General features: G+C 44.7%; 2 protein-coding genes across 2 annotated transcripts; both read left to right on the top strand.

Annotated features, from left to right (window-relative positions):
* Positions 1 to 43,744: 43,744 nt before the first annotated feature.
* Positions 43,745 to 47,634, top strand: LOC125525909 (F-box protein At5g49610-like). Its single transcript, XM_048690917.1, has 2 exons — positions 43,745 to 44,737; positions 47,303 to 47,634. The coding sequence occupies exons 1-2, from the start codon at positions 43,828 to 43,830 to the stop codon at positions 47,632 to 47,634; spliced, it is 1,242 nt and encodes a 413-aa protein (XP_048546874.1). The 5' UTR covers positions 43,745 to 43,827.
* A 5,372-nt stretch (positions 47,635 to 53,006) lies between these two features.
* On the top strand, positions 53,007 to 54,895 carry LOC125518098 (haloacid dehalogenase-like hydrolase domain-containing protein Sgpp). Its single transcript, XM_048683036.1, has 3 exons — positions 53,007 to 53,103; positions 54,333 to 54,607; positions 54,701 to 54,895. The coding sequence occupies exons 1-3, from the start codon at positions 53,007 to 53,009 to the stop codon at positions 54,893 to 54,895; spliced, it is 567 nt and encodes a 188-aa protein (XP_048538993.1).
* The last annotated feature ends 17,194 nt before the right edge of the window (positions 54,896 to 72,089 follow it).

Here is a 72,089-nt window from a genome sequence, read left to right as displayed (position 1 = left end):
GGGCTCTGATCCAGCAAAGCTTCGGGGATGAGTTCCGTCAGCACAACGGCGTGGTGACGATGATGATGTACTACCGACACAGAGCTTCGCCTAAGCACTACAACGATATGACCGAGGTGGAATATGGTGGAAGGGGGCACCGCACACGGCTAAGGAACGATCACGTTGATCAATTTTTTGTCTCTGGGGTTCCCCTGCCTCCGTATATAAAGGATATAGGGGGGGTGCAGCCGGCCAAGGGGTGGCACGCCAGGAGGAGTCCTATCCCCTTGGGAGTAGGATTCCCCCCCCCCCAATCCTAGTTGGAATAGGATTCGCGGAGGGGGGAAAAGAGAGAGGGGGGCCGGCCACCTCTCCTTGTCCTAATAGGACTAGGGGAGGGGGGAGGCGCGCGGCCCATCTTGGGCTGCCCCTTCTCTTTTCCACTAAAGCCCACTAAGGCCCATATAGCTCTCGGGGGGTTCCGGTAACCTCCTGGTACTCCGGTAAAATCCCGATTTCACTCGGAACACTTCCGATATCCAAACATAGGCTTCCAATATATCAATCTTTATGTATCGACCATTTCGAGACTCCTCGTCATGTCCATGATCACATCCGGGACTCCGAACTAACTTCGGTACATCAAAATGCATAAACTCATAATAACTGTCATCGTAATGTTAAGCGTGCGGACCCTACGGTTCGAGAACAATGTAGACATGACCGAGACACGTCTCCGGTAAATAACCAATAGCGGGACCTGGATGCCCATATTGGCTCCTATATATTCTACGAAGATCTTTATCGGTCAGACCGCATAACAACATACGTTGTTCCCTTTGTCATCGGTATGTTACTTGCCCGAGATTCGATCGTCGGTATCCAATACCTAGTTCAATCTCGTTACCGGCAAGTCTCTTTACTCGTTCCGTAATACATCATCTCGCAACTAACACATTAGTTGTAATGCTTGCAAGGCTTATGTGATGTGCATTACCGAGAGGGCCCAGAGATACCTCTCCGACAATCGAAGTGACAAATCCTAATCTCGAAATACGCCAACCCAACATCTATCTTTGGAGACACCTATAGAGCACCTTTATAATCACCCAGTTACATTGTGACGTTTGGTAGCACACAAAGTGTTCCTCCGTTAAACGGGAGTTGCATAATCTCATAGTCATAGGAACATGTATAAGTCATGAAGAAAGCAATAGCAACATACTAAACGATCGGGTGCTAAGCTAATGGAATGGGTCATGTCAATCAGATCATTCAACTAATGATGTGACCTCGTTAATCAAATAACAACTCTTTGTTCATGGTTAGGAAACATAACCATCTTTGATTAACGAGCTAGTCAAGTAGAGGCATACTAGTGACACTCTGTTTGTCTATGTATTCACACATGTATTATGTTTCCGGTTAATAAAATTCTAGCATGAATAATAAACATTTATCATGATGTAAGGAAATAAATAATAACTTTATTATTGCCTCTAGGGCATATTTCCTTCAGTCTCCCACTTGCACTAGAGTCAATAATCTAGTTCACATCGTCATGTGATTTAACAGCAATAGTTCACATCACCATGTGATTAACACCCATAGTTCACATCGCCATGTGACCAACACCCAAAGGGTTTACTGGATTCAGTAATCTAGTTCACATCGCTATGTGATTAACACCCAAAGAGTACTAAGGTGTGATCATGTTTTGCTTGTGAGAGAATCTTAGTCAACGGGTCTGCCACATTCAGATCCGCATGTATTTTGCAAATTTCTATGTCAACAATGCTCTGCATGGAGCTACTCTAGCTAATTGCTCCCACTTTCAATATGTATCTAGACCGAGACTTAGAGTCATCTAGATTAGTGTCAAAACTTGCCTCGGTGTAACCCTTTACGACGAACCTTTTTTCACTTCCATAATCGAGAAACATATCCTTATTCCACTAAGTATAATTTTGACCGCTGTCCAGTGATCTACTCCTAGATCACTATTGTACTCCCTTGCCAAACTCAGTGGTAGGGTATACAATAGATCTGGTACACAGCATGGCATACTTTATAGAACCTATGACCAAGGCATAGGGAATGACATTCATTCTCTTTCTATCTTCTGCCGTGGTCGGGCTTTGAGTCTTACTCAATTTCACACCTTGTAACATAGGCAAGAAACTCTTTCTTTGACTGTTCCATTTTGAACTACTTCAAAATCTTGTCAAGGTATGTATTTATTGAAAAAACTTATCAAGCGTCTTGATCTATCTCTATAGATCTTGACGCTCAATATGTAAGCAGCTTCACCAAAGTCTTTCTTTGAAAAACTCCTTTCAAACACTCCTTTATGCTTTACAGAATAATTCTACATTATTTCTGATCGACAATATGTCATTCACATATACTTATCAGAAATGATGTAGTGCTCCCACTCACTTTCTTGTAAATACAGGCTTCACCGCAAGTCTGTATAAAACTATATGCTTTGATCAACTTATCAAAGCATGTATTCCAACTCTGAGATGCTTGCACCAGTCCATAGATGAATCGCTGGAGCTTGCATATTTTGTTAGCACCTTTAGGATTGACAAAACCTACTGGTTGCATCATATACAACTCTTCTTTAAGAAATCCATTAAGGAATGCAGTTTTAATTATCCATTTGCCAGATTTCATAAAATGCGGCAATTGCTAACATGATTCGGACAGACTTAAGCATAGATACGAGTGAGAAACTCTCATCGTAGTCAACACTTTGAACTTGTCGAAAACCTTTTGCGAAAATTCTAGCTTTGTAGATAGTAACACTACTATCAACGTCTGTCTTCCTCTTGAAGATCCATTTATTTTCTATGGCTTGCCGATCATCGGGCAAGTCAACCAAAGTCCATACTTTGTTTTCATACATGAATCCCATCTCAGATTTCATGGCCTCAAGCCATTTTGCGGAATCTGGGCTCATCATCGCTTCCTCATAGTTCGCAAGTTCGTCATGGTCTAGTAACATGACTTCCAGAACAGGATTACTGTACCACTCTGGTGCGGATCTCACTCTGGTTTACCTACGAGATTCGGTAGTAACTTGATCTGAAGTATTATGATCATCATCATTAGCTTCCTCACTAAATGGTGTAGTAGTCACAGGAACAGATTTCTGTGATGAACTACTTTCCGATAAGGGAGAAGGTACAATTACCTTATCAAGTTCTACTTTCCTCCCACTCACTTCTTTCGAGAGAAACTCCTTCTCTAGAAAGGATCCATTATAAGCAACGAATGTCTTGCCTTAGGATCTGTGATAGAAGGTGTACCCAACAGTCTCCTTTTGGGTATCCTATGAAAAAATATTTCTCCGATTTGGTTTTGAGCTTATCAGGATGAAACTTTTTCACATAAGCATCACAACCCCAAACTTTAAGAAACGGCAACTTTGGTTTCTTGCTAAACCACAGTTCAGATTGTGTCATCTAAACGGACTTAGATGGTGCCCCTTTTTTAACGTGAATGCAGCTGTCTTTAATGCATAACCTCAAAAACGATAGTGGTAAATCGGTAAGAAACATCATAGATTGCACTATATCTAATAAAGTACGGTTATGACGTTCGGACACACCATTATGCTGTGGTGTTCCGGGTGGCACGAATTTGTGAAACTATTCCACATTGTTTTAATTGATGACCAAACTCGTAACTCAAATATTTGTCTCTGCGATCAGATCGTAGAAGCCTTATTTTCTTGTTACGATGATTCTCCACTTCACTCTGAAATTCTTTGATCTTTTCAAATGTTTCAGACTTATGTTTCATCAAGTAGATATACCCATATCTGCTCAAATCATCTGTGAAGGTCAGAAAATAATGATACCCGCCGCGAGCCTTAACACTCATCGGATCGCATACATCAGTATGTATTATTTCCAATAAGTCAGTTGCTCGCTCCATTGTTCCGGAGAACGGAGTTTTTAGTCATCTTGCCCATGAGGCATGGTTCGCAAGCATCAAGTGATTCATAATCAAGTGATTCCAAAAGCCCATCAGCATGGAGTTTTTTCATGCGCTTTACACCAATATGACCTAAACAGCAGTGCCACAAAAAAGTTGCACTATCATTATTAACTTTGCATCTTTTGGTTTCAATATTATGAATATGTGTATCACTACGATCGAGATCCAACGAACCATTTTCATTGGGTGTGTAACCATATAAGGTTTTATTCATGTAAACAGAACAACAATTTATTCTCTTACTTAAATGAATAACTGTATTGCAATAAACACGATCAAATCATATTCATGCTCAACGCAAACACCAAATAACACTTATTTATGTTCAACACTAATCCCGAAATTATAGGGAGTGTGCGATGATGATCATATCAATCTTGGAACCACTTCCAACACACATCGTCACTTCACCCTTAACTAGTCTCTGTTCATTCTGCAACTCCCATTTCGAGTTACTACTCTTAGCAACTGAACTAGCATCAAATACTGAGGGGTTGCTATAAACACTAGTAAAGTACACATCAATAACATGTATATCAAATATACTTATGTTCACTTTGCCATCCTTCTTATCCGCCAATCACTTGGGGTAGTTCCGCTTCCAGTGACCAGTCCCTTTGCAGTAGAAGCACTTAGTCTCAGGCTTAGGACCAGACTTGGGCTTCTTCACATGAGCAACAACTTGCTTGCTGTTTTTCTTGAAGTTCCCCTTTTTTCCTTTGCCCTTTTCTTGAAACTAGTGATCTTGTCAACCATCAACACTTGATGCTCTTTCTTGATTTCTACCTTCATCGATTTCATCATCATGAAAAGCTCGGGATTCGTTTTCGTCATCCCTTGCATACTATAGTTCATCACGAAGTTCTACTAACTTGGTGATGGTGACTAGAGAATTCTGTCAATCACTATCTTATCTGGAAGATTAACTCCCACTTGATTCAAGCGATTGTAGTACCCAGACAATCTGAGCACATGCTCACTAGTTGAGCGATTCTCCTCCATATTTTAGCTATAGAACTTGTTGGAGACTTCATATCTCTCAACTCGGGTATTTGCTTGAAATATTAACTTCAACTCCTGGAACATCTCATATGGTCCATGACGTTCAAAACGTTTTTGAAGTCCCGATTCTAAGCCGTTAAGCATGGTGCACTAAACTATCAAGTAGTCATCATATTGAGCTAGCCAAACGTTCATAACGTCTGCATCTGCTCCTGCAATAGGTCTGTCACCTAGCGGTGCATTAAGGACATAATTTTTCTGTGCAGCAATGAGGATAAACCTCAGATCACGTATCCAATCCGCATCATTGCTACTAACATCTTTCAACACAATTTTCTCTAGGAACATATCAAAATAAACATATGGAAGCAACAACGCGAGCTATTGATCTACAACATAATTTGCTAATACTACCAGGACTAAGTTCATGATAAATTTAAGTTCAATTAATCATATTACTTAAGAACTCCCACTTAGATAGACATCCCTCTAATCCTCTAAGTGATCACGTGATCCAAATCAACTAAACCATATCCGATCATCACGTGAGATGGAGTAGTTTCATTGGTGAACATCTTTATGTTGATCATATACTATATGATTCACGCTCGACCTTTCGGTCTCCGTGTTCCGAGGCCATATCTGTATATGCTTGGCTCGTCAAGTTTAACCTGAGTATTCTGCGTGTGCAACTGTTTTGCACCCGTTGTATTTGGACGTAGAGCTTATCACACCCGATCATCACGTGGTGTCTGGGCACGACGAACTTTGTCAATGGTGCATACTCAGGGAGAACACTTCTTGAAATTAGTGAGAGATCATCTTATAATGCTACCGTCAATCAAAGCAAGATAAGATGCATAAAAGATAAACATCACATGCAATCAATATAAGTGATATGATATGGCCATCATCATCTTGTGCTTGTGATCTCCATCTTTGAAGCACCTCGTGATTGCCATCGTCACCGGCGCGACACCTTGATCTCCATCGTAGCATCGTTGTCGTCTCGCCAATCTTATGCTTCCACGACTATCGCTACCGCTTAGTGATAAAGTAAAGCATTACAGCGCGATTGCATTGCATACAATAAAGCGACAACCATATGGCTCCTGCCAGTTGCCGATAACTCGGTTACAAAACATGATCATCTCATACAATAAAATTTAGCATCATGTCTTGACCATATCACATCACAACATGCCCTGCAAAAACAAGTTAGACATCCTCTACTTTGTTGTTGCAAGTTTTACGTGGCTGCTACGGGCTTAGCAAGAACCGTTCTTACCTACGCATCAAAACCACAATGATAGTTTGTCAAGTTGGTGCTGTTTTAACCTTCGCAAGGACCGGGCGTAGCCACACTCAGTTCAACTAAAGTTGGAGAAACTGTCACCCGCAAGCGACCTATGTGCAAAGCACATCGGGAGAACCGGTCTCGCGTAAGCGTACGCGTAATGTCGGTCCGGGCCGCTTCGTCCAACAATACCGCCGAACCAAAGTATGACATGCTGGTAGGCAGTATGACTTATATCGCCCACAACTCACTTGTGTTCTACTCGTGCATATAACATCAAACCATAAAACCTAGGCTCGGATGCCACTGTTGGGGTACGTAGTAATTTCAAAAAAATTCCTACGCACATGCAAGATCATGGTGATGCATAGCAACGAGAGGGGAGAGTGTTGTCTACGTACCCTCGTAGACCGACGCGGAAGCGTTGACGCAACGTAGAGGAAGTAGTCGTACGTCTTCCCGATCCGACCGATCCAAGCACCGTTACTCCGGCACCTCCGAGTTCTTAGCACACGTACAGCTCGATGACGCTCCCCGGGCTCCGATCCAGCAAAGCTTCGGGGATGAATTCCGTCAGCACAATGGCGTGGTGATGATGATGATGTACTACCGACGCAGGGCTTCGCCTAAGCACTACAACGATATGACCGAGGTGGAATATGGTGGAAGGGGGCACCGCACACGGCTAAGGAATGATCACGTTGATCAATTTTTGTCTCTGGGGTTCCCCCGCGTCCGTATATAAAGGGTCTAGGGGGGGTGCAGCCGGCCAAGGGGTGGCGCGCCAGGAGGAGTCCTACTCCCCTTGGGTGTAGGATTCGCCCCCCCCCAATCCTAGTTGGAGTAGGATTCGGGGAGGGGGGAAAAGAGAGAGGGGGGCTGCGCCCCTTGTCCTAATAGGACTAGGGGAGGGGGTAGGCGCGCGGCCCATCTTGGGCTGCCCCTTCTCTTTTCCACTAAAGCCCACTAAGGCCCATATAGCTCCCGGGGGGTTCCGGTAACCTCCCGGTACTCCGGTAAAATCCCGATTTCACCCGGAACACTTCCGATATCCAAACATAGGCTTCCAATATATCAATCTTTATGTCTCGACCATTTCCAGACTCCTCGTCATGTCCGTGATCACATCCGGGACACCGAACTAACTTCGGTACATCAAAATGCATAAACTCATAATAACTGTCATCGTAACGTTAAGCGTGCGGACCCTACGGTTCGAGAACAATGTAGACATGACCGAGACACGTCTCCGGTCAATAACCAATAGCGGGACCTGGATGCCCATATTGGCTCCTACATATTCTACGAAGATCTTTATCGGTCAGACCGCATAACAACATACGTTGTTCCCTTTGTCATCGGTATGTTACTTGCCCGAGATTCGATCGTCGATATCCAATACCTAGTTCAATCTCGTTACCGGCAAGTCTCTTTACTCGTTACGTAATACATCATCTCGCAACTAACTCATTAGTTGTAATGCTTGCAAGGCTTATGTGATGTGCATTACCGAGAGGGCCCAGAGATACCTCTCCGACAATCGGAGTGACAAATCCTAATCTCGAAATACGCCAACCCAACATCTATCTTTGGAGACACCTGTAGAGCACCTTTATAATCACCCAGTTACGTTGTGACGTTTGGTAGCACACAAAGTGTTCCTCCGGTAAATGGGAGTTGCATAATCTCATAGTCATAGGAACATGTATAAGTCATGAAGAAAGCAATAGCAACATACTAAACGATCGGGTGCTAAGCTAATGGAATGGGTCATGTCAATCAGATCATTCAACTAATGATGTGACCTTGTTAATCAAATAACAACTCTTTGTTCATGGTTAGGAAACATAACCATCTTTGATTAACGAGCTAGTCAAGTAGAGGCATACCAGTGACACTCTGTTTGTCTATGTATTCACACATGTATTATGTTTCCGGTTAATACAATTCTAGCATGAATAATAAACATTTATCATGATGTAAGGAAATAAATAATAACTTTATTATTGCCTCTAGGGCATATTTCCTTCAACGAGAGCCACAGATGTGACCAAGGCGATGATGCCACTGTTGGAAGGACGCAGACGAAGAGGCAGCAAGAGCATGAGAGCTGGCAGAAGTGGTGGCAGCGGAAGGAACACAAAGCCAGTCAACCTCCCAAAGGCCCTCTGACTCACGGCGCCGGGGGCCAGCACCAACTAAAGCCTTGGTGCGACGATCCTGAATGGAGCAAGAGCGGTATCAAGAATGACACGACAACCAGAATCAGTAAGTTGGGCAGCGGAAAAAAGATTCATGGTAAGGCGAGGAACATGAGAAACACTCGGAACAGAGAATATGGAGTGGAAAGAATACCACGACTAGCAACAGGAAGAGATTTGCCATCGGCAGTAAGAACATTAATAGGCGAATCAAGAGGTCGGAGAGAGGACAACGGGAAGAATCAGAAGACATATGAAAGGAGGTTCCAGAATCCAGAACCCACGAAGATGTACCTAACTGTGTAGATGCCGGTGGTGGTGAGGAAGAGGATGCAGTCACAGCAACAGCAGTCGACGAGGAGCCTGAGGAAGCAAGAAGATGCTTGAGACGAACAATGTCCTGGTCAGTGAGTGACGGAGTCGAGGAAGACACAGGAGTCCCGCTGGAGGAGGAGCGCCTCTGGTCTCGCTTCTTCTGGCGACAATCAGACTCTGGGTGACCTGGCCGGGAGCAGTAACCACAGACGGTGTCATGGCGCGACGTGCCCTTCTCAGCATAAGGAGGACGGCTCACCCCCCTGGAGGAGTAGGCAGGGGCGGAGGAGCAGTGAGGCAAGCAGACGACACAGGTGCCCGGGCGGCCAATACTGACGGAACCAGAAGCAACCCAGCAGGGCGAAGGCGGGTCTCCTCAGCAGGAAGCTCAGCAAGTATCTCTAAAGATAGGAACACGACCACGAGTAAGGAAGTGAACTCGACGAGGCTCAAACTCAGACCGGAGACGAGATAAGAACTCATGGACCCGCTGAAACTCCAGATCAGACCGAGTAGTCTGACAACAACGACAGGTTCCACAAACAACTGTCCGAAGAGAGTCAAGCTGGCGCTAGATGGTAGAGCACTGTGAATAGAACTCATCAACAGAAGAATCACCTTGCTGGAGTGCGTGCTCCTGGCGCACCACAGAAAGGTAGAGAGCATCACCAGAGGGCTGATAGCGCTGACAGAGATAAGACCACATCGCTGCAACTGTGCCAAGTCCCATGAACTTGGAAGCAAACTGAGGGAGGACACTCGCAGTGAGAACAGCAGCAACTCGAGCATCATCATTGCACCACTGAGTGTAAGCAGACAGATCATCCCGGTACACAGAGAGAGCATCGGAATAAGCGGATACCTGCTGATCATAGGCACCAACCGCAGCATCATCCAGAGCCTTGGCAGCATCCCGGTCAGCCTGAGAGGCATCAGCAGCAAGGACCGGCGGCACTGGTGGGATTGGGGCCACTGGCAGAAAACCGGACATGGCGAACAGGGAACCTCGCCAGAGAGAACACCCCACAGAAGAAGTCCACGCATATGAATGCGCATAAAGCCGACAAACTCAGCATAGTTGGTGCCATCGAAGATCACCGAGCAGCGAGGAACAGCAACTGAAGGAAATATGCCCTAGAGGCAATAATAAAGTTATTATTTATTTCCTTATTCATGATAAATGTTTATTATTCATGCTAGAATTGTATTAACCGGAAACATAATACATGTGTGAATACATAGACAAACAGAGTGTCACTAGTATGCCTCTACTTGACTAGCTCGTTAATCAAAGATGGTTATGTTTCCTAACCATAGACAAAGAGTTGTTATTTGATTAACGGGATCACATCATTAGAGAATGATGTGATTGACATGACCCATTCCATTAGCTTAGCACCTGATCGTTTAGTATGTTGCTATTGCTTTCTTCATGACTTATACATGTTCCTATGACTATGAGATTATGCAACTCCCGTTTGCCGGAGGAACACTTTGTGTGCTACCAAACGTCACAACGTAACTGGGTGATTATAAAGGAGCTCTACAGGTGTCTCCAAAGGTACATGTTGGGTTGGCGTATTTCGAGATTAGGATTTGTCACTCCGATTGTCGGAGAGGTATCTCTGGGCCCTCTCGGTAATGCACATCACATAAGCCTTGCAAGCATTGCAACTAATGAGTTAGTTGTGAGATGATGTATTACGGAACGAGTAAAGAGACTTGCCGGTAACGAGATTGAACTAGGTATTGAGATACCGACGATCGAATCTCGGGCAAGTAACATACCGATGACAAAGGGAACAACGTATGTTGTTATGCGGTCTGACCGATAAAGATCTTCGTAGAATATGTAGGAGCCAATATGAGCATCCAGGTTCCGCTATTGGTTATTGACCGGAGACGTGTCTCGGTCATGTCTACATTGTTCTCGAACCCGTAGGGTCCGCACGCTTAAGGTTTCGATGACAGTTATATTATGAGTTTATGAGTTTTGATGTACCGAAGGAGTTCGGAGTCCCGGATGAGATCGGGGACATGACGAGGAGTCTCGAAATGGTCGAGACGTAAAGATCGATATATTGGACGACTATATTCGGACATCGGAAAGGTTCCGAGTGGTTCGGGTATTTTTCGGAGTACCGGGGAGTTACGGGAATACGGGGAAGAATATATGGGCCTTATTGGGCTTTAGGGGAGAGGGAGAGGCAGGCCGCGCCCCCCCATTGACTAGTCCGAATTGGACTAGGGGGAGGGGCGGCGCCCCCCTTCCTTCTCTTCCCTCTTCCCCTTCCTTGTCTCCTACTCCTACTACTTGGAAGGACTCCTAGTTGGACTAGGAAAGGGGGAATCCTACTCCCGGTGGGAGTAGGACTCCCCTAGGGCGCGCCATAGAGAGGGCCGGCCCTCCCCTCCTCCACTCCTTTATATACGGGGGCAGGGGGCACCTGTAACGCCCCAGATATAACTTTCCCAATTTGTACTCCAACTCTTGCCATTTCCGGCGTTAAGTTATATTTATTTCTCGGGTTCGGGTCTTTGTCCGTGTGTTGTTTTCGTTTTCATGCATCCCATATCATGTCATCATGTGCATTGCATTTGCATAATTGTTCATCTCATGCCGTTCGAGCATTTTTCCCCGTTGTCCGTTTTGCATTCCGGCGCTTCGTTCTCCTCCGGTGGTCATTTCTAGCTTTCTTTCGTGTGTGGGGATTAAACATTTCGGGATTGGACTGAGACTTGTCATGCGGACTTGGTTTACTACCGGTAGACCGCCTGTCAATTTCGTATCATTTGGACTTCGTTTGATACTCCCTACGGTTAACCGAGGGACCGAAAAGGCCTCATGTGTGTTGCAGCCCAACACCCCTCCACTTTTGGCCCAAAACCCACCAAACTCTGCTCCATTCATCTAGAGCGTTCGATCACGATCGTGGCCGAAAACCGCACCTCATTTGGACTCTCCTAGCTCCACTTATGCCTATAAATAGCCCCCCCCCCCTCCCCGTTCGGATCATCTTCCCACGTACCTAATGTTTCCCCAGATCCGCGCCGTGGTGCCAACCACCGCCGCGCCGCCGGCCCCGGAAGCCCGCGCCCGGCCGCGCGCGAGCGCCACCGGGCCAGATCGCGCCCGCTCCGTTGCTTCTTCCCCAGCGTCCGACCGCCGGCCGCCGTGTTTCACGCGGCGCCGCCGACCCCGCCGCAGCCGCCCACGGGCCGACGCCGCGCCGTTCGCCCACGCCTGCCGCTCGGACGCCGCCTGCCTCGGCGCCGGTAGCTACCCGAGCCGGGCCGCCCGTCCCAAGCGGCGACCGCCTCCTCTGCTCTCTCCGACCCGGCCGGATCCCGCGTCTCCGTCGGCTCAAGCTCCGGCGGTGAACAGCTCCGGCGCCTCATTCCAGCGCTGGATCTGGATCTAAAAACCCTCGGTTGACTTTTTCCCCTCCGAACCCTAATTTTATGCAAACTTTGACCTGCTCATATCTCCGCATCCGTAGCTCCGATTTGGACATATAGTATATCAAAATGTTTGTCTCGATGAGTACATCATTTCATTCCATTGCATCATTTTCATTTGAGTTCATCTTGATGCCCGAAATGCTGTTAGAAGGATGCTTCGTGAGTTAATTGTCAGATCTGCTAGTTCAACATGGACTTTTGTCATTTTTGCCATGATTATTGTGTGCTTGCTATGCCTGTGAGTCCTTCATATGTTTTGTTAAGGACTTTGTCTTCTTTCCAGAGGTGCAACTCATGCATTTTTAGGATGTGTGTGGTGACTTGTGCATGCTTGCAAAGTGAGGCACCCGGTAAATCTGTTTTCAGAGACTTAGTTGTTTTCATTAAGTTTGGGATTATTTAGTTCATGATGCCATATGTTCATGTTGTTTCCTAGTGATCCGTGCCTCTTTGGAGGATGATCAGTAGAGGAGTTTTGTTAATCTTGTTATGCTCTATACATCCATGTCTTTACTTGCAATTATGGAGCACCCTAGCTTGAGTCAATCGAGCTCTACTTTTGCTTCATTGTGAATCTGGGCAGATCGTCAACTTGTTTGCGATTTTGCCGATGTTATTGTAGTTGATCCGTGCATGCTATGCCATTGTTCTTGCCATGTCTAGCTAGAATTTTGTGCCTTCTTAATGGATGTATGCTTGCCTTGCCATGAATTGCACCGTGGTGAGTGCATCGAGCTCGTTTACATGCCTTCGTGAGTTATATTTCAGCATGTCTCAGTTTTCACTAAGTCTGAAAACTGATTGTGTTTTAGCTATGTTCGTGTGCTTGTTAGTATATTTTGTGAACCCTTTTGGCCCCAGGTTACTTTGGGTCTTTTGTTAAGCTCGTTGAGTAGCTCCATGCCATGTTCTTACTTATCATAATCAGGTCTTGTATCATGTTGTTTTGCTGCTCCGAAGAGGGCTTCGTGATCTGAAATTTCAGACAAGTGTTAATTTCACTAAGTCTGGAATCTGTTTTGCATTTGCGTTTTTGCCATGCTTGTTTGAACCTCATAACGGATGAATTGGCCGTAGCTCAGTGCTAGTCATTTGTTAAGCATCTTAAATTCTTCCCTGCCATGTATTTTGTTGTCATGTTTGGGTGCTGTAGCATGTTCATTGCATTGCATTTAGATGCCTACTTGCTGTAAATCGCAGACCGGTGTCATTCTTAAAACGCTTGCCATTTCCAAACCATAACTCCGATTCCGGCGTTCTTTATATCATTTTCAAGCGATTTCATCCCGTCTTTCCAGTGGCACACTTGGATTTCCATGTTGAGGCCAGGTTCATGCATTTCCTGTCATATCTTGCATTTTGCATCCCGCATCGCATCCCGCATAGCATATCATCTTTGCATCTTACTGGTTTGAGTTTGCACGTGGTTGATTGTATCCTTGTTGCTTGTTTGTCTTGTTTGGGTAGAGCCGGGAGACGAGTTCGCTAACGAGGAGCCCGTTGAGTTTGCTTTTGAGGATCCAGTCAACTCTGACAGCTTTGCAGGCAAGATGATCATACCCTCGAAATCACTACTATCTTTGCTATGCTAGTTTGCTTCGCTCTTTTGCTATGCCAATGCCACGATGCCTAACTTTTGCTTGTCAGCCTCCCAATTGTCATGTTGAACCTCTAACCCACCATGTCCTAGCAAACCGTTGATTGGCTATGTTACCGCTTTGCTCAGCCCCTCTTATAGCGTTGCTAGTTGCAGGTGAAGATTTGGAGTCGTTCCTTGTTGGAACATTTTTTTACTTGTTGGGATATCATTATATTGCTACGTTATCTTAATGAATCTATATACTTGGTAAAGGGTGGAAGGCTCGGCCTCTCGCCTAGTGTTTTGTTCCACTCTTGCCGCCCTAGTTTCCGTCATATCGGTGTTATGTTCCCGGATTTTGCGTTCCTCACGCGGTTGGGTTATAATGGGAACCCCTTGATAGTTCGCCTTGATTAAAGCTTTTCCAGCAATGCCCAACCTTGGTTTTACCATTTGCCACCCAGCCTCTTTTTCCCTTGGGTTTCCGGAGCCCGAGGGTCATCTTATTTAAACCCCCCCCCACACCCCGGGCCAGTGCTCCTCTGAGTGTTGGTCCAAACAGAGCAACTTGCAGCGCCACCTCGGGGCAACTCGAGGGTTGGTTTTAGTTGTACGTAGTGTTCATCTGAGTGTGCCCTGAGAAAGAGATATGTGCAGCTCCTTCGTTGACCGTGAGAGCTGTCATGTGCTAAGTTGGGACTCCTGCAGGGATTTGAACTTTCGAAATCCGTGCCCGGCGGTTATGGCAGATGAAATTTGGTTAATGTCCGGTTGTAGATAACTTGAAAAACCTTAAAACGTCAATTAAAATGATCAACCGTGTGTGTTACCGTGATGGCCTCTTCTCGGCGGAGTCCGGGAAGTGGACACGGTGTTGGAGTTATGCTTTGCGCAGGTTGTTCCTTTAGTTTCTCGCTCGCCTTTGCTTCTCTTCTCGCTCTCCTTTGCTAATAAGTTAGCCATAATACATGCTAGTCGCTTGCTGCAGCTCCACATATATTGCCTTATCCTTCCTATAAGCTTAAATAGTCTGATCGGCGAGGGTTGCGAGGCTGAGTCCCTGTGGCTCAGATACTATAACTCCCCAGATTGCAAGGTCCAGGTGATTCCTCCAGGTGATGCGTATGAGCTCAAGTGGAGTTCGACGAGGGACCTCGCAGCGTTACTATGTGTCTTCCCTGATGATCAGTAGTGGTGCCTTGGTGGGGGTGATAGGACCTTTGTCGCATGTTGGGTTCTTTTCTATTTTGGCACCGTAGTCGGGCCATGAGTGTTTGGATGATGTATGTTATTTATGTATTTTGATGTGACGTGGCGAGTGTAAGCCAACTATGTTATCCCTCTTTATTATTATATTACATGGGATGTTTGTGATGATTAGCTGACTTGCGACATATGCCTTCAATGCGATTATGCCTCTAAGTCGTGCCTCGACACGTGGAGCTATAGTCGCATCGAGGGTGTTACAGCACCCTATAGACACACGAGTTGATCTTCATGATCGTTCTCTTAGCCGTGTGCGGTGCCCCCCTCCACCATACTCCTCGATAATATTGTAGCGGTGCTTAGGCGAAGCCCTACGACGGTAGAACATCAAGATGCCACGCGCTGTTGCTCTAACTGCTTCCCTCGACACGTGGGAGCTATAGCCGCATCGAGGGCGTTACAAGTTGGTAATCAGAGCCTTCCCCGACCTTAGGAGCCCCATTGCTTGATCGTTTTTAGCAGCCGAGTTGTGTCTAGAAAAATGTTTTGAGTCATTTAGGAATTATATATCGGAGAGTTAGGAATTCTTTTTACTTCCCAGTCTCCTCATCGCTCTGGTAAGGCATCCTGACGTAGAGTTTTTGACTCTTCTCTTCTCAAATTTCACTAAAAAATTTAGGATCACGCGGGTATCTTGGAATCGTTCCGATGGTATGACGAGAATTGTCTTGGTGCCTCCTGTCAGGGGTTAGTGGAAGTGTCCCGGGGAGTTGAGCTCTGAGGTGTTGTCATCATAATTTTATCGTTGCAATTCTGGAATACCTGATAGTCGCCGACATCGAAAATCTCTTTTATGCAGTTCGTTGGTGAGATAACCTCGACGCCACCCAGTACTGGGGCGGGAGTTTGGGAGTATCGCCATAACTTGTATAACGGATGCTTTTCGAAGGTTGAGGTAGATGGTTTCCGAAGGTTTCTTGGTTATGTGTTGAAGGATGGATACAGCTGGATGTAGGATTTGCTAGTTTGGGTGAGATATTATGCTTCCCCTGTATCCCCAACACCTGATTGCATAACCGGAAAGGTTCGGGAGTTTCATAGGTGGGAATTCTAGTAGCTCTAGTTTTTCTTCCACGGATATTGGTTGGAGATTGGGATTTCTTACCGATTATTCGTTCTTGATCCGTACCTTGTTGATTTATTTCTCTACCTTAATTCTACGTGGCTTCTCAATTTATGGATATGTGACCATTTCAAGAGGAATGCATTCGTTCATTTTGTTCGGATGTGAAGACTATATGTTGCAATTTTCATTCCGTTGGATTCAGCTTCAATATTTATCTGTCAATGTGCTAATGGTGGTCAACCTCTTCAGGATGGCTCCTCCAACGCGCACGACTCCGAATCCTGATCCGCCACCACCTCCACCTCCTCCAGAGGCATGGCAAGCTGTGATGGCCGCAACCAATGCAAACACACAGTTGATCATGCAAATTCTCCAAGAGCGCAATCAAGGAAACCAAGGGAATCAAGGCAGCAATCAGAGTCACTTTGCTAAACTCAACCAGTTCCTTGCTAACGGGCCAAAGACTTTCAGCAATTGTGTTGAGGCAACCGATGCTGACGATTGGCTTGTGGATCTGTGCAAGCATTTCGACTGCAGTAACGTCAGGCCTGAGGACTTTGTTAAGTTCGCTTCCTTCCAACTCAAAGATCAAGTTGCAGAATGGTTCCAGCAGTACAAGGATTCCAGAGGTGGACGTTTTATCACTTGGGATGATTTTCGTCAAGATTTCCGAGCTCATCACATCCCTTAAAGTGTGGTTGAGAGTAAGCGTCAGGAATTCCGCAATCTGAAGCAAGGCTCTTTGTCTGTCTATGACTAAACAAGTTGTTCCGGAAGCTCGCCCGTTTTGCCAAGCAGGATGTTCCTGATGAGAAGAGCATGATATACCAGTTCAGGGGTGGTCTCAGAGAAGAAATTCAGCTCGCTCTTGTCCTTTTCGAGCCGTTGAGATACGATGAGTTCTACAACATGGCACTGAAGCAAAAGGTTGCTCAGTTGAGGTGTGATGCTTCCAAGAAGCGAGCCAGAGATGCTACTCCTTCTTCCTCTACTCAAGTGGCCAAGCAGCAGAAGTATTGGCTTCCTCCTCCTCCGTTCCGTCAGCCGTATCAGCAGAAGAGCAAAGGTGGCAGTGGTTCTTCCCACCCACCCAACCCTGGCTTTCAGAACAAGAATTCGTCTCAAGCTGCAAGATCGAGTGCTCCGTATCACCGTCCGCTCTCAGAGGTCACGTGCAACAAGTGCCAAGAAAAGGGTCACTATGCCAACAAGTGTTTCAACCAGAGGCGTCTTCCTCCTCCTGTGAGATCGGCAAGTACAGCAGTGGTCAAGCATAACCCCAAGCATGCCAAGGTCAACTTGCTGAATGCAGCTCAGGCAGAGGACTCGCCAGATGTGATCATGGGTAACCTTCCTGTTAACGATGTTCCTGCAAAAGTACTTTTTTATACTGGTGCATTGCTTTCTTTTATTTCAACTCCATTTGTGGCCAAGCATGATTTTGTGACCGAAAGGATTCCTATTCCGTTGAAGATTGTGTCTCCGGGCAAGCAAATGAATTCTAACAATTGCGTCCCGGATGTCTCTATCATGTTGGGCAACTACAAGTTTCTCTCTTCTCCGGTGGTTCTTGGTAACTCGGATATTGATCTTATTCTCGGAATGGATTGGCTTTCTAAGCACAAGGCACATCTTGATTGTGCAGCAAGGCAGATTCAATTGACTCATTCGTCTGAGGATGTAATTGTCTTTGCCGCTCGGGATAATACCATCCGTCTGTTTTCTCTCAATGAGAAGGGTGAATTGGACGCTATTTCGCAAATTCCAGTCGTTTGCGAATATCAAGATGTCTTTCCAGAAGAGCTTCCAGGAATGCCTCCGCACCGCCCAGTTGAATTTGTTATTGATCTTGAGCTGGGTACGGAACCTGTGTGCAAACGTCCTTACAAGCTCGGACCTGAAGAGTTGAAGGAGCTGAAGAAACAACTCGATGAGCAAGAAAGAATGGGTCTCATCCGGCCTAGTTCTTCTCCGTGGGGTTGTGGTGTTCTTTTTGTGAAGAAGAAGGATGGATCGGACCGACTTTGTGTTGATTACCGTCCATTGAACAAGAAGACCATCAAGAACAAATACCCACTTCCCAACATCAATGAGCTGTTCGAACAACTCAAAGGTGCCCAAGTATTCTCCAAGCTTGATCTCCGTATGGGTTATCATCAGATTCGAATCCGTGAGCAAGATATTCCCAAGACGGCTTTCAGGACAAGTTTTGGTTCATATGAATACACTGTCATGTCTTTTGGCCTCGTCAACGCTCCTCCGACGTTCTCTCGCATGATGAACTTCATCTTCAACGCCTACACCAATGACTTCGTTTTGGTCTATCTCGACGACATTCTGGTTTTCTCCAAGAACAAGGAAGATCATGCCAAGCACTTGCGTTTGGTTCTTGATAAGCTCAGGGAACATCAGTTCTACGCCAAGTTCTCCAAGTGTGAATTTTGGCTCGATGAGGTTCTTTATCTTGGCCATATCATCTCTGCCAAGGGCATTGCCGTGAATCCCGAGAAGGTGTCTGCAATTGTGAATTGGGAACCTCCTCAGAACGTGAAGCAACTCCGCAGTTTCCTCGGTCTCGCAAGCTATTGCCGAAGATTCGTTGAAAACTTTTCTAAGATCGCGAAGCCTCTCTCTAATCTTCTTCAGAAGCACGTCAAGTACGTTTGGTCTCCAGAGTGTGATATTGCTTTCAACACTTTGAAAGAGAAGTTGATCACTGCTCCAGTTCTGACTCCACCTGATGAATCCAAGCCGTACGAGGTCTTTTGTGATGCCTCTCTCCAAGGTCTCGGTGCAGTTTTGATGCAAGAGAAGAAAGTTGTTGCTTATACCTCTCGCCAGTTGAAGCCTAATGAGAAGAACTACCCCACTCATGACCTCGAGTTGGCGGTAGTTGTGCATGCTTTGTTGACTTGGAGACATCTTCTATTGGGAAGAAAAGTGGACATTTTCACTGATCACAAGAGTCTCAAGTACATCTTCACTCAGCCTAATCTCAACCTCAGGCAAACTCGATGGGTCGAAATGATTCAAGAGTATAATCCGAGTATCGAGTATACTCCAGGCAAGGCCAATGTGATCGCTGACGCTTTGAGCAGGAAAGCGTATTGCAACAGTCTGATTCTGAAGCCTTATCAACCCGAGCTTTGTGAAGCTTTCCGCAAACTGAATCTGCAAGTTGTTCCTCAAGGTTTCCTCGCCAACCTTCAAGTCTCTCCTACCTTAGAAGACCAGATTTGCCAAGCCCAGCTTCTTGATGCTATGGTGAAAAAGGTGAAGATTGGGATTGCCAAGAGTCAGTCCAAGTACAAGTGCTACCGCCTTGATGACAAGGATACTCTCTTCTTCGAGGATCGAATTGTTCTACCCAAAGGTGAACTTCGTAAAGTGATCATGAATGAGGCTCACAATTCTCTCCTCTCCATCCACCCTGGGAGTACGAAGATGTATCAGGACCTCAAGCAAACTTATTGGTGGACTCGAATGAAGCGCGAGATCGCCCAATTCGTGAATGAATGTGATGTCTGCAGAAGAGTGAAGGCAGAACACCAAAGGCCAACAGGTCTCCTCCAACCTCTTGCCATTCCAGAATGGAAGTTTGATCACATTGAAATGGACTTCGTGACTGGGTTTCCAAAGTCCAAGCGTGGCAACGATGCTATATTCGTCGTCATCGACAAGCTCACCAAAGTGGCTCACTTACTGCCTATCAAAGAGTCAATCACTGCAGCTCAATTGGCGGAACTCTATACCTGTCGAATTGTCTCTCTGCACGGTATTCCTCAAGTGATATCTTCAGACCGTGGCAGCATCTTTATCTCCAGGTTTTGGGATTCTTTTCAGAAGGCCATGGGCACCAACATCCGCTTCAGCACTGCTTTCCATCCTCAAACAAGCGGTCAAGTCGAGCGTGTCAACCAGATTCTTGAAGATATGCTCAGAGCTTGTGTGATCTCCTTCGGCATGAAGTGGGAGGATTGTCTTCCTTATGTTGAATTCTCATACAACAACAGTTTTCAAGCAAGTTTGGGCAAGGCCCCATTTGAAATTCTGTATGGCAGGAAGTGCCGTACCCCTCTCAACTGGTCTGAAACCGGTGAACGTCAGCTGCTGGGTAATGACTTAATCACAGAGGCAGAAGAAATGTGCAAAGTCATTCGTGATAACCTCAAAGCAGCCCAATCCCGCCGGAAGAGCTACTATGACAGTAAGCACCGTGATTTGGCTTTCGAGATCAGAGATCATGTTTACCTCCGCGTCTCTCCTATGAAGGGTACTCGTCGCTTCGGTATCAAAGGGAAGCTTGCCCCTAGATACGTGGGACCTTTCAAGATTGTCAACAAGAGAGGCGACCTCGCCTATCAACTCGAGCTTCCTTCAAACTTTGCAAATGTTCATGATGTGTTCCATGTCTCTCAGCTTCGAAAGTGCTTCAAGACTCCTGATTGCACAGTCAACTTCGAGGACATTGAGCTCCAAGAAGATCTCTCCTATCGTGAGCACCCAGTTGCTATTCTTGAAGAGACTGAACGAAAGACTCGCAACAAGTCAATCAAATTTCTCAAAGTCAAGTGGTCACACCATTCCGACCGTGAAGCTACCTGGGAACGCGAGGATCACCTCCGTTCTGAGTACCCGGCGTTCTTTCAGTCCTAGATCTCGGGACGAGATCCTTTCGTAGTTCTGGAGTGTTGTAACGCCCCAGATATAACTTTCCCAATTTGTACTCCAACTCTTGCCGTTTCCGGCGTTAAGTTATATTTATTTCTCGGGTTTGGGTCTTTGTCTCCGTGTGTTGTTTTCGTTTTTATGCATCCCATATCATGTCATCATGTGCATTGCATTTGCATACGTGTTCATCTCATGCGTTCGAGCATTTTCCCCATTGTCCGTTTTGCATTCCTGCGCTTCGTTCTCCTCCGGTGGTCATTTCTAGCTTTCTTTCGTGTGTGGGGATTAAACATTTCCGGATTGGACCGAGACTTGTCATGCGGCCTTGGTTTACTACCGGTAGACCGCCTGTCGAGTTTCGTATCATTTGGATTTCGTTTGATACTCCTATGGTTAACCGAGGGACCGAAAAGGCCTCATGTGTGTTGCAGCCCAACACCCCTCCATTTTGACCCAAAACCCACCAAACTCGGCTCCATCATCTAGAGCATTCGATCACGATCGCGTGGCCGAAAACCGCACCTCATTTGGACTCTCCTAGCTCCACTTATGCCTATAAATAGCCCCCCCCCCCGTTTTCGGATCATCTTCTCCCACGTAACCCTAATTTTCCCAGATCCGCCACGTGGCGCCAACCACCGCCGCCGCCGCCGGCCCACGGAAGCCCGCGCCCGGCCCCGCGCGAGCGCCACCGGGCCAGATCGCCGCCGCCGCTCCGTTTCTTCTTCCCCACGTCCGACCGCCGCCCCGCCGCCGTGTTTCACCGGCGCCACCGCGAGCCGCCGCCGCCCCGTTCTTCGTCCCCGACGCCGCCTGCCGCGCCGGACGCCGCGCCTGCCTCGGCGCCGGTAGCTGCCCGAGCCGACGCCGCCCCGTCCAAGTCCGGCGACCGGCCTCCTCTTCTTCCTCTCTGACCCGGCCGGATCCCGCGTCTCTGGCGAGCTCCAAGCCAGGCGGTGAACAGCAATCCGGCGGCCTCGGTTCCCGTGCGATCTGGATCTAAATCCAAAAATATCTCACGGTTGACTTTTTCCCCTCCTAACCCTAATTTTCGAGCAAACTTTGACCTGCCATATCTCCGCATCCGTAGCTCCGATTTGGACATATAGTATATCAAAATGTTCGTCTCGACGAGTACATCATTTCATTCCATTGCATCATTTGCATTTGAGTTCTTCTTTATGCCCGAAATGCTGCTAGAAGGAGGCTTCGTGAGTTAATTGTCAGATCTGCTAGTTCATCTTAGACTTTTGACATTTTTGCCATGATTGTTGTGTGCATGATATGCCTGTGAGTCCTTCATATGTTTTGTTAAGCATCTTGTTATCTTTCCAGAGGTGCAACCCATGCATTTCTAGGATGTGTGTGGTGACTTGTGCAAGCTTGCAAAGTGAGGCGCCCGGTAATTTTGTTTTCAAGGACTTAGTTGTTTTCACTAAGTTTGGGATTATTTAGTTCATGATGCCATATGTTCATGTTGTTTTCTAGTGATCCGTGCCTCTTTGGAGGATGATCAGTAAAGGAGTTTTGTTAATCTTGTTATGCTCTATACATCCATGTCTTTACTTGAAATTATGGAGCACCCTAGCTTGAGTCAATCGAGCTCTACTTTTGCTTCATTGTGAATCTGGGCAGATCGTCAACTTGTTTGCGATTTTGCCGATGCTATTGTAGTTGATCCGTGCATGCTATGCCATTGTTCTTGCCATGTCTAGCTAGCATTGTGTGCCTTCTTAATGGATGTATGCTTGCCTTGCCATGACTTACACCGTGGTGAGTGCATCAAGCTCGTTTACATGCCTTCGTGAGTTATATTTCAGCATGTCCCAGTTTTCACTAAGTCTAAAAAGTGATTGTGTTTTAGCTATGTTCGTGTGCTTGTTAGTATATTTTGTGAACCCTTTTGGCCCCAGGTTACTTTGGGTCTTTTGTTAAGCTTGTTGAGTAGCTCCATGCCATGTTCTTACTTATCATAATCAGGTCTTGTATCATATTGTTTTGCTGCTCCGAAGAGGGCTTCGTGATCTGAAATTTCAGACAAGTGTTAATTTCACTAAGTCTGGAATCTGTTTTGCATTTGCGTTTTTGCCATGCTTGTTTGAACCTCATAACGGATGAATTGGTCGTAGCTCAGTGCTAGTCTTTTGTTAAGAATCTTGAATTCTTCCCTGCCATGTATTTTGTTGTCATGTTTGGGTGCTGTAGCATGTTCATTGCATTGCATTTAGATGCCTACTTACTGTAAATCGCAGACCGGTGTCATTCTTAAAACGCTTGCCATTTCCAAACCGTAACTCCGATTCCGGCGTTCTTTATATCGTTTTCAAGCGATTTCATCCCATCTTTCCAGTGGAACACTTGGATTTCCAAGTTGAGGCCAGGTTCATGCATTTCCTGTCATATCTTGCATTTTGCATCCCGCATCGCATCCCGCATAGCATGTCATCTTTGCATCTTACTGTTTGAGTTTGCACGTGGTTGATTGTATCCTTGTTGCTTGTTTGTCTTGTTTTGGTAGATCCGGGAGACGAGTTCGCTAACGAGGAGCCCGTTGAGTTTGCTTTTGAGGATCTAGTCAACTCTGACAGCTTTGCAGGCAAGATGATCATACCCTCGAAATCACTACTATCTTTGCTATGCTAGTTTGCTTCGCTCTTTTGCTATGCCAATGCTACGATGCCTACATTTTGCTTGTCAGCCTCCCAATTGCCATGTTGAACCTCTAACCCACCATGTCCTAGCAAACCGTTGATTGGCTATGTTACCGCTTTGCTCAGCCCCTCTTATAGCGTTGCTAGTTGCAGGTGAAGATTTGGAGCCGTTCCTTGTTGGAAATTTTTTTTACTTGTTGGGATATCATTATATTGCTATGTTATCTTAATGCATCTATATACTTGGTAAAGGGTGGAAGGCTCGGCCTATCGCCTAGTGCTTTGTTCCACTCTTGCCGCCCTAGTTTTCGTCATATCGGTGTTATGTTCCCGGATTTTGCGTTCCTCACGCGGTTGGGTTATAATGGGAACCCCTTGATAGTTCGCCTTGATTAAAGCTTTTCCAGCAATGCCCAACCTTGGTTTTACCATTTTCCACCTAGCCTCTTTTTCCCTTGGGTTTCCGGAGCCCGAGGGTCATCTTATTTAAACCCCCCCCCCCCCGGGCCAGTGCTCCTCTGAGTGTTGGTCCAAACAGAGCCACTTGCAGCGCCACCTCGGGACAACTCGAGGGTTGGTTTTAGTTGTACGTAGTGTTCATCTGAGTGTGCCCTGAGAAAGAGATATGTGCAGCTCCTATCGGGATTTGTCGGCACATTCGGGCGGTGTTGCTGGACTTGTTTTAACCTATTGAAATGTCTTGTTGTACCGGGATACCGAGTCTGATCGGAACGTCTCGGGTGGAGGTCTATTCCTTCGTTGACCGTGAGAGCTTGTCATGTGCTAAGTTGGGACTCCCCTGCAGGGATTGAACTTTCGAAAGTCGTGCCCGCGGTTATGGGCAGATGGAAATTTGTTAATGTCCGGTTGTAGATAACTTGAACCTTAACTCAATTAAAATGAATCAACCGTGTGTGTTACCGTGATGGCCTCTTCTCGGCGGAGTCCGGGAAGTGGACACGGTGTTGGAGTTATGCTTGCGCAGGTTGTTCCTTTAGTTTCTCGCTCGCGCTTTGCCTTCTCTTCTCGCTCTCCTTTGCGTATAAGTTAGCCACTATACATGCTAGTCGCTTGCTGCAGCTCCACATATACTTGCCTTATCCTTCCTATAAGCTTAAATAGTCTTGATCGCGAGGGTGCGAGATTGCTGAGTCCCTGTGGCTCACAGATACTATAACTCCAGATGCAGGTCCAGGTGATTCCGCTCCAGGGTGACGTATGAGCTCAAGTGGGAGTTCGACGAGGACTCGCAGCGTTACTATGTGTCTTTCCCTGATGATCAGTAGTGGTGCCTTGTTGGGGGTGATAGGGACCTTTGTCGCTTGTTGGGTTTTCTTCTATTTTGGCGCCGTAGTCGGGCCATGAGTGTTTGGATGATGTATGTTATTTATGTACTTTGAAGTGACGTGGCGAGTGTAAGCCAACTATGTTATCCCTCTTCATTATTATATTACATGGGATGTTTGTGATGATTACCTGACTTGCGACATATGCCTTCAATGCGATTATACCTCTAAGTCGTGCCTCGACACGTGGGAGCTATAGTCGCATCGAGGGTGTTACAGCACCCTATAGACACACGAGTTGATCTTCATGATCGTTCTCTTAGCCGTGTGCGGTGCCCCCCTCCACCATACTCCTCGATAATATTGTAGCGGTGCTTAGGCGAAGCCCTACGACGGTAGAACATCAAGATCGTCACCACGCCGCTGTGCTGACGGAACTCTTCCCCGACACTTTGCTGGATCGGAGTCCGGGGATCGTCATCGAGCTGAACGTGTGCTAGAACTCGGAGGTGCTGTAGTTTCGGTGCTTGGATCGGTCGGATCGTGAAGACGTACGACTACATCAACCGCGTTGATATAACGCTTCCGCTTTCGGTCTACGAGGGTACGTGGACAACACTCTCCCCTCTTGTTGCTATGCATCACCATGATCTTGCGTGTGCGTAGGAAATTTTTTGAAATTACTACGTTCCCCAACAGCAACATAGCCCGAAGAGGACATGGCTTTTTTTGTAGTCAACTACACACAACCGGATCTGGATCGGGATAAGCGGCAGAAGCGCACGCGCTCACGCACCAGCGATGCAGAATCGAAAGAGGAGTGAGCGGCCGATCCAGAATGGATCGAGAGCCAGCCACGGGTGAGGCGGGCCAAGGGAGTAGGAGCCGTGCTCACGCACGGGCGGAGCAGAGGCCGCTCGAGGCGGCGGCCGGGTGCGCACAACAGCGGACGGGGCGGTGGCCGGGCAGGCCCGGCGGCGGCCGGGCAGGCGCGGCTGCGTCCGGGCAGGCACGGCGGCGGCCAGCCGGACGGGAGCGGCGGCAGCCGGAAAGGAGCAGCGGCGGCCGGGTGAGGCGGGCCTGACGGGGCGGCTTCCGGACGGATCAGCGGCTGGACGAGACAGAAGAAGTAAAAAGCCGAGCAGCGGCCGGGGAGGAGCAACAAAGTCGGGCCGAAGACGAGCAGGCTAGGAACGAGAAGCACGGAGTTGCGTCGTGCGGGAGAAAAGGGCTAGCCTAGCATCTGATACCATGTTGGATAATCAGCAACTGATCCTTTACTGAGGGCCAAAGGCCAGTACATATACAGGTGTGACAAAGTGCAAAAAACCCCTTATACAATGAGGATGTACACAATGAACTATACACATCTAACAGCACTTAGCAGGTGCTTTTGATTCTTCATTTGGACTGACACGATTAAAACCAGATGTTCTTATTCACACTTTCTTTTTGGACACAGTTCGTTTGTTTCTGACTTTTAGGCCATATATTGACTCGAGGATGCCATCGTACACATTTTCAATTGCCCCTTCACTTGGAGATATACTAGCCTAGCCCGCGCAGCGGCACGCCACGCTCGGTGACCTCTCGCAGATGTGCAATCTATTGATGTAAAAGTGGAATAGTGCGTGCTCATTTGATGTCAAAATGACGTAAGAGATAGTAAACAAACCGAGCATACGAATATATTGAAATCTTGTAAACACAGGGATACAAACATACAAATTAAAAGTGGCACACTCTTCAGACAAACAAATTATTCAAACTACATACAGTTCGCTGCGGACAGAGAACCGTATATAAAGACACAAACACATTGCATAGATAAGCTAGAAGTAGATGCTAGTCGATTAGATCATCCTAGTATATCCTCCTGCAGGATTGGTGCCTGTGATATAATGATAAAGTGATTTTGCAAGTTCTTGCATACGTCCGACGGGAGGGTGCGCACCTGTATATGTGATAATGGGATTGTTGCTGTCTGGGCGCTGGGGATACATACGAAGTGATAATATATCAAAGAAGCCATTGCATATCTTTGCTAAAATCATTGTCTGTCTTGCAAACTCGTTTTGTTGTGTGTTTACTTGCTGGCGGGCCATATTGAATTGCCATTGTTTTGTTTGAGCCTTCTCTCTTGCTGTAAATAACCTTTCCTTTGTGACTTCAAGAGCATAGTAATTATGATCATTGATAGAAATATTATGGTCTGCACAGATGCATTCTAAGGCCATCTGAGCTGATTTTTCCATTGCTTCATCTTCTGTATTAGCTGCTTCTCCTTCATATGTAATGGACGATTCTCTAAAGCTATCTTTCTGACGTGGTAGAGCAATTAGTACGGACGCTTGTATCATACCTTCATGAACGTACCAACAACAGGTGTACCCTTGTACTTTTAGGCCAATTGTTTCACTCACTGTTCCAAGTATTGGTCGTCTTGGAATATACACTATAAGATTCTCATCCTGCATGGAAGAGTTCGTAATGTAATAAATTGCTTACTTGTAAGGAGCAAACAGAGAGAAAAAGCTAGGTGAGGCCAAGAGCTTACCTTTAAGCAAATTAATATAATCCTTTTGAAAACGGGGGCTGCATCCCACACACTGCAAAAGAGGGAAGAAATATCGAAACCGTACACAGCAACAGATAGCAAAAGTGGGAAAAAGTACGAAACAAAACTTCATAGTAAGAGAGAAGCGCCTCTCTTCGGTCCCGACCAGTAAAAGCGCATCAACGTCCGCTTACGCCGAGCACGCACCACCCAACAGTATTCCATAACAGGAGTAGGCATAACTAAAATACCAACCGCGCGTCAAAGTCGTATTTTAATCTAGGAAAAAATCGTCAGTTGCACCAACGGCAAAGTCCTACATTGGAAGATAAACTTACCAAGAGGAGTAGGACGACCGAAAGCACCAGCCGCACGTAGAGGCACCACTCTTAGACGTTCAGCACAGACGAAGGACCAACCAAATAACTATGAAGATGGAGACCCGCAGGAAAATCAGAAAGACCACTAATAGATGCATCAACCATCTGCACGCCCGAAAAACCTGCGAGAAAATATTGGACACAGCACATTATATCCCGAACGAAACTCGTATAGCTAAACAACTAAATAGAAAAAGAAACGGACACATCAGCTGGACCCAAACAGCCCATAAGGAAGCAAAAATAAAAACCAATCGAAAATGCATGTGGATATTTTTTTTGTAAGCAACAGACGTAGAGGGATAGCATTACTGAAGTGCACACGTACACTGCATGGCGCGAGTATATTCATGGGAGTGCACGCGTGCACTGTCATGGCGCGAGTATATTCATCGGGTGCACGCGTGCACTGCATGCCGCGAGTATATTCATCGGGTGCACGCGTGCACTGCATGCAGCGAGTATATTCATCGGGATGCACGCCATGCACCATGCAGCGGTGTATATTCATAGAACTGCATACATGCACTGCATGCATCGATGAATTGCCGTTCCAGTGCGTACGTGCGCTGCATGCCCCCGTGCGCGGGAGTCTCGTGCGCTAAGGCCTACACGCTAGTGTCTTCTGCATACAACGATTAGGCCAATAGTGCCACGTACAACCAGTAGGAGGTCGCAGAAGCGCGAGCCAAGAAAGACCAAAACATGTACAAAAAATAAGCAGAGAAAACAATCAAGAACTCACCAGTTCGCACAGCGGAGGGCCGCCAGCAGAAACAAAGCCATCAGACGCAGAAGAAGAACCAACAGCAACGGTCGAACCTGCAGAAAAAAAGAGAGCAAGAAGTCACCCACATTATCCAAAACAGCAGGGAGAAACACACAAAAACAATAAGAAGCACTCCCATACGTGCAGCAAGAACTTAATGCACTCACCAACAGTACAGTCAACAAGTCGCTTCCCCAACGAAATCTCCCGACGGCGAGCATCAAGATCTCCATAACAAAACTGCTCCAAGTCAGAACGTTGGCGGCCTACAAAATGAAGTAATGAAATAAGATGGCCACACAGGAACCAAACAAGTAGAAGAACAATCCAAGAGACCAAATAAGCTGACCACAGACGACCACAGAGGAAGCAAACAAGTAGAACAACCACCCAAGAAACCAAATAAGCTGACCACACAGCAAGCTAACAAATAAAAGAACAATCCAAACAGAAGCACAAGTTGAGAAGACAAAATAAACCCACCGGCCCGGCGGGAATGAAGCGGCCGGCGAGCCGCAGAGCGGAAGAGCCGCCCTGAATCGACCTCACCCAACTGACCACGCAGCCCAGCGGTTGCCGCCCCAGGACGAAGAATCCACAGAAGGAAGACGCATGCCGCCACGGCGCACACGCGCAATAACGGCGGCCCGAATCCCAGAAGGGCGACGCCGACGACGGCGTCCAGACCGAGCAGGAGCAGGAGTAACCATCGGCAAGTGAAAAAATGGCAGCAAAAGTTGGAAGAGAAGGAGCGAAGACGGGCGCAACTGAAATGGAAAACGGCCGCACCGCACAACCCATATTTATAGCAGGCAGGGAAGTGAGAGAGCACAAATTGAAACCGGCCACCGCACAGGCTGCAGAAATGACCAGAAGTGTGTACAGAAGCGGCAGCCGACAATTAAAGGTTCCAGAAAACGCGGGCGGCAGCCGACTCAACAGCGACCGACGTGATGAGAACAAAAAGGAATTGAAAAGGAGACAAAGCCAAGCAGATTCAGACAAAATAAAGAATAGAAGATGTAGCCAATCCGGTCTGCAGCGCATGCAACTAATAGAAAACTGAGAAGAATCCAAAGCATGCAACCAATGGAGGGCTGGATCATTATTTTTTTATAGTTTCCACCAGCAATTGATACGCGCACCCAGCCATGTACCTGTCTACATCCCCCACTAAAGCATGTGTTGCCCACCCATTGGTTCGAATTTGTATGATAAGAAAAATTCAAAAAAACCTGATAAACTAAACCTGGCCAGGTTTAGTATATTTAGAATTATTAGTTCATACTGTCCACTGCTCTCCAAAGGAAAACGTATGTATAACAGAGGAACAGGAAGAAGAATAGACTCTTTATTCCTTGCACCTTATAAAGGCATCTCCTGAGGCCAACGATGCCAAAGTATATGAAATGCTGCTGCATAGTAAAAAGAAAAAGGAATCATCAGTTACGGTATTTCCTTATGATTTATTATTTCAGAGAACAAGCGATCCTCTTCTGCCGAAACATTTCTCAAAGCCGCCAGGTGGTACCTGAAGCATGCCATGGGGCAGCTGAAAAGTGGTGTCCATTCATCAACTAGGTTAAGGATGCAGGAAACTGCATGTCTTCCAAGAAACCTACAATTGGGTTCGATGCAGTTTCAGTTTCTGGGTTATGTCTGTCCATATTAAGAACTCTCGTGTATTCACTTCTTCTCTGCATACTGCACCAATAAGAAAACTATGGCGTACAAGTACAACACTGAGTATATATGTATGTCTCTGCCTGCTTCAATTGTTTGCCAGTGTGATTATTAGCTACAGTGAGCAGAGGATTGAATCCCAGTTAGCATCATACCTTATCTTGGTCTAGTGGTTTTGGTTTTTCCCTGCGTGTATATTTTTTTTCTAGTTTCTTGGATCCATAGTGGACTTCTTTATCTCTCCCTTTCCAGATAGCGTTGATGGACTAATTAACTGAGAACACAAGAGAATACAAGCATTGTTACCTGGCTGTAAGAGCTTGCACGGAGGCAGCATTCAGGAGCCCACCAGACAAGACCTTTCCTACGTGAAATGACAGCAAGGATTCAACAACGGTAATAACTACAGCAGGGAAGCTGGGAGCACTGCTCATCATACATATATTTGTATCTTGTTGCAGGCAGACACCTCTTTTCAGTTCCTTGTTCTTGACAGTCTAGCCAAAATTTGCCTAGTTTGTTTATGTTCATTTTTACCTAACGCCTTTTAAATAGCCTAGCTGCATCTGTGGTGTGTGTATGGAGTTAATCTGATGCATGTTGTTCTTAACTGGTAGTATGAAGTCTACTTACTCCTCAGCTACCGTGCCATTTACCCGTGACTGCTGAGAACAGATTATGAGTGGTAAAATCGCCCCAAAAGTTAAATTTGCTTAGATGCATGAGTTTCTGCTACTCCTTTTTTTTTGTACTAGCACATATGCCCGTGTGTTGCAACGGGAAAATTTGATGTTTTGTACAAGCATAATGTTCCACAACACCGGAATCGCTATGAAAAACATGTTGCAACTTAACATTCTTCAACAAAATGAATATAAAAAATAGGATGCAATTTAGCCACGTCCATATTTTCTTTGCCGGGCATAATCTCCCACTAATTTCATTTAAGTATAATCCTTTCATTAATTACCATGACGTGCTCATCCGTTTTAATCGGGAATCAAATCCTTCATTTTCTAGTTTAGTAGCCCTATCACATTGAAGCCTACGGATCCTTCCTTTTGATTATCCTACCTTTTCACCTCAAATCCTTCCTTTAATTAGCCCCATCTATTTGAATATTCTATTTATTAAGCCCATAATCTTTCTTTTAATTATTACACGGGTTTTACCCATAATCTTTTCTTTAATTAGCCACATTCGTTTTCTATTTAAGCCCACAATCCTTCCTTTAATTAGCTCATTCGCTTAATTTATCTCGCCCTAAACATGAGGACCGCTCTCCTTTGTTTTAATGGTCTGTCGATTGATTCCTAGGGCCGCTCATATATTTACCGGTGGGAATTTTTGTAAAAGAGCGAGGTGGGATTAAAAAACATGAAAGATGCATAGATCGTTGGTTGTTACAGCATAGATCTAGATAGGTGGTCCTCTATTTAATTCTCACAATGTTGATTTATTTTGACACAATAATTTTTTACAGTCTCTATGAAAGCCCATAGAAGGCCCATCAACATACAAGTACCTGGCCCGGATATTTTTCGCGGTCTTTATGGAAGCCCATAAAAGGCCCATCAACGTACAAGTATTTGGCCTAGATGGCTTACCGTGTGATTACAAACAAAAAGAAATCAACGAAAAGGACCAAACCAAACCAAGAATACATATTCCCTTTAATAGTAGGTATAGATTGATGCATCTGTTCAACCATCAGCAGTTCACACTTTTTAAGCCTGCACAATGGGAGGAGTCGGTTGGCACCGTGGCCCATCTTGGATTACCATGTCTCTGAACATTGCAATTTCGCAAACTTTTGAGCATCTCTGCCATACTTTTCATTTGCTGGAACACCTTTTTGTCTGGTTGGCCATCATCAAGAGCAGGTAGCGCCTCTGTGGTAGAAGTTCCTTTGAGAATTGAGAGAAGAAATGACATGTTTTCTTTTAGAGAAAATAATTGACTACAGCAGACTAATTACAGTCCAACCCAATCAAGTCCAAGAGAGTTTTGAACTAAACATAGATTTTAGTATGTCCTTTAGAATTACAAACAGTGGGGAAATGATGGAAAAAAGAAAACAACGAGAGCTGAATCTATTTTCTCGATTTCCCCTGCATATTTAAGTTCATTGCTCTGTTTCTACTTTTGCGCGATCTCTTCTTCTTTTCTTGTCCTTGCTGTTACCTCAACCACGGCTGGGTCCATTTCAAAGATGGCTCAAAAGTCCATCCTCTTTTTTCCATTCAAGGTGACTAACAAACAGTTTTGAAGATACCCACTGTTGTACACCATAGTTTTCTGATTGGGGCAGCATACAGGTGAAGAAGTCAAATACACCAGACTTAATATATACAGAGATAGCCAGAGTTTTGTTGGCGGACATGCGATTTTGTGAAACTGCATCGTTAATGCGGTTGAATGGCACTTTCAGAAAACTAAAACTTTGCTTTTATGATCTGCATTGGATCAGTGCAGTTTGTAACAAGTGACCAACACCTGGAACTGTTTTATATCCATAAAGAGATATTTGCCACAGTGAGAAGATGATTCAGTTCCAGCTAGTATCAATCTTGACCTAGTGCTTTTGGTTATGTCCTACCTGTGTAGTAGTTTTTTTCATCTCCTTGTTTGAATCCAAAGTGGAATCCTCTAGAAAAGACCTTCCCTGCATGAAATGGCAGAAAAGATTCACAACAGTAATAGCTACAGAATGGAAGCTGGGAGCACTGCTCATCGTATATATGTCAAACTTGTTGCAGGCAGTAACAAAAAAGGCAGGAAAGCAGACGGATACCTCTTTTCTGGGCCTGGGAAGAGCATTGCACACTCCAGGTGCCACCCGACCGCCTTGAGAAGTAATATTGCGACAGAAGAAGATCGTTTGTTCTCTGAAAAAATAATCTTTTTGGACTCTGCAGCAGACTTCCAGATACTTCGGCACGGTTAACCTCAAGAGATGTCTTAGGAGGAGTACGGAATCTCTCCGCAGAAAAAAGGAGAAGTAAGGAATCTGTCTGACATGTTTATGTGGTCTAAATAAAGCTGAGCTGGGAGTTTTCTCATGTTCATTGTTATTTAGTTGTCTCTAGACAGTGTAGCCAAATTTGCCTCCCCTGTATTGTATTTTGCACTGTAAACCTGATCATCTCAGAAATTCACTAGCAGAGGATTTTTGTGGATGCAGACGACATATTTGGCCGAACGAATGTAGCATGTAAATGGTGAACCGATGCCAAGTTGATGCTACTAAAACATGCAAAGTGCAACTTTTTAGTGGTTCATATTTAGTGCTGACAATCTTCAACGAGCGTGGTTGGCCTGACAGCTGCGTCCACTGCCAATTGACCCAGTGTATCGTGGAATCATGTGCGTGCATTAACAGCAGCTGACTTGCCTGTCCCATCAGGCTTCTGAAGACTGGCGGCTACAGGCAAGGAAGAGGGCTCCAAAAAGAAAAACCATCTTCTTCAGTTTTTTTCAGGTGTAGTTTTGTTAGGTGGATCTGATCTGTACCTCGGCTCCCTCTGCTGATTTTCTTCTTTTAACCTTGTCTCCCCGTCTTCAGCTGCCGTACTGATTTGGTTCATGGCAAAGAGACCCACCCAGTAGAGGTAACTATGGGGTATCTCGATAGCTATATGAAATATTTTGCAGCAGCTCAAAGATATACTGTCGAGGATGTGTTATTAAAGGGGAAGATGCCTGCTCCGGAGGTTCGGATGCCAACTGTGGTGGTTCGCTAATCCTATTCACAAGTTCACGTATCTTGTCATTCCATCAGCATAACTGAATGACTGTCTGCCGGCCGACCTACTCTGTGCTGCAATGAAGCACCAATCCCAGTATGGAGAACAACATTCTTTCTGCTGCTCTGAAAGTGAACAAAAAAACACAAATGAAGGACCACTCCCAGTCTGGAGAACAACGTTCTTGTTGCTGCTCTGAAAATGAACACAATATTCTGCGCCCCTGCCGCAGTGGATTGTTGCGCTGGTTGTGGATTCCCTGTTCTGAATCGAAGCAAATGCACCACACACACATGATCTATGCAGCACCCCCCTTCGGCCTAATCGTCTCTAACCTAAACTCTCCCGACAAGCCCTTCCGCCGCCGCAGAGTCATCCTCCCCCCCCCCCCCCCCCCCCGCCCCAAGAGCGCCGCTCGTCGAGCCCCGGGGCAGGTGTGAAAAATACCAGAGCGCAGTGCCTCAGTCGATGCTCTCAATCGCCGCCATGCACACCTCCACTTTCCGTTGTCGCCATGGCTTTGCCGTTCTGGATGCTCGCCGCCGCATTGCCTCTCGCATCAGCTGGATCTGACGCCTCTGCTTTGATGTAGGTGAGCGTGAGAGACCGCATGGTTGGGATGCGGTTGAGCCAACGACACGGTCCCGATAGACACGTGAGAGACGCTAGCGCCACACGATCAAACTTGATCGGACAGCTCACTGGGTGGTTTGCGCTAGCCAGAAATCAGTCGGTCTAAGTGAAAGTTTTCCTTTCTTTATTTGCCTAGAAAGGAAGAATCATGTTTGAAAAAAGGTAAATTCTGAAAGTTGTGACTCCTTTACAAACATACCATTTTTGTGTTTGTATATGTACGACTCTATGCAATCCAAGCATCCCCGTTTCCTCTTCCTCTTGTCTAGTCTAGAAAAGAGGGGGTCCAGCGGCCGTGCAGTTGTTCCCCATTGTCCTTCGAGAAGGGAAGCGCCGCCGGTCACATCCCCGTTAGCCGCCGGCGCCAGTCCCCGCCGGTAAACCAAACGAAGGTACTTTTTCCCACACACCATAGCAGGAGCATCACCACCGGGTTGATTTGTTGGGGAACGTTACAGAAAATAAAAAATTTCCTACGGTTTCACCAAGATCCATCTATGAGTTCATCTAGCAACGAGTCATCGGATGCATCTACATACCTTTGTAGATCGCGAGCGGAAGCGTTCAAAGAACGGGGATGAAAGTCGAACACGACGTGATCCAAATCACCGATGACCTAGCGCCGAACGGACAACACCTCCGCGTTCAACACACGTACGGGACGAGAGACGTCTCCTCCTTCTTGATCCAGCAAGGGGGAAGGAGAGGTTGATGATGATCCAGCAGCACGACAGCGTGGTGGTGGATGCAGGGCGTCACAGTAGCAGGGCTTCGCCTATACTACGAGAGAGAGACGTAACGGGGAGAGAGGAAGGCACCAAAGGCTGTGGTCTCAAGTCCCTCCTCTCCCCCAAAACCCTAGGCGCATGGGCCTATAGGGGCTAGTGCCCTTGGCCCATATAGGCCAAGGCGCACCCCAATCTCCTAGGGGCCCGGCCAAGGGGAGGTTTCCCTCCCCCCCAAGGCACCTAGGGGTGCCTTCCACTAGTAGGACTCCTCCCCTATGGAAACCCTAGGCGCATGGGCCTATAGGGGCTGGTGCCCTTGGCCCATATAGGCCAAGGCGCACCCCCTATAGCCCATGTGGCCCCCCGGGACAGGTGGCCCCATCCTGTGGGCCCCCGGGACCCCTCCGGTGGTCCCGGTACAATACCGATGACCCCGAAACTTGTCCCGATGGCCGAAACAGCACTTCCTATATATAATTCTTTACCTCCGGACCATTCCGGAACTCCTCGTGACGTCCGGGATCTCATCCGGGACTCCGAACAACATTCGGGTTACTGCATATACATATCTTCACAACCCTAGCGTCACCGAACCTTAAGTGTGTAGACCCTACGGGTTCGGGAGACATGCAGACATGACCGAGACGACTCTCCGGTCAATAACCAACAGCGGGATCTGGATACCCATGTTGGCTCCCACATGCTCCACGATGATTTCATCGGATGAACCACGATGTCGAGGATTCAATCAACCCCGTATGCAATTCCCTTTGTCAATCGGTATGTTACTTGCCCGAGATTCGATCGTCGGTATCCCAATACCTCGTTCAATCTCGTTACCGGTAAGTCACTTTACTCGTACCGTAATGCATGATCCTGTGACCAGACACTTGGTCACTTTGAGCTCATTATGATGATGCATTACCGAGTGGGCCCAGTGATACCTCTCCGTCATACGGAGTGACAAATCCCAGTCTCGATTCGTGCCAACCCAACAGACACTTTCGGAGATACCTGTAGTGTACCTTTATAGTCACCCAGTTACGTTGTGACGTTTGGTACACCCAAAGCACTCCTACGGTATCCGGGAGTTACACGATCTCATGGTCAAAGGAAAAGATACTTGACATTGGAAAAACTCTAGCAAACGAACTACACGATCTTGCGCTATGCTTAGGATTGGGTCTTGTCCATCACATCATTCTCCTAATGATGTGATCCCGTTATCAATGACATCTAATGTCCATAACCAGGAAACCATGACTATCTATTGATCAACGAGCTAGTCAACTAGAGGCTTACTAGGGACATATTATGGTCTATGTATTCACACGTGTATTACGATTTCCGAATAATACAGTTATAGCATGAATAAAGACAATTATCATGAACAAAGAAATATAATAATAATACTTTTATTATTGCCTCTAGGGCATATTTCCAACAGTCTCCCACTTGCACTAGAGTCAATAATCTAGTTACATTGTGATGAATCGAACACCCATGGAATTTTGGTGTTGATCATGTTTTGCCCTAGGGAGAGGTTTAGTCAACGGATCTGCTATATTCAGGTCCGTATGTACTTTACAAATATCTATGTCTCCATCTTGAACATTTTCACGAATGGAGTTGAAACGACGCTTGATGTGCCTTGTCTTCTTGTGAAACCTGGGCTCCTTGGCAAGTGCAATAGCTCCAGTGTTATCACAGAAGAGTTTGATTGGCCCCGACGCATTGGGTATGACTCCTAGGTCGGTGATGAACTCTTTCACCCATATTGCTTCATGTGCTGCCTCCGAGGCTGCCATGTACTCCGCTTTACATGTAGATCCCTCCACGACGCTCTGCTTGCAGCTGCACCAGCTCACTGCTCCACCATTCAACATATACACGTATCCGGTTTGTGACTTAGAGTCATCCAGATCTGTGTCGAAGCTAGCGTTGACGTAACCCTTTACGACGAGCTCTTCGTCACCTCCATAAACAAGAAACATTTCCTTAGTCCTTTTCAGGTACTTCAGGATATTCTTGACCGCTGTCCAGTGTTCCTTGCCGGGATTACTTTGGTACCTTCCTACCAAACTTACGGCAAGATTTACATCAGGTCTGGTACACAGCATGGCATACATAATAGAACCTATGGCTGAGGCATAGGGGATGACTCTCATCTCTTCTATCTCTTCTGCCGTGGTCGGACATTGAGCTGAGCTCAATCTCATACCTTGTAAAACAGGCAAGAATCCTTTCTTGGACTGATCCATTTTGAACTTCTTCAAAATCTTATCAAGGTATGTGCTTTGTGAAAGACCTATGAGGCGTCTCGATCTATCCCTATAGATCTTGATGCCTAATATATAAGCAGCTTCTCCAAGGTCCTTCATTGAAAAACTCTTATTCAAGTAGGCCTTGATGCTGTCCAAGAGTTCTATATCATTTCCCATCAAAAGTATGTCATCTACATATAGTATGAGAAATGCTATAGAGCTCCCACTCACTTTCTTGTAAACGCAGGCTTCTCCATAAGTCTGCGTAAACCCAAACGCTTTGATCATCTCATCAAAGCGAATGTTCCAACTCCGAGATGCTTGCACCAGCCCATAAATCGAGCGTTGGAGCTTGCACACCTTGTTAGCATTCTTAGGATCGACAAAACCTTCTGGCTGCATCATATACAATTCTTCCTTAAGGAAACCATTAAGGAATGCCGTTTTGACGTCCATTTGCCATATTTCATAATCGTAGAATGCGGCAATTGCTAACATGATTCGGACGGACTTTAGCTTCACTACCGGTGAGAAAGTCTCATCGTAGTCAACCCCTTGAATTTGTCGATAACCCTTAGCGACAAGTCGAGCTTTATAGATGGTCACATTACCATCGGCGTCTGTCTTCTTCTTAAAGATCCATTTATTTTCTATGGCTCGCCGTTCAACGGGCAAGCCAGTCAAAGTCCATACTTCGTTTTCATACATGGATCCTATCTCGGATTTCATGGCTTCTAGCCATTTGCCGGAATCCGGGCCCGCCATCGCTTCTTCATAGTTCGAAGGTTCACCGTTGTCTAACAACATGATTTCCAAGACAGGGTTGCCGTACCACTCTGGTGCGGAACTTGTCCTTGTGGACCTTCGAATTTCAGTAGGAACTTGATCAGAAGTATCTTGATCATTATCATTAACTTCCTCCCTAATCGGTGCAGGCACCTCAGGAACATTTTCTTGAGCTGTGCCATTTTCCGGTTCAAGAGGTAATACTTCATCAAGCTCTACTTTCCTCCCACTTACTTCTTTCGAGAGAAATTCTTTCTCCAGAAAGAGTCCGTTCTTGGCAACAAAGATCTTGCCTTCGGATCTTAGGTAGAAGGTATACCCAACAGTTTCTTTAGGGTATCCTATGAAGACGCATTTTTCCGACTTGGGTTCGAGCTTTTCAGGTTGAAGTTTCTTGACATAAGCATCGCATCCCCAAACTTTCAGAAACGACAACTTAGGTTTCTTCCCAAACCATAATTCAAACGGTGTCGTCTCAACGGATTTCGACGGAGCCTTATTTAAAGTGAATGCAGTAGTCTCTAAAGCATAGCCCCAAAAAGATAGCGGTAAATCCACCATATCTAATAGAGTGCGATTACGACGTTCGGACACACCATTACGCTGAGGTGTTCCAGGCGGCGTGAGTTGTGAAACTATTCCACATTTTCTTAAGTGTGTGCCAAATTCATGACTCAAGTATTCTCCTCCACGATCTGATCGTAGAAACTTGATTTTCCTGTCACGTTGATTCTCAACCTCACTCTGAAATTCCTTGAACTTTTCAAAGGTTTCATACTTGTGTTTCATTAAGTAGACATACCCATATCTACTCAAATCATCAGTGAGGGTGAGAACATAACGATAACCACCGCGAGCCTCAACACTCATTGGACCGCACACATCAGTATGTATGATTTCCAATAAGTTGGTTGCTCGCTCCATTGTTCCTGAGAACGGAGTCTTGGTCATCTTACCCATGAGGCATGGTTCGCACGTGTCAAATGATTCATAATCAAGAGACTCTAAAAGTCCATCTGCATGGAGCTTCTTCATGCGTCTGACACCTATGTGACCAAGGCGGCAGTGCCACAAGTATGTGGGACTATCGTTATCAACCTTACATCTTTTGGTACTCACACTATGAACATGTGTAGCATTATGTTCGAGATTCATAAAGAATAAACCATTCACCATAGGAGCATGACCACAAAACATATCTCTCATATAAATAGAACAACCATTATTCTCGGATTTAAATGAGTAGCCATCTCGAATTAAACGAGATCCCGATACAATGTTCATGCTCAAACTTGGCACTAAATAACAATTATTGAGGTTTATAACTAATCCCGTAGGTAAATGTAGAGGTAGCGTGCCGACGGCGATCACATCGACCTTTGAACCATTCCCGACGCGCATCGTCACCTCGTCCTTTGCCAGTCTCCGTTTATTCCGCAGCTCCTGCTGTGAGTTACAAATATGAGCAACGGCACCGGTATCAAATACCCAGGAGTTACTACGAGTACTGGTAAGGTACACATCAATTACGTATATATCAAATATACCTTTGGTGTTGCCGGCCTTCTTGTCCGCTAAGTATTTGGGGCAGTTCCGCTTCCAGTGACCCTTCCCTTTGCAATAAAAGCACTCTGTCTCAGGCTTGGGTCCATTCTTTGACTTCTTCCCGGCAGCTTGCCTGCCAGGCGCGGCAACTTCCTTGCCGTCCTTCTTGAATTTCTTTTTACCCTTGCCTTTCTTGAACTTAGTGGTTTTATTCACCATCAACACTTGATGTTCCTTCTTGACTTCTACCTCTGCTGATTTCAGCATAGCAAATACTTCAGGAATGGTCTTTACCATCCCCTGCATATTGAAGTTCATCACAAAGCTCTTGTAGCTTGGTGGAAGCGACTGGAGGATTCTGTCAATGACCGCGTCATCCGGGAGATTAACTCCCAGCTGAGTCAAGCGGTTATGTAACCCAGACATAGTGAGTATGTGCTCACTGACAGAACTATTTTCCTCCATCTTACAGCTGAAGAACTTATCGGAGACTTCATATCTCTCGATCCGGGCATGAGCTTGAAAAACCATTTTCAGCTCTTCGAACATCTCATATGCTCCATGTCTCTCAAAACGCTTTTGGAGCCCCGGCTCTAAGCTGTAAAGCATGCCGCACTGAACGAGGGAGTAGTCATCAGTACGTGTCTGCCAAGCGTTCATAGCGTCTTGGTTCTGTGGGACGGGTGGATCACCTAGCGGTGCTTGTAGGACATAATCTTTCTTGGCAGCTCTGAGGATGATCCTCAGGTTTCGGACCCAGTCCGTATAGTTGCTGCCATCGTCTTTCAGCTTGGTTTTCTCTAGGAACGCGTTGAAATTGAATACAACGTTGGCCATTTGATCTACAAGACATATTGCAAAGATTTTAGACTAAGTTCATGATAATTAAGCTCATCTAATCAAATTATTAATGAACTCCCACTTAGATTAGACATCCCTCTAGTCATCTAAGTATTACATGATCCGAGTTAACTAGGCCGTGTCCGATCATCACGTGAGACGGACTAGTCAACGTCGGTGAACATCTTCATGTTGATCGTATCTTCTATACGACTCATGCTCGACCTTTCGGTCTTCTGTGTTCCGAGGCCATGTCTATACACATGCTAGGCTCGTCAAGTTAACCCTAAGTGTTTTGCATGTGTAAAACTGTCTTACACCCGTTGTATGTGAACGTAAGGATCTATCACACCCGATCATCACGGCGTGCTTCGAAATGACGAAATTTATCAACGGTGCACAGTTAGGGGAGAACACTTCTTGAAATTGTTATGAGGGATCATCTTATTTACTATCGTCGTTCTAAGTAAACAAGATGCAAAACATGATAAACATCGCATGCAATCAAATTATAAACGTGACATGATATGGCCAATATCACATAGCTCCGTTGATCTCCATCTTGGGGCTCCATGATCATCTTGTCACCGGCTTGACACCATGATCTCCATCATCATGATCTCCATCATCGTGTCTCCATGAAGTTGCTCGCCAACTATTACTTCTACTACTACGGCTAACGCGTTTAGCAATAAAGTAAAGTAATTTACATGGCGTTTCTCAATGACACGCAGGTCATACAAAAAATAAAGACAACTCCTATGGCTCCTGCCGGTTGTCATACTCATCGACATGCAAGTCGTGATTCCTATTACAATAGCATGAACATCTCATACATCACATATAGATCATTCATCATTCATCACAACTTTGGCCATATCATATCACAAAGCACTTGCTGCAAAAACAAGTTAGACGTCCACTAATTATTGTTGCAAGTTTTACGTGGCTGAATTAGGGTTCTAGCAAGAACGTTTTCTTACCTACGTGAAAGCCACAACGTGATTTGTCAACTTCTATTTACCCTTCATAAGGACCCTTTTCATCGAATCCGCTCCAACTAAAGTGGGAGAGACAGACACCCGCCAGCCACCTTATGCAACTAGTGCATGTTAGTCGGTGGAACCGGTCTCACGTAAGTGTACATGTAAGGTTGGTCCGGGCCGCTTCATCCCACAATACCGCTGAAGCAAGATAAGACTAGTAACGGCAAGAAAGTTGACAACATCTACGCCCACAACGAATTGTGTTCTACTCGTGCAAGAAGAACTACGCATAGACCTAGCTCATGATGCCACTGTCTGTTGGGGAACGTTGCAGAAAACAAAAATTTCCTACGGTTTCACCAAGATCCATCTATGAGTTCATCTAGCAACGAGTGATCGGATGCATCTACATACCTTTGTAGATCGCGACGGAAGCGTTCAAAGAACGGGGATGAAGTAGTCGAACACGACGTGATCCAAATCACCGATGACCTAGCGCCGAACGGACGGCACCTCCGCGTTCAACACACGTACGGGACGGGAGACGTCTCCTCCTTCTTGATCCAGCAAGGGGGAAGGAGAGGTTGATGATGATCCAGCAGCACGACGGCGTGGTGGTGGATGCAGGGCGTCACAGTAGCAGGGCTTCGCCTATACTACGAGAGAGAGACGTAACGGGGAGAGAGGGAGACCAAAGGCTGAGGTTATGAAGTCCTCCTCTCCCCCACTATATATAGGAGGGCCAAGGGGGGTGGCCAGCCTAGGAGATCCAATCTCCTAGGTGCGGCCGGCCCAAGGGAGGTTTCCCTCCCCCCCAAGGCACCTAGGTGCCTTCCACTAGTGGGACTCCTCCCCATATGGAAACCCTAGGCGCATGGGCCTATAGGGGCTGGTGCCCTTGGCCCATATAGGCCAAGGCGCACCCCCTACAGCCCATGTGGCCCCCCGGGACAGGTGGCCCCACCCGGTGGGCCCCCGGGACCCTTCCGGTGGTCCCGGTACAATACCGATGACCCGAAACTTGTCCCGATGGCCGAAATAGCACTTCCTATATATAATTCTTTACCTCCGGACCATTCCGGAACTCCTCGTGACGTCCGGGATCTCATCCGGGACTCCGAACAACATTCGGGTTACTGCATATACATATCTTCACTACCCTAGCGTCACCGAACCTTAAGTGTGTAGACCCTACGGGTTCGGGAGACATGTAGACATGACCGAGACGACTCTCCGGCCAATAACCAACAGCGGGATCTGGATACCCATGTTGGCTCCCACATGCTCCACGATGATCTCATCGGATGAACCACGATGTCGAGGATTCAATCAACCCCGTATGCAATTCCCTTTGTCAATCGGTATATGTTACTTGCCCGAGATTCGATCGTCGGTATCCCAATACCTCGTTCAATCTCGTTACCGGCAAGTCACTTTACTCGTACCGTAATGCATGATCCCGTGACCAGACACTTGGTCACTTTGAGCTCATTATGATGATGCATTACCGAGTGGGCCCAGTGATACCTCTCCGTCATACGGAGTGACAAATCCCAGTCTCGATCCGTGTCAACCCAACAGACACTTTCGGAGATACCTGTAGTGCACCTTTATAGTCACCCAGTTACGTTGTGACGTTTGGGTACACCCAAAGCACTCTTACGGTATCCGGAGTTACACGATCTCATGGTCAAAGGAAAAGATACTTGACATTGGAAAAGCTCTAGCAAACGAACTACACGATCTTGTGCTATGCTTAGGATTGGTCTTGTCCATCACATCATTCTCCTAATGATGTGATCCCGTTATCAATGACATCCAATGTCCATAGCCAGGAAACGAAACCATGACTATCTATTGATCAACGAACTAGTCAACTAGAGGCTTACTAGGGACATATTATGGTCTATGTATTCACATGTGTATTACGATTTCCGGATAATACAGTTATAGCATGAATAAAGACAATTATCATGAACAAAGAAATATAATAATAATACTTTTATTATTGCCTCTAGGGCATATTCCCAACATGATTTTCCTCAGCCAGATCCATGATTTCCTCTCTCCATTTGCAGATCTGACCTGGCCATGTCCCCTGCCTAGCCCTTCCTCTTCCGCTCCATGGAGGAGGCGGAGAAGGGGGAGATCTTCAAGATGAACACCAAGCCGAGCTCCATGAAGGAAGCGGAGAAGGGTGAGGTCTTCGAGAGGAACACCAAGTTGAGGTTGGATAACGATCCGAAGGCGACGGAAGAGGCGGCCAGCCTATTCACGGATGACATCATCCTAGAGATCCTCTCCCGCCTCCCGGCCAGATCTGTCCACCGCTTCAAGTGCATCTCCGACCCCGCCAACCGCAAGAAGCTCCCCCAAACCCTCGTTGGCTTCCTCTACTTCACCACCGACGACAGCGGGCATCACCACCACTTCGCCAGCGTCTCCGGCGGGGCACCCCTGTTCGACCCTTGCCTCCCTTACCTGCAACCTGACAAGTACAAGGACATGACCCAGGTGGACACCTGCAATGGCCTCCTTCTCTATCGCGGTAGCAACAACAAGTTGGTCGCTTGCAATTGGGCAAAGGACGATTTCCGTTTTGTCGTCTGCAATCCGGTCACCGGGAGGTGGGTGGAGCTGCCCCCTTCACCACAGTCACCGGAAAACAGATCTAGCTGTATTGCAGGTCTAGCTTTTGATCCCGCGGTCTCATCCCATTTCTACGTTCTTCAGTTCGAGCAGACCATTCAGGGATCTTACATCACAGCAGTGAACATCTACTCGTCGCGGACAAGAGCCTGGACTCGCAGGGATAGTGGGATGGTTGAGAAAGTGGCCCCGTTCTATCTTACTAGATGTGTATTTGTCGGCGGCATGATGTACCTGATGGGCATTCATAAAGGCATTGACGAAGAGCATGTGCTGGTGGGTGTGGACATGGAGGTGAAAGTGTGGAAGATTATCCGTGTGCTGCACAGTTCAAGAGTTGGCACGCTTGGAACATCGCAGGGGTGCTTACACTTTGCTATAGCTTCTTCCATTGATGAGATTGAACTCTGGTGCCTCAAGGATTGTGACAGTAAAGAATTGGTCCGGAAGAATACCGCCAGCATCGATAAGCTTACGAGCATGACTAGGAAGTGGTACAGTGTGGCTGAGATTCATCCAGATTGTGACACCATTTTCCTGGTTTCATGGGAAGGTGATGCCTTGGCAGCGTACAATATGCAACATCAGAAAGTTCGTTGTATCCTTAATGTTGAGATAAAGAATGGACAACGACAGCGGTTTCTACCCTATGTTCCTCTGTATTATGATTATCCCAAATCCTAGTGCATATTGTCAACCTGTTAGTATACTACTAAAAGTTTCAATCAGACTGGTTAACGGTGCCATGTCTAGTTGACCTTATTCATTCGGTATTTTGGTAAAACACTGCCTTTGAGCAAGTTCCTTTTATATATGTTTTCTATAGCTAATGAATTCAGTAGAGCCTTGGTTCTGTTAATCCCAGAGAAATTGCATCAATGCCAGTAAAAAGAATAATAACATTGGAAGCTTTCATGAAAAGTTTTCCTCTGGGTGTATGTGTGTTTCGTCCGTTTTTGTTGTTTCGGATGATAAACGGAAGGTACGTATCATATAGGCTTGTGTTTCGCATATCCAAATAGGATTTTGGCAGGTGCCAGGACATGTCATTTACTATTTTAGGAATGTAGTGACCCTAACATATATATAGGCTTGTCCGTTGGTTTGGACGCTTAGCGTTGTGCGCACTTAGCAGCCATATATATTGAAGCCCTGGTATTGCGGTGTCGATGTGCCTTGTGGCTGTATGCATCGAACTATACGTGGAAGGAAGAGAAATCGCTGTGTCCATCGCCAGACTCCAAAATTCTGTCAAAAAAGAAAATCATAATGTCAGTATAATACTGATATTGCACAACCATGGAAACCTACAAGTTGTGAAAATTATCTTTAGGAAAACCTAAGGAAATCATCATGTTGCCAGTGCTTCATGGTTCGGTAAAGAGGCAAAAAAGCTGCCTGAAGTGAATCGTTCATTCCATAGAGAGGAGGAAAATTGTCAAAGCGTGGTTGCAGCTTCAGAACTGCATACTCTTGTATAATCTCCATTTCTGCTCTAATTTTGGGGGTGCAGTACACCAGTAGCAGTGTAGCAGAAGCAGATTGGACTATTTCAGAGGTTTCAATCCCAGTTTCTATTTCCGAACCGCCCAAGGTATGTGCGTACTAGTAACAAACAGCAGCATTTGGTAGATTCCTTTCTTCATGTCGTCTGTCTATTCTGCCAAAAACTGCATGTAATTAAGTATACTAATTAATGGTTAAGAGTGGCCAAGCATGAACATAACATGTTTTCCATGTCGGCAATGTCAAGAAATTTTTAGCTGTTGGGTTAGATCGAGTCAATTTTCTGTTGTACATTAATCATGAGTCCTGAATGTGTAATGCTACTGTTAATTGTATGTTGAATGGTTTTTCTTTTAGCTAGGACTTGTTCAGTTGAACAATTCATGGTGTGTATGCCAATAATTTCACACCATGCATGCATATCTTATTCGATATCACTGACTGGAGGGGATACTAGGTTGTGAAATGGCATTAGCCGTCCAAAAACAACTATACATAGCACGTTACATCGCTTCATCTGTCTGGGGAATTAGAGAAAAATAAATGGTGTCTTGTGATGGTACTACAATCACTTCACTCTGAAATGAATTATTAGAACAGTACATATAGTAATATTCCTCACAGATACATACCATGCTGGTCATATATGCCAGAGGGGCCCTAGAAGAAATTATTATTTTGCCATGTGGTGGAATGTATGGGGTATAGGACCAATGGTCCCTGATCCCTATAGTTAGTTCTATTGCTCTGGTCACAATTGATGATGCTTATAGAGGATAAAAATCAGTGATGTGTGGTTTGACAGATGTTTTTTTGGCCTACAAGATGCTCAATTAAAATTTAGAAGTGGTTACAAAATAATCTGCTCCATGTTGCAATGGAAGATCCTTTGGCCTACTGTGGAGCAACCCAGGCCTGAGGAGGCGCTGTCTAAGCTCAGTCTTCATTTATAAACTTGTGAAACGAACAAGATTTTACTAGGCACGAGAAGAGAATGAAGTGTTTGTTTGTAGTTGAATTTCCGTTCTACAACGCGTGGATATTAGTTTTAATCTGCTCTGCTTAGTTGGTAGGGGTTGCTCATTACTGTTTGTCAGGTACTGAATGGTGGTAGAACCTGGAGCTACGATCTTGTTTGCATCGAACGCCATTTATTTTAAAAAGCAGGCGTTGTGCCTTCTATGACATATGTAGTATGAAGTTGCATTCATTTATATATCAGCCCTAATAGCTTATAATTTTCCGACCTCATTTTGGTTCATGAAAATGCAACTTTACATATCAATTGTGTCCACCTGCCTTATGATGCTGTCTAGGTATCAACTGAATGAATTCAAGTAGATATGTTACCTTTTGTCACAAACCTAAAAACTGAAGGTGCGACTGAAGCCTTGAAACCTCCCCTGGCTCCCCTCCTCAAGATCAACTGCTTCTAAAACCACACCTCAAGATCAACTGAATAAAGAACTAGTTTCTGAGATAGAGCTCTGGTGCCTCAAAGATCGCGACAGTACAGAATTGGTCCTGAAGCACACTGCCAGCATTGATAAGCTAATGAGCACAACCGAGCTGGGGTACAGGGTGGCTGAGATTCATCCAAATTGCGATACCATTTTTCTGGGTTCATATGGAGGTGAAACCTTGGTAGCGTATGATATGCGACATCAGAAAGTTGGTTGTATCCTTAATCTTGAGACAAACATTACACAATGGCACCGGTTTCTACCCTATGTTCCTCTTTGCTCAGAGTCATTAGCAGATGCAGATGGGCAGTAGTGTTACCTTCAAACCACGCTTATGCTTCCTCCAAGAATTAGCTCTTCTGTCGGCTATAACTATTTGTGTGTGTGTGCTTCTGAATCGTCTTGAATTATTCTGCTCAATTTACTGGTGATTACACTCGTGCTTGCTTGATTTTCAGTTGAGACCAATGCCTTGTAAATCTACTGATTAAGCATCATGTCATTTGCAAAGAACACCATTACTCCTGTTCATTTTTGCCCAGCATTGGCTGTTATTCTGGAGTCTGGACATGTGTTAGTTCCATGTGACTAAATTATAATGTAATGGTCTTCCTTTCCATAACAATCAGTTATTATGGTTATCCTAAATCCTATTGCAGATTGTGAACCTGATAGTGTACTAAAAGGTTCAATCAGACTGGTTACTGGTGCAATGTCTAATTGACTTTATTCATTCATTATTTTGGTAAAACACCACCATAATGTAATTATTTTTTAGTGCCAATTCACTATACTGAATAAACCGAGGAGAGAATAAAATCTCTGATAGAGTTTGCATGAAATGGCAGCAAAGATTCAACAGTGGTAATAAGTAATAACCCAGAATGGAAGCTAGGAATACTACTCATCATATATGTCTTCTCTGGGAAGAAGAATATGGCACACTCAGCAGCGTTGAGAAATACTCCTACTTAAATTCATTCAGACAAAAAGTGCAACAGATGCCTTATTTGAAACTCTGCAGCAGACTTTCAGACACTTTGCATGGTTGGCCTCAAGACATGTCTTCAGGAGGAGAAAGGGATTTGCTTGACATGTTTTGGTAGTCTAAATCAAGCTGGGAGTCTAATGTAGCGTACACCTGTTAGGGAATTGTTTTGGATCATCTCAAAATCATCCAGCAGAGATGAGGACATATATTTGGTGGGGGAACGAAAGGTAGCCTGTAAATGGTGATGCGGTAGGTTCAAGCAAGAGGTAGCCTGTAAATGGTGATGCCGTAGGTTCAAGCAGGAGCCTTTTTTGTTGGATGTCTGTTTTGTTTCGGTTTTCCACTTTTTTCACTTTCCTTTTTTTCCAAAAAAAAAACTTTTGATTTCTGTTCCTTTTTTATGGGTTATTGTTAGGGACTTCCTATACGATCTCACTATAACACATGAATTACTCTTGGATACAAGGATTTGAGTAGCTAGATTACATGAACAAGCAAGAACAGGGGGATTGAGAGGAGAGCCCTCCAATGGGAGAGGACGCTGCCGTGCCGTTTCAGCTGTGATCCAACCGGATGACCCTCCTGTTGCCTCTTCTCCCATGTACTTGTAATTGGTTGGTGCATAGACGGGCCCGGCCTATGAGCTCTCCAAGGGGCCAGCCCGAGTACGGGCTAGGGAAGGTCCCTAACAGTTATCCTTTCACATTTCCCTTTTGTTATTTTCCCTTTCTTCAACTCTCCTTTTTTTTCCTTTCTATTTTTTTATGTATGTTTAGCGTTTATTTACACTATTTTCTGTTTTTTCTTCATATTTTTATGTTTCCTTTATTACTTAGTTTAAAATACAAGAATTCATTTAGAGCTCCATTAACAAATATTTTAGACATGTGAAAATTGTATTTAAAGTAGATGAACATTTTTCCAAACACACATAAGATATTTTATTCAATTATGTGAATATTTCTTGAACACAGTGAACAACTTTAAGAGCAGTAAAATTATGTGAACATTTTCGTAAATGCATAACAAAATGTTTTTGGACAGTGGATATATTTTAAAGTATGTGCACATTTTTGAAAAATATTGTGACCATTTTTTAAACAAAATGACCTTCTCATTGAATGTACGGGAACAATTTTTCAATGCATGACAAATATTATAAATACCCAATGAACATCTTCAAACTGCATGAAAATATTGTTTTATAAAATTAGTAAAATAAATTCCTCCGTTCTTTATTTTCTATTTTCATATACTTTAACTATTTTTATTATTGTTTCAGCATATTTTTGTTCATTTTATTTTTTAAACTTTTTCCTTTTGCTTTAATTTATTCTTTGGTTTAAAAATACAATAATTGGTTTAGAGCTACATAAAAAGTTAGAGATATTTAATCATTTTATTTAAAGTACTTGAACATTTCTGAAACGTGCATGAAGTATTTACTTAAATTACATTAACATTTCCTGAAACATAGTGAACAAATTTTTAAACAGCTTGTACAATTTTTAAAACAACATGATGTTTTTGTTGAAAGTATGTGAATATGTTTTTAAAGTACATAAAAAATTGGACAATGAAAAAAAAATAAGTAGGAAAACATTTTAAAAACAGCATGGACTTTTAATAAAAGTACGGCGAAGTATTTTAAAAAGTGCATGAACAAATTTTCATTGCACAATGTACGTTGTTTACATATCTGATGAACATTTTTAACACATGAGAAAAACAATTTTATATAATGAACAACTTTCAAATATACAACGAGCATTTTTCTAGCACACGATGAACATTTTGAGTACTTGACAAAAAAATTGTGCCTGATAATTTTTTTTAATACACGATGGATATTCTTTTTCTCATGAAATTTGCAAGGTACAAGGAGCCTTTTTATTGATTCTTGTGAACTTCTTTTTATCTAGATGAACATTTTATGCTTTTCCTTCGAGTTCACCATGCATGGTGTGGTTGTGAAATAAGCTTTTCCTTCAAGTTTTTACTTGTACTGCAAGTCTGCAACATGAGTTTACTTTCATGAATGTCGATTTGGTGGCTTTCTGCTGTGACAGAGTTCACCATGTATGTTGTTGGATATATATTTGGGCACGTATAACTTTGAGATCTGTTCCTCAAAACTTTATAATTCAGTTACAAGACCGTCTATTTTTCCTGTTGTTGACAACAATATTTGGTCTTGCAATTTGTGGACAGCTTTCTTTGTTGCTTTCCTTTCAATAATTTGATTTCCCATGCTAGTATACGATAATTAGCATGGAAACTAGTAACACTAAAAAAAGGAAAGACTCAAGATGGAGAAAACAGCTTGGTTCTAGTTTGTGCTGACCTATCGAAACCTATGTGCTGGTCACCGAAGATGGGCGAAGTTTCTGATAGGAAGTAAGCTGCAACCACTGGAACAGAGCTCCACCGAACAGCATCAGGGACACCAATGGGCTTGCATTGGAGTTCCTCCTGTGTACTGGCTTCTCCATCCTCGCCGACATGCCGCACCTCGGCCTTGCCATCCAGCATCTTCATTGGACTAATTCGTGCTCGGATCTGTTTGGAGCACTCTGAAGACACAATTTGAAGTAGTGGCTATCAGCAAACAAGCTGTCTTGTATGCAAATGAGAAGCTCTGATGATGACAAGCAAGAAGAGAAACCATGTCGAAATTCCTGCAGCCAGCACGCTAATCAGTACCTGCAATGGAATTGAACTGTACTTGCAACACACCAATTGCTCGTCATTGTGCCCCGTATGACCCCTGTCTCTGAATCCCTGGCCTGTTGGAAATTCAGTAGTCGCTGAACCAACCTTAGAGGAATTAGTATAACAACAGATAGCAGGTTCGTACAGACATTATTCGACTAATAGATACCTTAAATCATCATCGGCCTCGAAGAGAGCAGTCTTTGAGGGGTGGCGGGAATGAGGGTCGCCTCCAGGAGCTTACGGAGGTCGCCGCGCTCCAGATGGCCGGCGGGGAGAGGCAGGGGTGGACAGCGCTGGCTAAGGGGGTGAGCTCGATCCCGAAGAGGGAGACATTTCCGGAGATGGCCGGCATCCGCCCGAGAGCGCTGTCGCCGGCGGCATATCGAGCGCGGACCTGCGGTGGAGGCAGTGGCGGTGCTTGTGTCCACCGCGTGCGCGAACTGCGTCGAAGGAGAGAGGCAATGGTCAGCCGCGGAGCCAGCGGAGGGGGCCGATGCGGCTTACCTCGCCGGTTCGGGCGAGGGTGAGGGTCTTCTCGCTCTCCTCGATGGGCCGTAGAGCAGCGAGGTGGGATCCGATGGTTAAGCCCGCGTCCAATCTGGCGAGTGCATCCAAAGGGGGAGGTGGGGATGGGGGATGACAGGTGGGGTCATGTCCAGCCTCGCTGATGGGGCGCCACCTAGGCACAAAACCAGGGTCAAAACTGGGGACAGTGTTGCAATATAAACGGTGTTGGGTATTTTTAGACCATAATTCGATTTGAGAATTTTAATTTTAACTTTATTAAAAGTTTGTCTAAACTTCGGTTTGAAGAACAATGAACTATACTACAAGGGGAAATATCATATGGGGGTTCGAAAGGTTGTGTCATTCCAAAATGTTAAAATTTAATTCTACCGAACATTACGATTTTGGTTTTCAAATGTTGTGTTCGTCGTGTCGAGCCGACCTCCTCCCTTAGTGGTCGCGACATTGTCAACTCACGGCTGGTGCATATTTGTCGACGCCATCGCCAAGCGCGCACGGGGCCTTGTCGTCACGAAAGGCATCCTTCTTGGTCTTGGAAAGCAAGATAGAGCGGGAGCGCAACGGCGAGCCAGTATTACTATTCCCCATGACCATCCAGGGGCTCTAGTGCCAATCGTGCACTCAGGGTGTTTCTTCCAACGAACACACACAAGAAAGAGTTAGCTCGAGGAAGAAGACACACAAGTGTTCTGCTCTGCTCAAACTTTCGCAGCTTTTCTGCTTCCTCTCATTGCTAATTTGTGACTAACAAACACTAACAGAAACAACCGAGAGGTCAGTGATCGTTGGTCTCGTGTGAATCATGCCATCCTAGGACTCGAGGATCACCCCAATGGTGCTAGACTCAGGCACACCAACAAACTTGACGCGCCCGCTACGATATTTCGTGTGAGAAAACGAAAGGTGAATAAACATGTTAGGCCATGGAGTTTATGTCAACATTATTGTACATGATCTTTTAAGCTAGACTGCTCTTTGCCCTACCCCGCCTCCACCCCCCCCCCCCCCCCCCACCTACTTTTACTCTAGATCAACTAAGGGTGTGTGGTACCAATTGTTGTTCCAGATTAGAGGGGAGGCGGAAAACTACTAATTGTTGGGTAGGCATGGTGGCCAGCGCGTGCTAGCGAGAAACTGCAGCGGTGCACGAGAGAAGACGACACGATGAGGCGATAACAACTCAGCATTCAAAGGACCGGTTACTCCCGACAATGCCTTACACCATGCCCCAAAAAAGTCAAGATGAGGCATCACGTCCCCTTCCTTTAATGTTAGGTAACCAATACTATATGGACTCCATTAACAACAGAATCATTGGTTACAACTCAATTACAAGGGAAAGCTAAGAGGAATTGTGGAGATCAAGGAGGAAGATGAACAATATAGAGAGACGGGGAAGACAAGAACAACTAACACACGCCAACCAAGCCTAGGCTGAAGCCCTTTCCATCATGGGTTTCCTATTCGGCGCGCAGGCCGCCTACGCCGAGCGACCTGGCTCGCACCCCCTTGGGCGTTGGGCGTTCGTTTGGGCCGGCTCATTTGCTGGTTTTTACTTTTGGTTTTTCTTTTTCTTTTTTTCTCTTTTTTGTTGTCCTGTTTCTTTTCTCTTTTTTTAAGTCCTTACTTTTTTCACTTTTTTGCGAATTTTATTTTTTCGAATTCCAAACAATTTTTTGTTCCTCAAATTCAAAAAATGTTCATCAATGTAAAAAATTCAGCAATTCAAAAGATGTTCATTGAATTAATTTTTTTGTCCATCGGATTTTAATATATGTTCATCAAATTAAAAAAATCATCATTTTAAAAAAAAATCATCAAACTCAAAATTTGTTCATCAATTTTTCAAAAACAAATGTTCTTGAATACAAATTTTATTCATCAACTTAAAAAAATGTTCATTGAATTAAAAAAATCATGAAATATAAAAAATGTTCATCATTATTAAAAACTGCTCATAAAAAATTGTTCATCAAAATAAAATAAAATCATCAAATTCAAAAAAAAATCATCCATTTTTTAAATGTTCTTGATTACAAGTTTTGTTCATGAAGTTCAAAAAATGTTCATCGAATTCAATTTTTTTCATGAGATATAAAAGAAATGTTCATCATTATTAAAAAGTTGTTCATCAAAATAAAAAATGTTCATTACATTTAGAAAAATGTTCATTCTTTTGAAATCGCGAACATTTTTTGATTCAAGAACTGTTTTTGACAATTCACTATTCATTTTTTGCAATTTAGAACATTTTTATAATACCGAATCATTGTAATATAGAATAAAAGAAAAACAGAAAATAAAAATGAAAGTAAAAATGAAAACTAAAGGGGGGGGGGGGGCGTCCCTCCCCGTGCATGGGTCGGCCCATTCGCGCGTCCTGGGCGCACTGGTGCCAAATAGGACCTCCCTTTCCATCCAACCACCTTTCTCCTCTGTTGTTTCTCCTATTAATAGTGGATTCCCCTTTTGTTACATGGCCTCTTTGCATCTAAAGCCCATGAGCCCATGAGCAGGTCCTTATGTCCAGCCCGGCCCACTGCAAGGAGCCGCGTCGCCGACATTTAGCAACGATCGTTCGTAGCACTGTATGTATTGATTGTAATCTAGTCCATATAAGGTGGCCTTCAACATTGTCCGGTTGGGTGCTTGCACAAGCTCGTCGGCAAGTCCAACAGGGATAAGGTCTCATGCACCCACTTAATAGATCCCACCGGATCATACAACTCCCGACCATGTGTCAATCTGTTGCTAGCTTAAATAGCACATGCCCTAAGTCCTTTTTGATGAGCTGACCGATTACAACTTGGAGCCTGTAAAGGGCCTTGACAAGGTGGTTCGGTGGGAGAAAGATCTTGGCTACAAGCGTGCAACAGTAACCAATGCCCCCATGATCAATGCAAAGCTCATGATCAAGCTTCTTGGTCTATCAGACTTCTTCGAGGCTGTGATAGTTGGAGGCGAATGCGAGAAACCAAAACCCGCACCGTTCCCGTACCTGAAGGCCCTCAAGGAGCTTCAAGTATCTGCAGCACACACCTTTATCTTCGAGGTACAGCTACATTGCGTTCTATCATATTTGTTGAACATGCCATCTGATTGGATTTTCTTATAAATCTTACTGATATATGTGCTTTGATTGCAGGATTCCGCTTCAGGGACACGAGTAGACGTTGCAGCGGGAATGCCCGTCGTCGCCGTCTTGACGAGGATCCCGGAGAAGTCCCTAGAGGAAGCTGGGGCGTCATTGATCGCCTGTGACTATGAAGACCAGAAGCTGTGGAACGCGCTCGAGGATATTGATAGGGAGGAAGCGAAGCTAAAGGCTGGTGGAGCCTGAAAAAGATGATGGTGATGATCAATTGATTAGACCACTGCAAAATTACCCATTCTTATGATTTAAGGGATTCTATGTCTTAAAGTTATTATGGTAGGGCAGAGCTCATCTAGGTATTTTGAGCTATTTGCTTGGTATGTATTTCTTTTTGTTGTCTAGTAGAGAATCAAATAAAAAACATTAGTGCCCATGACATGAGATTTGTTCTGTTGATGGGACCAATGAAAATGGCATATATGTCAGGCTCATTGCCTACCAGCTCTGAATTATGACTGCTATCTTATGACCACTCTGTTTGATTGAGCTTCTCTTTATTAATCTGAAATGATGAACATCGCAGTGGGGACTGCTCCTTTCAACAGAAGTTATGGTAGCACAGAACTCATCTAGGCATTTTGAGCATTTAGTTTGGTGTATATGTATTTCTTAGAAACAAATAAACTATCTTTAGAGCCCATGACATGAGATTGTTGTGTTGATGCACTAGTACAGCGAGGTGCTATACAAACAGTTTTTAACCCCTTTCCGCGACGACGTTCGGAATCGTCACCTAGTGAGTGACTGTGATTGGGTGGTCCTTCCCATACGACACAGAAACCGTCGGGGATATGCCCTCCTGTCACACATGCTCGGCAAAATGAGGTCGTGTGCGACCGGCGAGCGATCAAATACGGTTATACGTACATTAGTGCTAAAACAAATACAATTATACAAGCGAAATCGTTTCCAGTCGTAAGTACATCCCACACAGTCAGTCCCTGCTAAACGTTTACGTTCGTATATACATCCCTCACAGTCACTCCAAAGAAAACATTTGCGCAAGCTGGCGTAACGCAAACAGTTTCAAGAGAATATTGTGTGTGATTGTTCGTTGATCCAACATGGTTTATTCTTAGAAACTGTGTGCGTTGCGTGATGTCATCACCCACGTTGATTTCTCAATAACCGTTTGCAATAGGAAAACCCAATTAGCAGGCTAAATGCCCTATTATTAATAATACATTTATTAATATAATTGACATTCATATTAAGTACATAATATATTTCATTTCCATATTAAGGAAGCAGGATTTCGTAATTGAAATACATCCGAGTACAACATGATATAGCTTCAGCACTCAGCTATACCATTACACAACTGCACCAGCACCAAGTTTCACATGCAATATCTAGAAATTCTCGAAATTAGCATCATAGACGGTACATAGACAGATGCATCTCATCTGGAAAACTGCTGAAGCGGAAGGCGAATATTGAGCCTTCATTCATGTTGAAGGTCTTTGCAATTTTAGGCCAGTGCCTGTGGATGATTGACCGTCCATCCTTCCTTCTCTTCAGGAACACTTCAATATTGAACCATGGGTGTTGTATGAAAACTTTCATCGCCTCCTGACCATAGAGGTGGTTTGAGAGGTAATCATCAGTGAACTGCTTTAGAAAGGCCTGAAAACAAGGATGTGCATAAATATCTTCTCTATATTGGAAATGGGGCAAAGTAATAAAAAAAGGTAAGGTATAATAGTTAGTACCATCTTGTAAACCTCAGTGCTTCCTATTGTTTCCCTGCAACACATATAAGATAGTTAGTCATCAAGTTAAGTAAGGGTTCGCATGCTATCAGTAAAATATGTTGATGAAAAATAAGCACATTGCAGATTCATCAGATTAATTCAAGCCACATGGAAAACCCATTTATCCAAACCAAGTATGATTAAGAACTAGGAAATATAGAACTTGTATATGTTTCTCATGTATTAGGTGCAGCAAAATTCGATTTATTCCTGACATGGTATACAATAACAGAATGCAGCCACAACAATTGAACATCGTATGGCAGAATTGAACCAAGCAGTTAACTAAACACCATAACAAATGAACCAAACGTTAACTGAGCACCACATTGCACAATATAACATGCTCCTAATAGAAGATCAGACAGGTAACCAAACCAAGCATGCTTAACAACTTGGAAATATAGCAATTGTATTTCTTTCTCATGTATTTAGTACAGCCAAATTCGATTTATTTCTCACATGGTATACAATAACAGAATGCACCCACAACAATTGAACATCGCATTGCAGAATTGAACCAAACAGTTAACTAAACACCACAACAAATGAACCAAACGTTAAGTGAGCACCACATTGCACAATATAACATACTCCTAATAGAATATCAGATAGTTAACCAAACCAAGCATGTTTGACAACTTGGAAAATTGCACCCTGAAGAATTGAACATCACATTTGCAGAATTGAAACAAACAGTTAACTGAACACCACATTGCATGACATATAGAACATATACACTATAGCAGAAGATTGCATGGTAAAAGTAGATAGCACAATTCACTATAATTTGTTAAGGAAAGGCAGTAGCTAGCAAACTGAACATGGGTCCTTATAGTGAGCTAATAAGACAAGCTACTCCTCATAGTCTTCGTCGAAGGCACCGATGGTGGCCTCGAGAAAACGCCACGAACTGTCATTTAAAGCAGCCAACCGCGTCGCCACGTCGGCACGCGAGGCGTCGATGGTGGCCTCGACAGCGAGGTGCTCCTCCAAGATCTGGGGGTCGGCACGAATAGCAGCCATCGCGACCTCATCCGCGCGTGCGGCCGCGATTTTCTTATCCGCTGCCAAATGCTCCTTGAGATCCTGGCTATACTGCGTGCACCATGGCTTAGGATAGCGCTTATTTGGTGGAGGGGTCGGTGATTTGGATGAAAGGTGTCGCACTCGCGCCGACGGTCGGGGCATGTGGGATGTGGAAGGAGGAGGAGGATGAGGGTCGGTGTGGATTACCTGCCTGGATAGACGAGGCCGAGCAGCGTGAAGGACGGTCGCTGACGAGGAGGCGGCGCTGAAAGCAAGGAGTGAAGGTTTCAACTTGGAAAGGAAGGCGGAAATAGGGGAAATGTGGCTTTTGGTAAGAGGGAGGGGGCGGGGAGGTAGATATTTCCGCGAAAGCCGAAAATTTGGAATCGCTTCAGCGAAAAAACTGGCGCGCAAAGTGTCATCAGACACGGTCCCTTATTCAGAGCGGGCTCTGGACTGTAGCCGTCGCACCTTCTGGCGTAAGACGTATGCATACTATAGTCCGACGGTGCTCCAAGATATTTTGTGCTGCATCCCACACGGTTGGTTATAATAAACTTTGTGGGATCTACTTGATTTTTCATCTTGATTTGAATTACATAATGGGGTCACATCGGAAATGGACGGTGTTTGAATTACTAGACCTTTTATCTGCAGTGAACATGCAACTATATGTGTGTCGTAAAAGAATTGGAATTATTCAGGGTTCGTTTAGACATTTTACACATTAAATTGGTTTTCTAGTCATTTCAGGTGCACAACTCAAAATTAAACTACATGCACATGCTCCGGTGCACCAAATGGGTTGTAAAATCATATATGTGTCCACGGATTTATACTTATGTCTCATGCAAGAAATAGAGATGAAATTCAAACACCACGACACCGTGGCTCTCCGGCAAACGTCGACGTACTTGCTTTTGTAATTCTAGTAAATAAAAAATTCGTCCGAAATTCACGAAACTTGGCATGCTATCATGGAGCGGCATCAACATGCCGTGGTAAAAAATTTGTCCCATTTGGGGCATGTTTGGGTATAAGCTTCTCATAAACCAGAGCTTCTCACAACAAGTGTGATGGTTTCGGTAGGGAACGTTTCACCTTTCTGGACGAAGCTATATCTGTTGGCTCTTCTCAATTTCAATTTTTTCCTAGCGTCAACATAGAACAACATGAGTGTTGTGTCAGTTTTTGAGATTTTTCGGGGTTCGCTTGGACATTTTTATACATTAACTGAATTTTCTATGCACTCATTGAAGGGAAACGTAGTAATTTCAAAAAATTTCCTACGCACACGCAAGATCATGGTGATGCATAGCAACGAGAGGGGAGAGTGTTGTCTACGTACCCTCGTAGACCGAAGCGGAAGCGTTGACGCAACGTAGAGGAAGTAGTCGTACGTCTTCCCGATCCGACCGATCCAAGCACCGTTACTCCGGCACCTCCGAGTTCTTAGCACACGTACAGCTCGATGACGCTCCCCGGGCTCCGATCCAGCAAAGCTTGGGGATGAGTTCCGTCAGCACAACGGCGTGGTGACGATGATGATGTTCTACCGACGCAGGGCTTCGCCTAAGCACTACAACGATATGACCGAGGTGGAATATGGTGGAAGGGGGCACCGCACACGGCTAAGGAACGATCACGTTGAACAATTGTGTGTCCTAGGGTGCCCCCTTGCCTCCGTATATAAAGGATCCAAGGGGGGGGGTGCGGCCGGCCCTATGGAGGCGCGCAGGAGGAGTCCTACTCCTACCGGGAGTAGGACTCCCCTCCCTCCTTGTCCAATTCGGACTAGGGGGAGAGGGGGCGCGCGGCCTGCCCTGGCAGCCCCTTCCTCTTCTCCACTTTAGGCCCATGAGGCCCATTAACCCCCCGGGGGGGGTTCCGGTAACCCCCCGGTGCTCCGGTTTTATCCGAAACTTCTCTGGAACGCTTCCGGTGTCCGAATATAGTCATCCAATATATCAATCTTTATGTCTCGACCATTTCGAGACTCCTCGTCATGTCCATGATCACATCCGGGACTCCGAACTAACTTCGGTACATCAAAATGCATAAACTCATAATAACTGTCATCGTAAACTTAAGCGTGCGGACCCTACGGGTTCGAGAACAATGTAGACATGACCGAGACACGTCTCCGGTCAATAACCAATAGCGGGACCTGGATGCCCATATTGGCTCCTACATATTCTACGAAGATCTTTATCGGTCAGACCGCATAACAACATACGTTGTTCCCTTTGTCATCAGTATGTTACTTGCCCGAGATTCGATCGTTGATATCCAATACCTAGTTCAATCTCGTTACCTGGCAAGTCTCTTTACTCGTTCCGTAATACATCATCTCGCAACTAACTCATTAGTTGTAATGCCCGCAAGGCTTATGTGATGTGCATTACCGAGAGGGCCCAGAGATACCTCTCCGACAATCGGAGTGACAAATCCTAATCTCGAAATACGCCAACCCAACATCTACCTTTGGAGACACCTGTAGAGCACCTTTATAATCACCCATTTACGTTGTGACGTTTGGTAGCACACAAAGTGTTCCTCCGGCAAACGGGAGTTGCATAATCTCATAGTCATAGGAACATGTATAAGTCATGAAGAAAGAAATAGCAACATACTAAACGATCGGGTGCTAAGCTAATGGAATGGGTCATGTCAATCAGATCATTCACCTAATGATGTGATCTCGTTAATCAAATAACAACTCTTTGTTTATGGTTAGGAAACATAACCATCTTTGATTAACGAGCTAATCAAGTAGAGGCTTACTAGTGACACTCTGTTTGTCTATGTATTCACACATGTATTATGCTTCCGGTTAATACAATTCTAGCATGAATAATAAACATTTGTCATGATATAAGGAAATAAATAATAACTTTATTATTGCCTCTAGGGCATATTTCCTTCAGTCTCCCACTTGCACTAGAGTCAATAATCTAGATCACATCACCATGTGATTAACTTCGATAGTTCACATTATCATGTGATTAACACCCACAGTTCACATCGCCATGTGACCAACACCCAAAGGGTTTACTAGATTCAGTAATCTAGTTCACATCGCTATGTGATTAACACCCAAAGAGTACTAAGGTGTGATCATGTTTTGCTTGTGAGAGAATCTTAGTCAACGGGTCTGCCACATTCAGATCCGCATGTATTTTGAAAATTTCTATGTCAACAACGCTCTGCATGGAGCTACTCTAGCTAATTGCTCCCACTTTCAATATGTATCCAGATTGAGACTTAGAGTCATCTGGATTAGTGTCAAAAACTTGCATCGACGTAACCCTTTACGACGAACCTTTTGTCACCTCCGTAATCGAGAAACATGTCCTTATTCCAGTAAGGGTAATTTTGACCGTTGTCCATTGATCTACTCCTAGATCACTATTGTACTCCCTCGTTTAACACAGTGTAGGGTATACAATAGATCTGGTACACAGCATGGCATACTTTATAGAACCTATGGCCGAGGCATAGGGAATGACTTTCATTCTCTTTCTATCTTCTGCCGTGGTCGGGCTTTGAGTCTTACTCAATTTCACACATTGTAACACAGGCAAGAACTCTTTCTTTGACTGTTCCATTTTGAACTACTTCAAAATCTTGTCAAGGTATGTACTCATTGAAAAACTTATCAAGCGTCTTGATCTATCTCTATAGATCTTGATGCTCAATATGTAAGCAGCTTCACCGAGGTCTTTCTTTGAAAAACTCCTTTCAAATACTCCTGTATGCTTTGCAGAATAATTCTACATTATTTCCGATCAACAATATGTCATTCACATATACTTATCATAAATGTTGTAGTGCTCCCACTCACTTTCTTGTAAATACAGGCTTCACCGCAAGTCTGTATAAATCTATATGCTTTGATCAACTTATCAAAGCGTGTATTCCAACTCTGAGATGCTTGCACCAGTCCATAGATGGATCGCTGGAGCTTGCATATTTTGTTAACACCTTTAGGATTGACAAAACCTTCTGGTTGCATCATATACAACTCTTCTTTAATAAATCCATTAAGGAATGCAGTTTTGTTTATCCATTTGCCAGATTTCATAAAATGCGGCAATTGCTAACATGATTCGGACAGACTTAAGCATAGATACGAGTGAGAAACTCTGATCGTAGTCAACACCTTGAACTTGTCGAAAACCTTTTGCGACAATTCTAGCTTTGTAGATAGTAACACTACTATCCGTGTCCGTCTTCCTATTGAAGATCCATTTATTATCAATGGCTTGCCGATCCTCGGGCAAGTCCAGAAAAGTCCACACTTTGTTCTCATACATGGATCCTATCTCAGATTTCATGGCCTCAAGCCATTTATCGGAATCTGGGCTCATCATCGCTTTCTTATAGTTCGTAGGTTCGTCATGGTCAAGTAACATGACCTCCAGAATAGGATTACCGTACCACTCTGGTGCGGATCTCACTCTGGTTTACCTACGAGATTCGGTAGTAACTTGATCTGAAGTTACATGATCATCATCATTAGCTTCCTCACTAATTGGTGTAGTAGTCACAGGAACAGATTTCTGTGATGAACTATTTTCCAATAAGGGAGAAGGTACAATTACCTTATCAAGTTTTCTACTTTCCTCCCACTCACTTCTTTCGAGAGAAACTCCTTCTCTAGAAAGGATCCATTCTTAGCAACGAATGTCTTGCCTTCGGATCTGTGATAGAAGGTGTACCCAACTGTCTCCTTTGGGTATCCTATGAAGACATATTTCTCCGATTTGAGTTTGAGCTTATCGAGATGAAACTTTTTCACATAAGCATCGCAACTCCAAACTTTAAGAAACGAAAGCTTAGGTTTCTTGCCAAACCATAGTTCACACGGTGTCGTCTCAACGGATTTAGATGGTGCCCTATTTAACATGAATGTAGCTGTCTCTAATGCATAACCCCAAAACGATAGTGGCAGATCGGTAAGAGACATCATAGATCGCACTATATCTAATAAAGTACGGTTATGATGTTCGGACACACCATTACACTATGGTGTTCCAGGTGGCGTGAGTAGTGAAACTATTTCACATTGTTTTAATTGAAGGCCAAACTCGTAACTCAAATATTTTACCTCTGCGATCATATAATAGAAACTTTTATTTTCTTGTCACGATGATTTTCCACTTCACTCTGAAATTCTTTGAACTATTCAAATGTTTCAGACTTATATTTCATCAAGTAGATATCCCCATATCTGCTCAAATCATCTGTGAAGGTCAAAAAATAATGATACCTGCTGCAAGCCTTAATATTCATCGAACCACATACATCAGTATGTATGATTTCCTACAAATCTGTTGCTTGCTTCATTGTTCCGGAGAACGGCGTTTTAGTCATCTTGCCCATAAGGCATGGTTCGCAAGCATCAAGTGATTCATAATCAAGTGATTCCAAAAGCCCATCAGCATGGAGTTTCTTCATGCGCTTTACACCAATATGACTTAAACAGTAGTGCCACAAATAAGTTGCACTATCATTATTAACTTTGCATCTTTTGGTTTCAATATTATGAATATGTGTATCACTATGATCGAGATCCAACGAACTTGTTTCATTGGGTGTATGACCATCGAAGGTTTTATTCATGTAAACAGAACAACAATTATTCTCTGACTTTAATGAATAACCGTATTGCAATAAACATGATCAAATCATATTCATGCTCAACGCAAAAACCAAATAACACTTATTTAGGTTCAACACTAATCCCGAGAGTATAGGGGAGTGTGCGATGATGATCATATCAATCTTGGAACTACTTCCAACACACATCGTCACTTCACCCTTAACTAGTCTCTGTTTATTCTGCAACTCCTGTTTCGAGTTACTACTCTTAGCAACTGATCCAGTATCAAATACTGAGGGGTTGCTATAAACACTAGTAAAGTACACATCAATAACATGTATATCAAATATGTTGGGGAACGTAGCAGAAATTCAAAATTTTCCTACGTGTCACAAAGATCTATCTATGGAGAGACTAGCAACGAGGGGAAGGAGAGTGCATCTACATACCCTTGTAGATCTCTAAGCGGAAGCGTTCAAGTGAACGGGGTTTATGGAGTCGTACTCGTCATGAGTCAAATCACCGGAGATCCTAGTGCCGAACGGACGGCACCTCCGCGTTCAACACACGTACAGCCCGGTGACGTCTCCCATGCCTTGATCCAGCAAGGAGAGAGAGAGAGGTTGAGGAAGACTCCATCCAGCAGCATCACAACGGCGTGGTGGTGATGGAGGAGCGTGGCAATCCTGCAGGGCTTCGCCAAGCAGCCCATGGGACCCTCCGGGATAGGTGGCCCCACCCGGTGGGCCCCCGGGACCCTTCCGGTGGTCCCGGTACAATACCGATGACCCCGAAACTTGTCCCGATGGCCGAAATAGGACTTCCTATATATAAATCTTTACCTCCCGACCATTCCGGAACTCCTCGTGACGTCCGGGATCTCATCCGGGACTCCGAACAACATTCCGTAACCACATACAAACTTCCTTTATAACCCTAGCGTCATCGAACCTTAAGTGTGTAGACCCTACGGGTTCGGGAGACATGCAGACATGACCGAGACGTTCTCTGGTCAATAACCAACAGCGGGATCTGGATACCCATGTTGGTTCCCACATGTTCCACGATGATCTCATCGGATGAACCACGATGTCAAGGACTTAATCAATCCCGTATACAATTCCCTTTGTCTATCGGTACGATACTTGCCCGAGATTCGATCGTCGGTATACCGATACCTTGTTCAATCTCGTTACCAGCAAGTCTCTTTACTCGTTTCCGTAACACACCATCCCGTGATCAACTCCTTGGTCACATTGTGCACATTATGATGATGTCCTACCGAGTGTGCCCAGAGATACCTCTCCGTCACACGGAGCGAAAAATCCCAGTCTCGATTCGTGCCAACCGAACAGACACTTTCGGAGATACCCGTAGTGTACCTTTATAGCCACCCAGTTACGTTGTGACGTTTGGCACACCCAAAGCACTCCTACGGTATCCGGGAGTTGCACAATCTCATGGTCTAAGGAAATGATACTTGACATTTAGAAAAGCTTTAGCATACGAACTACACGATCCTGTGCTATGCTTAGGATTGGGTCTTGTCCATCACATCATTCTCCTAATGATGTGGTCCCATCATCAACGACATCCAATGTCCATGGTCAGGAAACCGTAACCATCTATTGATCAACGAGCTAGTCAACTAGAGGCTTACTAGGGACATGGTGTTGTCTATGTATCCACACATGTATCTGAGTTTCCTATCAATACAATTCTAGCATGGATAATAAACGATTATCATGAACAAGGAAATATAATAATAACCAATTTATTATTGCCTCTAGGGCATATTTCCAACAGTCTCCCACTTGCACTAGAGTCAATAATCTAGTTCACATCGCCATGTGATTAACACTCACAGGTCACATCGCCATGTGACAAACACCCAAGAGTTTACTAGAGTCAATAATCTAGTTCACATCACTATGTGATTAACGCTCAATGAGTTCTGGGTTTGATCATGTTGCTTGTGACAGAGGTTTTAGTCAACGGGTCTGAACCTTTCAGATCCGTGTGTGCTTTACAAATCTCTATGTCATCTCCTAGATGCAGCTACCACGCTCTATTTGGAGCTATTCCAAATAACTGTTCTACTATACGAATCCAGTTTACTACTCAGAACAATCCGGATAGTGTCAAGCTTGCATCGACGTAACCCTTTACGACGAACTCTTTACCACCTCCATAATCGAGAAAATTCCTTAGTACACTAGTTACTAAGGATAACTTTGACCGCTGTCCTGTGATCCATTCTTGGATCACTCTTGTACCCCTTGACTGACTTATGGCAAGGCACACTTCAGGTGCGGTACACAGCATAGCATACTGTAGAGCCTATGTCTTAAGCATAGGGGACGACCTTCGTCCTTTCTCTCTATTCTGCCGTGGTCGAGCTTTAAGTCTTAACTTCATACCTTACAACTCAGGCAAGAACTCCTTCTTTGACTGATCCATCTTGAACACCTTCAAGATCATGTCAAGGTATGTGCTCATTTGAAAGTACCATTAAGCGTTTTGATCTATCCTTATAGATCTTGATGCTCAATGTTCAAGTAGCTTAATCCAGGCTTTCATTGAAAAACACTTTCCAAATAATCCTATATGCTTTCCAGAAATTCTACGTCATTTCTGATCAACAATATGTCAACAACATATACTCATCAGAAATTCTATAGTGCTCCCACTCACTTCTTTGGAAATACAAGTTTCTCGTAAACTTTGTATACACCAAAATCTTTGATCATCTCATCAAAGCATACATTCCAACTCCGAGATGCTTACTCCAGTCCTTAGAAGGATTGCTGGAGCTTTGCATACTTATTAGCATATTTCAGGATTGACAAAACCTTCCGGTTGTATCACATACAACCTTTCCTCAAAAATCGTCGAGGAAACAATGTTTTTACATCCTATCTGCAAGATTTCATAAATGATGCAGTAATTGCTAATATAATTCCAACAGACTCTTAGCATCGCTACGAGTGAGAAAGTCTCATCGTAGTCAACTCCTTGAACTTGTCGGAAAACATCTTAACGACAAGTCGAGCTTTCTTAATGGTGATACATACCATCATTGTCCGTCTTCCTTTTAAAATCCATCTATACTCAACAGCCTTACGACCATCGAGCTGTTCTGCCAAAGTCTATACTTTGTTTTCATATATGGATCCTCTCTCGGATTTTATGGCCTCGAGCCATTTATCGGAATCCGGGCCCACCATCGCTTCTCCATAGCTTGTAGGTTCATTGTTGTCTAGCAACATGACTTCCAAGATAGGATTACGTACCACTCTGAAGTAGTACGCATCCTTGTCATCCTACGATGTTTGGTAGTGACTTGATCTGAAGTTTCATGATCACTATCATAAGCTTCCACTTCAATTGGTGTAGGTGCCACAGGAACAACTTCCTGTGCCCTGCCACACACTAGTTGAAGAGACGGTTCAATAACCTCATCAAGTTTCCACCATCCTCCCACTCAATTCTTTCGAGAGAAACTTTTCCTCGAGAAAGGACCTGATTCTAGAAACAATCATTTATTGCTTTCAAATCTGAGACAGGAGGTATACCCAACTGTTTTGGGTGTCCTATGAAGATGTATTTATCCGCTTTGGGTTCGAGCTTATCGGCCTGAAACTTTTTCACATAAGCGTCGCAGCCCTAAACTTTTTAAGAAATGACAGCTTAGGTTTCTCTAAACCATAGTTCATACGGTGTCATCTCATCGGAATTACATGGTGCCCCTTTTAAAGTGAATGTGGTTGTCTCTAATGCCTAACCCATAAACTATTGTGGTAATTCGATAAGAGACATCATGGTATGCATCATATCCAATAAGGTGCAGTTATGATGTTCAGACACACCATCACACTATGGTGTTCCAGGCCGTATCAGTTGTGAAACAATTTCCACAATGTCTTAACTCTGTGCCAAACTCGTAATTCAGATATTCATCTCTATGATCATATCATAGATATTTTATCCTCTTGTCACGACGATCTTTCAACTTCACCCTGAAATTACTTGAACCTTTCAATAATTCAGACTCGTGATTTTATCAAGTAAATGTACTAGACATCTACTCAAATCATCTGTGAAGTAAGAACATAACGATATCCACTACACGCCTCAGCACTCATTGGACTGCACACATCAAAATGTATTACTTCCAACAAGTTGCTTTCTAGTTCCATTTTACTAAAACCGAGGCTTTCAGTCATCTTGCCCATGTGGTATGATTTGCATGTCTCAAGTGATTCAAAATCAAGTGAGTCCAAATGGTCCATTTGCATGGAGTTTCTTCATGCATATACACCAATAGACATGGTCCGCATGTCTCAAACTTTTCCAAAAATGAGTGAGCCCAAAGATCCATCAACATGGAGCTTCTTCATGCGTTTTATACCGATATGACTTACGTGGCAGTGCCACAAGTAGGTGGTACTATCATTACTATCTTATATCTTTTGGCATGAACATGTGTATCACTACGATCGAGATTCAATAAACCATTCATTTTAGGTGTAAGACCATTGAAGGTATTATTCAAATAAACAGAGTAACCATTATTCTCCTTAAATGAATAACCGTATTGCTATAGACATAATCCAATCATGTCTATGCTCAACGCAAACACCAATCTCGATGGTAGAGGGAGCGTACGATATTTGATCATATCAACATTGGAAACACATCCAACACATATCGTTAGCTCACCTTTAGCTAGTCTCCGTTTACTCCGTAGCTTTTATTTCGAGTTACTAACACTTAGCAACCGCACCGGTATCTAATACCCTGGTGCTACTAGGAGTACTAGTAAAGTACACATCAACACAATGTATATCCAATATACTTCTATCGACCTTGCCAGCCTTCTAATCTACCAAGTATCTAGGGTAATTCTGCTCCAGTGGCTGTTCCCCTTATTACAGAAGCACTTAGTCTCGGGTTTGGGTTCAACCTTGGGTTTCTTCACTAGAGCAGCAGCTGAATTGCCGTTTCATGAAGTATCCCTTCTTGCCCTTGCCCATCTTGAAACTAGTGGTTTCACCAAACATCAACAATTGATGCTCCTTCTTGATTTCTACTTTTGTGGTGTCAAACATCGCGAATATCTCAAGGATCATCATATATGTCCCTGATATATTATAGTTCATCACAAAGCTCTAGCAGCTTGGTGGTAATGACTTCGGAGAACCATCACTGTCTCATCTGGAAGATCAACTCCCACTCGATTCAAATGATTGTTGTACTCACACAATCTGAGCACAAGCTCAACAATTGAGCTTCTCTCCCTTAGTTTGTAGGCTAAGAAAATCATCAGAGGTCTTATACCTCTTGACGTGGGCACGAGCCTGAAATCCCAATTTCAGCCCTCAAAACATCCCATATGTTTCGCGACGTTTCAAAAACCGCCTTCTGTGGCTCAACTCTAAACCGTTTAACTGAACTATCACGTAGTTATCAAAATGTGTATGTCAGATGTTCGCAACATCCACAGACAACGTTTGAGGTTCAGCACACTGAGCGGTGCATTAAGGACATAAGCCTTCTATGAAGCAATGAGGACAATCCTCACTTTACGGACCTAGTCCGCATAATTGGTACTATCAACTTTCAACTAAATTTTCTCTAGGAACATATCTAAACAGTAGAACTGAAGCGCGAGCTAGGACATAATTTGCAAAATCCCCTTTTTGACTATGTTCAGGATAAACAAGTTCATCTTATGAACTCCCACTCGGATAGACATCCCTCTAGTTATCTAAGTGATTACATGATCTGAGTCAACTAGGCCGTGTCCGATCATCACGTGAGACGGACTAGTCAACATCGGTGAACATCTTCATGCTGATCGTATCTACCATACAACTCATGCTCGACCTTTCGGTCTTCTGTGTTCCGAGGCCATGTCTGTACACATGCTAGGCTCGTCAAGTCAACCTAAGTGTTTCGCGTGTGTAAATCTGCCTTACACCCGTTGTATGTGAACGTTAGAATCTAACACCCGATCATCACGTGGTGCTTCGAAACAACGAACTGTCGCAACGGTGCACAGTTAGGGGGAACACTTTCTTGAAATTATTATGAGGGATCATCTTATTTACTACCGTCGTTCTAAGTAAACAAGATGCATAAACATGATAAACATCACATGCAATCAAGTAGTGACATGATATGGCCATCATCACTTTGCTCGTCTTGATCTCCATCTTCGGGGCTCCATGATCATCATCGTCATCGGCATGACACCATGATCTCCATCATCATGATCTCCATCATCGTGTCTTCATGAAGTTGTCTCGCCAACTATTACTTGTACTACTACAGCTAACGGTTAGCAATAAAGTAAAGTAATTACATGACGTTTATGTTGACACGCAGGTCATAAATAAATTAAGACAACTCCTATGGCTCCTGCCGGTTGTCATACTCATCGACATACAAGTCGTGATTCCTATTACAAGAACATGATCATCTCATACATCACATATATCATTCATCACATCCTTTGGCCATATCACATCACATAGCATACCCTACAAAAACAAGTTAGACGTCCTCTAATTGTTGTTTGCATGTTTTACGTGGCTGCTATGGGTTTCTAGCAAGAACGTTTCTTACCTACGCAAAGACCACAACGTGATATGCCAATTGCTATTTACCCTTCATAAGGACCCTGTTCATCGAATCCGATCCGACTAAAGTGGGAGAGACAGGCACCCGCTAGCCACCTTATGCAACTAGTGCATGTCAGTCGGTGGAACCAGTCTCACGTAAGAGTACGCGTAAGGTCGGTCCGGGCCGCTTCATCCCACGATGCCGCCGAATCAAGATTGGACTAGTAACGGTAAGCATATTGAACAAAATCAACGTCCACAACTACTTTGTGTTCTACTCGTGCATAGAAACTATGCATAGACCTAGCAACTGATCCAGTATCAAATACTGAGGGGTTGCTATAAACACTAGTAAAGTACACATCAATAACATGTATATCAAATATGTTGGGGAACGTAGCAGAAATTCAAAATTTTCCTACGTGTTACCAAGATCTATCTATGGAGAGACTAGCAACAAGGGGAAGGAGAGTGCATCTACATACCCTTGTAGATCTCTAAGCGGAAGCGTTCAAGTGAACGGGGTTGATGGAGTCGTACTCGTCGTGATTCAAATCATCGGAGATCCTAGTGCCGAACGGACGGCACCTCCGCGTTCAACACACGTACAGCCCGGTGACGTCTCCCATGCCTTGATCCAGCAAGGAGAGAGGGAGAGGTTGAGGAAGACTCCATCCAGCAGCAGCACAACGGCGTGGTGGTGATGGAGGAGCGTGGCAATCCTGCAGGGCTTCGCCAAGCACCACGGGAGAGGAGAAGGACTTGGGAGAGGGGGAGGGCTGCACCAAAGGCAAAGGTAAGAAGTCCTCCATCTCCCCCACTATATATAGGGGGGCCAAGGGGGGGCGCCGGCCCTAGGAGATCCAATCTCCTAGGGGGGCGGCGGCCAAGGGAGGAATCCCTCCTCCCCAAGGCACCTAGGAGGTGCCTTCCCCTTTTGGGACTCTTCCTTAGGGTTTCCCCCACACTAGGCGCATGGGCCCTAGGGGAAAGTGGCGCCCCAGCCCATTTTGGGCTGGATCCCTTCCCACTTCAGCCCATGGGACCCTCCGGGATAGGTGGCCCCACCCGGTGGGCCCCCGGGACCCTTCCGGTGGTCCCGGTACAATACCGATGACCTCGAAACTTGTCCCGATTGCCGAAATAGGACTTCCTATATATAAATCTTTACCTCCGGACCATTCCGGAACTCCTCGTGACGTCCGGGATCTCATCCGATACTCCGAACAACATTCGGACCACATACAAACTTCCTTTATAACCCTAGCGTCATCGAACCTTAAGTGTGTAGACCCTACGGGTTCGGGAGACATGCAGACATGACCGAGACGTTCTTCGGTCAATAACCAACAGCGGGATCTGGATACCCATGTTGGTTCCCACATGTTCCACGATGATCTCATCGGATGAACCACGATGTCAAGGACTTAATCAATCCCGTATACAATTCCCTTTGTCTATCGGTACGATACTTGCCCGAGATTCGATCGTCGGTATCCCGATACCTTGTTCAATCTCGTTACCGGCAAGTCTCTTTACTCGTTTCCGTAACACATCATCCCGTGATCAACTCCTTGGTCACATTGTGCACATTATGATGATGTCCTACCGAGTGGGCCCAGAGATACGTCTCCGTCACACGGAGTGACAAATCCCAGTCTCGATTCGTGCCAACCCAACAGACACTTTCGGAGATACCCGTAGTGTACCTTTATAGCCACCCAGTTACGTTGTGACGTTTGGCACACCCAAAGCACTCCTACGGTATCCGGGAGTTGCACAATCTCATGGTCTAAGGAAATGATACTTGACATTTAGAAAAGCTTTAGCATACGAACTACACGATCCTGTGCTATGCTTAGGATTGGGTCTTGTCCATCACATCATTCTCCTAATGATGTGATCCCGTCATCAACGACATCCAATGTCCATGGTTAGGAAACCGTAACCATCTATTGATCAACGAGCTAGTCAACTAGAGGCTTACTAGGGACATGGTGTTGTCAATGTATCCACACATGTATCTGAGTTTCCTATCAATACAATTCTAGCATGGATAATAAACGATTATCATGAACAAGGAAATATAATAATAACCAATTTATTATTGCCTCTAGGGCATATTCCAACAAAATATACTTTTGTTCACTTTGCCATCCTTCTTATCCGCCAAATACATGGGGCAGTTCTGCTTCCAGTGACTAGTCCCTTTGCAGTAGAAGCACTTAGTCTCAGGCTTAGCACCAGACTTGTGCTTCTTCACTTGAGCAGCAACTTGCTTGGTGTTCTTCTTGAAGTTCCCCTTCTTCCCTTTGCCCTTTTTTTTGAAACTAGTGGTCTTGTTAACCATGAACACTTGATGTTTT

The sequence above is a fragment of the Triticum urartu genome, chromosome 7 (genome assembly GCF_003073215.2).
Source record: "Triticum urartu cultivar G1812 chromosome 7, Tu2.1, whole genome shotgun sequence".
NCBI lineage: Eukaryota > Viridiplantae > Streptophyta > Magnoliopsida > Poales > Poaceae > Triticum > Triticum urartu.
This window is presented reverse-complemented; position numbering and strand designations above follow the sequence as displayed.

What these genes read in the sequence shown, in the direction of transcription:
- LOC125518098 (XM_048683036.1), top strand. Translation starts at nt 53,007, where the DNA reads ATGGGTTTCCTATTCGGCGCGCAGGCCGCCTACGCCGAGCGACCTGGC. An exon ending in TTGGGCCGGCTCATTTGCTG is followed by an intron (nt 53,104 to 54,332) that starts GTTTTTACTTTT and finishes ACATGCCCTAAG; the next exon opens with TCCTTTTTGATGAGCTGACC. An exon ending in CACACACCTTTATCTTCGAG is followed by an intron (nt 54,608 to 54,700) that starts GTACAGCTACAT and finishes CTTTGATTGCAG; the next exon opens with GATTCCGCTTCAGGGACACG.
- LOC125525909 (XM_048690917.1), top strand. Translation starts at nt 43,828, where the DNA reads ATGGAGGAGGCGGAGAAGGGGGAGATCTTCAAGATGAACACCAAGCCG. An exon ending in CTTACACTTTGCTATAGCTT is followed by an intron (nt 44,738 to 47,302) that starts CTTCCATTGATG and finishes CTAAAACCACAC; the next exon opens with CTCAAGATCAACTGAATAAA.